At 32.3% G+C, this 68,546-nt stretch overlaps 6 protein-coding genes and 3 pseudogenes across 10 annotated transcripts; 4 read left to right on the top strand and 5 right to left on the bottom strand.

Moving 5' to 3' along the window:
- Positions 1-7,563: 7,563 nt before the first annotated feature.
- On the top strand, positions 7,564-9,048 carry LOC125835709 (protein NODULATION SIGNALING PATHWAY 2-like). Its single transcript, XM_049514815.1, has one exon. The coding sequence runs from the start codon at positions 7,564-7,566 to the stop codon at positions 9,046-9,048; it is 1,485 nt and encodes a 494-aa protein (XP_049370772.1).
- Positions 9,049-14,092: 5,044 nt separating this feature from the next.
- Positions 14,093-15,462, top strand: LOC125835941 (acetylglutamate kinase, chloroplastic). The gene has a single exon (XM_049515051.1). The coding sequence runs from the start codon at positions 14,206-14,208 to the stop codon at positions 15,247-15,249; it is 1,044 nt and encodes a 347-aa protein (XP_049371008.1). The 5' UTR covers positions 14,093-14,205; the 3' UTR covers positions 15,250-15,462.
- A 3,773-nt stretch (positions 15,463-19,235) lies between these two features.
- Positions 19,236-21,746, top strand: LOC125835917 (G-type lectin S-receptor-like serine/threonine-protein kinase LECRK3). The gene has a single exon (XM_049515023.1). It carries the CDS (start codon positions 19,276-19,278, stop codon positions 21,613-21,615), a length of 2,340 nt encoding a protein of 779 aa, XP_049370980.1. The 5' UTR covers positions 19,236-19,275; the 3' UTR covers positions 21,616-21,746.
- Positions 21,747-22,402: 656 nt separating this feature from the next.
- LOC125835949 (polyubiquitin-like) lies at positions 22,403-23,941 on the bottom strand (annotated as a pseudogene).
- A 1,200-nt stretch (positions 23,942-25,141) lies between these two features.
- Positions 25,142-33,082, bottom strand: LOC125835945 (serine/threonine-protein kinase ATG1t). Its single transcript, XM_049515054.1, has 8 exons — positions 32,743-33,082; positions 28,231-28,348; positions 28,070-28,128; positions 26,683-26,747; positions 26,182-26,275; positions 26,033-26,113; positions 25,834-25,945; positions 25,142-25,752 (listed from the first exon to the last, which is right to left on the bottom strand). Exons 1-8 carry the CDS (start codon positions 32,974-32,976, stop codon positions 25,673-25,675), a joined length of 843 nt encoding a protein of 280 aa, XP_049371011.1. The 5' UTR covers positions 32,977-33,082; the 3' UTR covers positions 25,142-25,672.
- A 12,063-nt stretch (positions 33,083-45,145) lies between these two features.
- On the top strand, positions 45,146-48,579 carry LOC125835927 (polyubiquitin). Of its 5 annotated transcripts, none has more exons than XM_049515036.1 (3): positions 45,146-45,283; positions 46,810-47,885; positions 48,114-48,579. In XM_049515036.1, the coding sequence occupies exons 2-3, from the start codon at positions 46,810-46,812 to the stop codon at positions 48,412-48,414; spliced, it is 1,377 nt and encodes a 458-aa protein (XP_049370993.1). In that variant the 5' UTR covers positions 45,146-45,283; the 3' UTR covers positions 48,415-48,579. The 5 variants fall into 5 exon arrangements, with proteins under 5 accessions (XP_049370993.1, XP_049370991.1, XP_049370992.1 ...); XM_049515034.1 differs by having other exon boundaries at positions 46,810-47,769; positions 47,998-48,579; XM_049515035.1 differs by having other exon boundaries at positions 46,810-47,657; positions 47,886-48,579.
- Positions 48,580-49,449: 870 nt separating this feature from the next.
- LOC125835710 (G-type lectin S-receptor-like serine/threonine-protein kinase LECRK3) lies at positions 49,450-50,830 on the bottom strand (annotated as a pseudogene).
- Positions 50,831-56,999: 6,169 nt separating this feature from the next.
- LOC125835920 (G-type lectin S-receptor-like serine/threonine-protein kinase LECRK3) lies at positions 57,000-60,194 on the bottom strand (annotated as a pseudogene).
- A 1,442-nt stretch (positions 60,195-61,636) lies between these two features.
- On the bottom strand, positions 61,637-63,989 carry LOC125835711 (G-type lectin S-receptor-like serine/threonine-protein kinase LECRK3). The gene has a single exon (XM_049514816.1). The coding sequence runs from the start codon at positions 63,987-63,989 to the stop codon at positions 61,656-61,658; it is 2,334 nt and encodes a 777-aa protein (XP_049370773.1). The 3' UTR covers positions 61,637-61,655.
- Between the last annotated feature and the right edge of the window lie 4,557 nt (positions 63,990-68,546).

The following is a 68,546-nucleotide window of genomic DNA, read 5'->3' on the forward strand; positions in this document are numbered from 1 at the left end:
AGAAGTGAAGAAACTTATTTGTTTTGTTGATATAATCATTTATTATTCGAAATTTCTAACTCAACTAATTCAGATTTGATCCGCATAAAACTATATTTAAGAAGGAAATATTTTCTACTAATTGAGAATTTTTTTTCAAACCTTTTTATATAATCATCTAATATCTGAAATTTTTAATATAATTAATTTAAATTTACATTGTATAAAGCTATATTTAACTTATTTAAAAAGATAGCACACTCTACTAACTAATGAAACTAAATTATGGGTTAATATTGCGGATTAATCATCCAATTTTTATTTATCACATCAAAATCACTAAATTATATTTTATAAAATAGAGAGAACATTTCACTTTGTCTAAGTATCCCAAAAAGTCAATAAACTATTTCTTTTAAAATAAAAAGTTACCAATTTTATCTTAATATCACATTTGATCATTAAATCATTGAACTCACAAGATCTACACTTTATGCTAACAGTGTCATTCGCTATTATTATATATAGAGAACAAAATATTGTATTTAAGTAAATAAATGATATTGTTAAGGAGAATTTCAGTAGCTTAGTAGGTCGATTTATAGTTTTAGACTGAATTTCAATTTTAGTTCATTATACAAAATTTGTACAATTATACACATATTTATCAACTCTTATTGGGACTTGCTCTTCAAAGTCATTTTCGATTACAAGTTGTAATAGTAGTTTTTCATATATCAATCAATGTTATTTTCCTTTTGTTTCTTCCTTTTTTTCAGATTCATATTAATTGTGTTTGTTATCATGATTTTTCACGACACATGCTCATTTTAAAATTATAATATCAACTTATGAGTACTTTTAATAGTTTCAAAATTTATAGGTATAAATCATATTTTATCAAAAGTTAAATATTTCTCCCAAAATCTATATATGGTCAAATGATTGGGAAAGCTTCACCCAAAAAAATTAGTCAAAAAAATTTGAAAATCTATGATCAAACGCTAGCTAAATCTATGGTCAAATGCCAACTGAATCTATCAACAATTTTAGTCACTTTTAACGGTTTCTACACTAGATTTAAGTCCATCTTCTGCTAATACGTGATGAAAGTCATTTTTCCTTTGTCATGAAAAAACATTTTCCTTCGAAAATATTTTTTGATTATCATCAAATATCAAAATTAAAATGATTTCCTTCCCAAAAAAAAATTTCTCGTATGATTTCAATCATTTAACATACACACGCGGTCTTTCAACAATAAATTTCTCAATTTATCCTATGCTCATGTTCCACCATCTTGCTCTCTCTTTTAAAGCTTTTCAATAAAGCCTTACGATATTGACCTTCACCTTATTATGCTTAGCATTTGGCTTGGGTTTGGTGAAGTATGAGGTTAATAAGATCAACCTTGATTAGTACAGTTTGATAGTTAGAATTAGTGATTTCTTTAATAATCCAAAAACAGTTGCTCTTAGAGTTATAGAGCGAGCGGAATAAACAAGTTCAATATGCTAGATAAAAAAAACTTAGTATATGAAGCAATCACTAGAGTGAATGAGTGTAATAGACAAAAAAAGACTACTATAGAACATGATCTCCAAATCCAATACTATAGGTTCAGACCCTACAAAGCATTATATTTTTCATCTTAGATCAAATTAGAACAATATAGGTTCATTCAATTAACTTTCATAATAATTGAAATTTGACCTCCTATTCTTGTGAGTTAAATAAAGAAGAAGGTCAATAAAAATAATGTTAATCAATCAAAGATCTAACTTATCACCAAACCTCTATTGTATATATGCAATTAGAAGTAATTCCTGTCGAATTAGACTCTCCATAAAAAAATAAAGAAATTAAATACCGAAAAAAGAGAAAGTAATGCTACCTATTAATCGAATCTTTTTTCTCATTTTGTTTGAATCGAGCCAAATAAAAAATAAAATGCATTAAAAATAGAAAAAGGGTTCCAACCTTTTTTTGGTTTAAGAGCTATACTCGCCTAACGACAAATCTAGGAGGGATAAAGGTGTTCATCCGAACCCCCTCAACTTTGTATATAGATGTTATGTCCTCGAAAGCCATGACTAAAAATTGATTGAGTGGTTTAGGAGGTTCAAAATTTACCTTGAGATTGTAAATTCAGATCTCACATATTATATTTTTATTTTTTAAATCTCCTTAGTGAAATCTTGAAGTTGACGTTTATTTTTCATCTGATCATTGCTATATATTTAAATGCATCAAACTAGATAAGCACATAAAATAGAGCTCAAATACCCCTACCCAAGTTGATGCTTACTTGTAAACTTAAAATAGAAAAATGATAAAATTATTCCTACAAGGAAAATATACTCCTAAATTGTCGAGTAGTTTATGTAAATTCAAACTAAACACTAGATAACATATATAAATGAATTAAATTGTTGAATAATTAAAATAGAAGTCCCATGTGTCTTTCAAGATTGCAACGAGATCGATTATGCACTTTATATATCATTTCACAATTATGTAAAGCACCTCTTAGAAATAGGAAAGGCCATTTGTTGAATAAAGCACCTTTTCAATGACAATGTTCCTAGAAAATATAGAGAAAATGAACGAATTAACACTAATAAAAAATTATTATTTTTTAATTGAAATTTTCCATTGGAAATGTTTAGCGACTATTTTCATAGATAATTTGATTGAATCAGTGAGAAAATAAAAAATGAGTGCTATTCTCAGTATTTCAATGAGAATTTATTTTCCATCATGTGTTTTTTCCAGTGAGCTGGGATTGAAAAATCATATTTTATAACACAAATTTCTCATTGATTCATAGGAAAAAAAATCTTTATTTTTAGTAGTGATTTTGTTTTTATATAAAAATATTTTCTTGAAAAATAATATTTCTTACTTATCCTTTAGTGTCCGTTAAATCAACTAGAAAATATTATTCTAAGAATATTTATATGTAATCTAGCAAAATACTATATGGACGAGATGGAGTTACGATTGGGGTTAATAGGTGACGAGGGCTGGGACAATCAAGTAGTGAGGGTTGATTAGGATGTTGGTTGGGTGGGGAAAAGACAATGAATTGAACTTGAAATGTCATGTATGAAGCATGTTTTTCTTAGAAAGTCATATTTTTCATTTTAAAAAAAACTTATTTTTCTAGAAAAAATATTTTCCATAAATGTGAGATTCACTTAGTAAAATTGAACGTGAAGTTCTTCCTCTATCATCCAAGGTTGCAACTTGCACGTGGAATGACTTTGATATCACGATCTATATCAATCCAATCCATTAGTAATATTATTTACTTTAGATTTAGACCTTAAAACGCGTCACGTTCGAGACTTATTTTCTTATATACCTAACCCTAGGGTGTTACAAAATTATATTGATAATATAAATTATTTAAAACTAATAATGAAAAATAAAACAATGAGAAATCAAAACTGGGCGGCTACCCTCCGACGCGTGCATTTAATTTGGGCTAGAAAACATTTTTTTAAATGTAAATATTTCCATAAAAAGAAAAATATATATATAAAAAAATAAAGACTTACATTTTGGACTTGTTTCATGTGTTTTTTTTCTAAATTAAAATATTTTTATGAAGTGAACTAGTACGTCAAAACTTTTTGGTGTCTCATAAAAAGTCAATTAAATTAATTATACGTCTAATTAATTAAAAATTTCAGTGAGGATACTAATCCGAATTTTCATAATATGCTTCGTATGTTCTCAGCACACATGTACTATGATAATTAAACTTAATAAAATTTAGTTTTTGAATTGTTTCTAGTTATGTCCTTTTCTAACCTTACTTAATTTTTAATTAGTAATTTGATGGGAATATTCTTGTGTGAACAAAAAAAAAAAAAAAAAACATTAGAATTATTTGAGATAAAGCTTTTGCTATTTTTGGTTAGTTTATTACTCTTTTCACACTAATTTGGGCATCTAATCTTAATTAATGAGTTAATCCACGTGAAATTTGGGAATTTCTGGCAATAATTTCCACACTATTGTCTCATTGAGAACTTTAAAATATAATATTTTTATTATGAATTCAAGCTGATGTTATTTTTCATCAATTTTTGAAATTGTTCTTTCCAAGGGTTTATTGGAAATAAGCTCTCTACCTCTAAGATAGTACTAAAGTTTGCGTACACTTTGTTCTACGATGGATATGTTATTGTTTTATGTGTTTGGTTAACAAGAAAATGGTATATTAGTGATCTACCATTGAAAATAAAATGCACCACTTCCAACTTTAAATTTGTTGTATTAAGATCAAAGTTAATTTAATATGAGTCATTAGAAGAATTTTTTTTTTATATGAGCCACTAATTGTATTAAGATCAAAGTTAATTTTAAAATAAAAATTATTTTTGCTTAGTTAAATTAGTGTGAATCAGCCATCAGGTTGTTGAGAATGATTAATGGGTTTTTAGGCTAAAAAATTATTGAAGACGGAGTAAATATAATATTGACAAATTTTATATTTGAAAGGAAGGATAGAAATTAAAAAATAAAATTTTTATATAAGACAACTAACAAGTTCATATGTTACTCGTACTTTTGAACTTAGACTATGATGAATATGATATCAAAGCTGACTCAAAGTAGTACGATTGTGGATAAACTTCGGAGTTGAGTCACTAAGGTATTATGACGTCCACGACAATGGAGGGAGGTGGAAGACAGTAAAAAAATTTTTGACAAACTTCTAGATTGACAATTATTTTTAAAAGGGGTGCACATGAAGTAATGTTTTTTTTGTACTAGTAGTTTACCATCTGTGTATAATTTCCACTCTAAAACTCGATTAATTAAATTCACATTGAATTCATAAGACGATTTTATTTGTAATGTTCAACTTCGATATGAAGTAGAGTTGCGATGGTTAGAAATGTGTAACTAAAATAGACCTTCCCTGCAACTACATGGTATAATTAAGTGGAAATTAATAATCATATAGGTTTATATCTTAATTTTTTAATGTGCAGCATCCATTAAGAATAAAGTTGAAGTTTGACAGAAAAGATAGAATTAAGATAATATTTTTCTCATTATACCTACCAAACTAGTGATTTGGAACATAATAGAATGAAAACTATCTCTAAGATTTAATTCCCACCCTTCAACAAATATACGTTTAATTTGCTTGTTACAAAAATAATTTAAAGTTGTAGACAATGATTTTTTTAAGAATGAAAAATATTTTCTATTTTTTTTAATTTATGTTTTGATAAGAATATTTTTGTACAACTCTCTGTCCAAATTTATATTTTAAAAAATTTAACCTTAATCACAGTTAATGTATTTTTTTCAAGTGAATTTAAGTCCAATATTATATTTGACTTTCCCTAAGTTTACTTAATTTGTGAACATACCCGTTTGGATTAACATATTGTAGATAATTGTTAAGTTTTAAGGTGCTGAAAAATATTATTTAAGTGTTAAAACTAATTTTATTAATAAGTAGTTACGTATAAAGATGGAAGTATTGAAATCGATAATAAGTACTAGCTGACATGTTTGGTAAAAGTGTTTATAAGCTAATTTTAAATATTCTTAAACTTTTTACAAACAAATACAAATTTAATAGCATCTTTGTAAAGAAAATAAGTAATGACGGATATGAAATGAATATAATCAAACACGCAAATAATAAAAAAAATACATAAGTTAATTTAATCAACTTATACGCTTAGCTAAACAACTTAGTAGTCCATAATTTTTAGAGTGGTTGACCTTACGAAAAGATGCTCCTTGCTATTGGTTGAAACCTTGAGATATTATTTTGCAAATGTTTTTACTATTTCAGATGAAAAAGTCCAAAAAGATAAAAGAATATATTAACAAATTAAATGTTAGACCAATGAAGAAAATTAATTATAGTGAAAAATGTTAAAGATGGGAAAGATTATTTTTTATCTCCTAGCTAGTTACTGTTATTGGCTTGGCATGGCTGAAATAATTAGTTAAGTGGACAAGGATCAACAATTCCCATTGGTGCACAAGTAAATTTAAAACTCTTAACAACTTATAATAATTGTTAATTTAATAACCTCATGTCCCTGTGTAATTTGACCATCAAGAAGTGAGCAATGGAATCAATCAAGTTAATTTCTTGACTAATTATGGAATCAATTAATCCAAAAATAAATAAATAATGATACTAACTAGGGTTTCAATGGAGCGGTAAATATATTTTTGTTTTTAATGAGAATTCAGAGGACTCAGTTTCAAGTTCCACCGGATACAGAGTCATTTTGCATGTTAGGAGGCTCTTCACCCCTCTAATATAAGACTTTCTGACGGAAATTCAGATTTAGTCGGGTCCAATATAAATATCAAGCACCAAATAAGAAAGTAAACTAGTGATGTCTTTTTCTTTTCACCTCCCAATTAAACTTCATTTTCATGTTCTTGTTAAGGAGCAATTAAGAAATATTCAACATTTCTTAGTTTTGTCAGAAATACTCAAACCAAAGAAAAAAGGAATCTTTCTTCTTGTTTTTTTATGGAAAATATTGTGCTCCAATAAAAGCAAAAGTGGTGTGAATTATTCAAGAATTGAAATCCATTTGCTTTATAAAAAAGAAAATTAATAAATTTTATAAAATGGTTTTTTGGGATCTAGCCAATTATCTTAAATCATAGAATATCATTGAAAAATAGAAATCTTGGATTATCAAAAAGATTCCTTGCACAAACCAAAAACTAGGGAACTTGAGTATAGACACTAAAGATCCAAACTTTTGAGTTTATTCATAAATATTGAATGAATTTCTTAACATAAATACAAGATCTTGCCAAAGTTATGCTCGGGAAAGAGAAGAAAAGAACTAATGACATCATCCAATCCAATTGCTTTTCTCGAGATAGTAGTAAGAAAGCAAAATCTTTTGTCAAATCTGTAGCTAGAACTCTAACTTCCCTTTAAGTGCGAGTCTTTTGTTGAAATGAAATGACTTTTTTTTTAATCTCGCAATATATGTATGTTATATATTGAGCTAGGTTAATCCTAAAAATAAATCTAGTATAATTACTTACTTATCTATAAAATGTCTTAAAACGAAGGTGTTGTGGGTGTCAATGTTGGAGGGTGGGGGAAAAGGGGATTTAAGCCTTGAACATATTATTAATTTGTGCTTATTCAAAGTTCTTTTTTTAATTATATATATTTTATATTCCTCTATATTTTGTTACTATTATATCATGTGATGTCAATTTTTTGCAATTAAGAATTTTGAAAACCAAATAGGAAAAAAAATAATTTGAAAACTTCTTTGATGAATGTACCCTCGACACATCACATTAGGCAAAAGATTCCTTTATTATTGGCATTGAGCAATCATTTTTTTAAAAATTAATTGTTTAAAAGTGTCTACTAGGTCAAGTTGCATCTACTCCTACTTTGAAACCCTATTTTTTTAATTCCTATTAATATTAGTTTTGTGTATATATAAATCATGTTCCCTAACACTTGGAAATAGAGCTAACAAGCAACAAAAACTGTCCTAGACCTTTAGACAAAATCTCCAATTATATTCCCTCTTTTTTAAAAAAAAAATTATGGAGTGTGAAAATTTCCAACCAAATTACATTAATCCATATATTGAGTATAGCAACTTAGAGACCACATTTTCTTGGAATAATCCTAGTATTATTAACCCTCAATGTTCAATCCAAGATTTTGTAACTATTGTTAATGATGTTGACATACTAGACTATTTCCAAAATGACTTCGATTTCATCGATGGAGATGTAGACATCCCCCTTCAAAACACGCAACAAGAAATTATTCAGGGAGATACTGAACTCTCGAGAGAGAGTCAAAAATCACGTGTATGCAATCCACGTCTTGAATTCCTTCAAGATCACCTCATGGAGGAAACAAGTGTAACTGATCTTCTTCTTATGGGAGCTGAGGCTATTGAAGCTAGAAATCTTGATCTTGCTTCTATAGTTGTTTTGAGGCTTAATACAATACTTTCTAATCAAGAAAACAGAGAAAATTCCCCTGTTGAAAGATTGGCTTTGTATTTTACTCAAGCCTTGTTATGCAAGACCTTGAATAATTCATCACATGAATTGTTGAATCAAAATCAATATCAATATCAATCTGAGTTTACGTCTTCAATGACCGCGTTCCAAATGCTTCAAGAAATCTCCCCTTATGTTAAGTTTGCTCATTTCACCGCGAATCAAGCGATCCTTGAAGCAACAAAAGGGAGTCAACAAGTTCATATATTGGATTTTGACATCATGGAAGGCATTCAATGGCCTCCTTTGATGGTTGATTTGGTTGAAAGAGGAAACACAAATTCTTCTCTAAGGATCACATCACTTGTTAGTGATCATTCAAACTCATGTCATGTACAAAAGACAGGCAAAAGACTTCAAGAATTTGCTAATTCTATCAATCTTCCTTTCATGTTTGATCAAATCCTCTTAGAGGACTTGGAAAAAATACAAGTTGTTGTTGAGGGTCATAACAACTTAATAGCTAATGTTATGATCCACCAACTTCACATGCCACAAAGGGGAAGTTCACTAGTCAAGACATTTTTCAATGGACTAAGAAAATTGTCCCCTAAACTTGTTGTCTTAGTTGAAGAAGAGCTCTTCAATTTATCAAAAATCTCATCTATGTCATTTGTTGAGTTCTTTTGTGAGGCTTTACATCATTACACAACAATATATGATTCAATTCTTGGAGGTTTTGGTGGAGGATACAAGTTAGCATTAAGGGTCATTGAGAAAGAATTTTTAAGAGTTAGAATTTTGGACTCATTAAGACAATTCCCTAGTGAGAAATTAGAAAGGGAAAAATGGAGTAAAGGGCTTTATTCATTAAAAGGTTTTAGACAAATTCCAATGAGTTCAAGTAATGTGAGACAAGCTAAGCATTTGGTGAGTTTGTTTAGTGGAGGGTATTGGGTGCAAAATGAACAAAACAAATTGGCTTTGTGTTGGAAATCAAGGCCTTTGACAAGTGCTTCCATTTGGGTTCCTACATCATCAAGTTCTAGTCCTTCAAGTTCAATATCTTTTTAAAATTTTTGTAGTATAAATTTTGGAACATTAAATTTCATGGGAATTAGTTAGATTTGGAGGTTATTGAAATATTACAATGTAAATATAGTGAAGTTAGTTTTGGGAAATATTGAGTTAATGAGATTGTATTTCTTGATTATCATTCTAATTTCTAAGTGGGTTGTTAGCTTGCAATCTAGTGATATATTATGGTGTTTTTGCTACGAAGAAACATATTTTTCTCGAAAATAAACAGATCGCCTAAGGGTATGGAGTAGGGGGACAACGGCTATGGGATCCGAGTGTGTACTTGGAAAAAATAACAACAATAACAAAAATAAATCTTGTGTAGTTCACGAGTTGGAATTGAGATATATACACAATCTTAGCCTTGCCTTTGTGGAGCAGAAAGAATGTTTTCGATTGATAATCCCTCGACTCAAAAGAGGAATATTCGAAGTATGGTTGCAAGAAAATAAACAACAAATGGAGAAAGTATTTTTAATTTCTTTTTACTAATTAAACATGAGAAAATTATAAAATATTTTTCTCTGTACCGAACACACCCTTAATACTAATGTCTATTCCCTAACATTTATTTAGCATTCATGAGGTGTGTTACGAAGATCCGACTCCTCTTCATTGTAATTGTCATTTTCTCATGTACAACTGAGCAACAGTTGTCATATTAAAATTTAAAGGTCTAAATAAAATTAATTTAACAAGAACTTGGATGTTTCCATTAAATCAATAAATACAAAAAAAAATGTATTTTGAATATAGACATTTACCACTTAATCATGATTAACATGCTTTGTTTGGTGATCATGGTTAACAAGATTTCCTTGATCAACATTGGGCTAAAATTAATGGGCTTAGTTTATTTAAAACATGGGCTGGGCCAATAGGATCCTCACCTTAGAGAAAGCTAATCGGGCGAACTGCGAAGTGCACAAATATATACATACATATACATATATAAAAGAGCAAATTTTAGGAATAGCGAACATAAAATTATATTAGAGCTCTATAACTACAGTTTTGTTATTTGCGATATTTGATTTGTATAAAATCACAGCGATTGTATATGTATATCGGTTAGATAATTGTATATATGTAACTACTATGTATATGTATCAATGATTGTGTTTGTATATCTGCATAAAATTTGAATTTGTGTACAATTGAATCGAGTTAAAATATTTGTAGTTGTATACCAAATCTCTCTCTCTCGCTTTATACAAACACAAATTATATATTGTATTTTGTTTAATTTGTGTTTGTATAAAGCGAGAAAGAGAGAAAGACAAAAGAGAACTGGGCAGGGGGAAGATTTATATTTGTATAATTAGCTAGCGTTTGGTCATAGATTTCCAAATATTCTTGGCAAATATTATTTGGTGAAATTTCACTATGTGTTTGACCATAGTATTTGTGAAATATATTTCACTTTTTAGAAAAATATGATTTATACCCATAAGTTTTAAAAACTATCAAAACTAACCATAAGCTTGTATTACAAGTCAATTGGATCTTCGTTGCAACAAATAACAAGTAGTGTCCATGCCACTAGAGCAATGTGATAGTTTGGAGTGAGTGCAACAAGCATCATTCCATACATCGTGAAGTAGACAAAGCACATGACTTTGCTACCTTGAGTCGATTGTTCATCATTTTCATCAACAACCATATCATCACTTTCATATTCACTGAATATTTCATCACTACTTTGGTATTCACGTAAAAAATTATGTAATACAACGCAAACAACTACTATAGAGGGTGTTTTTGTAAAAGATAAAAGTTTGGTATAAAATTTCAATTTTCAAAAGATCCCAAATAATGAGATTTGGCCCAAATACTAGTATTTGGAAATTTGGGATATTTGCCAAATAATGACAAATTGTATGGACAAACACTATTTGCCAAATTTTGCCCCAAATATTATTTGGGAAATCTATGGCCAAATGTTAAATAAGTGTGTAGGATGAACAAATATATATTTGTATTTGTATATACAGTTCTCTTTCGCTTTATACAAACACAATTTATATATTTGTGTTTGTATAAAGTGAAAGAGGCGAGCCAAAGAGTGACGAGCGAGATTCAGGAGAGAGACGAATGACAAAAAGTTGATTTACCATTTTTCTCATATTATTTGTGTACCTTGGTGGTCGATGAAGAAACAAAACTAGCTTGGATCTTATACATATATTTTCTAGATAGTGATTGCCCGCTTATAGTCAAAGTTCATTAAAATGTACTAGTCGTGAAATTTATCTCTTGGGAGTCATCAGTTAGGTGGAGATTTGGTGTTTATTCGTAGTCATTTATCACATTATTATTTCTCATTTGCTATATATGCCATATTTTTTGTTTAGTAGATATTAGTATAAAATAGAAAAATATTGAACAACCTTTAAACATGAAGGACTATTTTGTATATAAATATTTTTCCCACATGATTCTCATTTATCTCTTCCTTTACTTTTTCTAATAATTTTATGCACCACCTACTTCTACGAATAGTATAAACAGCGGTAGAATCTGTCTATCGGAGAAGAGAAAATTGAGCTCCCGGCCGCCTCCTCTCTCACCGCCGCACACACAGTGTTTCCAGGTACATTAACCCTATAATTGTCTTCTTCTTCGGAAATTTATTTTTAGGGATTTGCGCCTAATCGTTAAATAAAGGTATGCGGATTTCAGTGTATTTGAACTGATTATTGTATGTTGTTGGTAGTTATATGTTCAGTTTTAATTGTATGAAATGTCTCTGATTCTACTGCTATTACCTGTTTGATGAAATGCCAATTAGAGACCGATTTAGACAGTATATGCTAAGTTTTGTTGTGGATTTTGAATTACATATATTAGGTTAGTAGCTCATTCGTTCGAGTCTTGAGGACAATAATCTTGAAAAAACATAATCAGTTATGGTATAGATAGCTTGGGCAGTAGAGGTAGGTGAAGGGGATTTGCTCAAGAGTTACCTTCTTTTGTCATTCTTGTGCACTATTGTTTCAACAAATATGCCCACTATTGCAATTTGGAAAGAAATGAAGCCAAAAGCTGCTTTCAGTCCCAAAATTCGATGAGCTCGACACTTGTAGATAAGAAACATGCTTGGACGCATTTGTGGGTTGTAACAAGCTGTTTGGTAGATGAGTTGAGGTGCACCCAAACTGGCATGAACACCACTCTCAAACCAAGAGTTTGAAAGAAGAGCAATGTAATACTCTAACTCATAACTTCCCCCACGTTGTTTTCTGAAAAGAGAATGATCTCCTTTCCTACTATCTTGTTTACTTCTTTTAACCAGCCAATAAACAAAAAAATTTCTCTTTTACGTCTTTCCCAAATCCCCCTCTTTAAATTACTTTCTCCATTACATATCTTCCATTCAACTATCCCTTCTCTTTTCCCGTCTTCCTTCCCTATTTCACAACAATGCATAAGGTGTAAGAAATGAAGATTAAACTAAATGGTTAAAATGCATATCACCCAAGAATTCAACATTTTAACTACTTTGATAAGAAACTTTGATTCACATAACTCATAAGATAGCACCAACATCCTTAAGACATGCTAATGCATAACAAAATACTTTTGTCCAGGCAACTGACTTATAGTACTTCTAAACTCCTTTCACTGATCATACACAAAAAATGACAAATGACACCGACACTAGTTGTACGAATTTTTCAAAAATGTTATTATATCTATGTCGCATCTTCTAAGATAACATTACCATTGAAGGATCAAACACTTACCCATCGACAATTTTAAAAAATCCGAAGAATACATGATTCTAGTAATTGTTAGTGAGATCCCTTTTAGATTTGGTTCAAACTTAATTAGCCCAGGCTTTTAGGTTTCGTTTGAATTGAAGACAAGTTATGTTATTAGTTATGATGGGTTTAGTTATCTGGGTACTAAGGATTTGATTTATTGTATTAAAAATAACTTTTACTTACATGATTTCTAAGAAGCAATTATTTATTTATAAAAATACAATTTACCGTGAAAAAAAGATTTGAGGGACCTCAAGTTATTTTTATCATTTCATTATTTTATTTCATGATAATTTATTTCAAGATCAATAACCAAGCAAGAGTTAAAGACAATTCTAAATTTTTATTTCAAGACCATTTATAATTTAAAATTTTGAATAATGTGCTTATTTTAATTTACATTCAAATAAAAATAAATCAAACCCATCATAACATCTCAGAGTGTTCACCCGAACCTCCTTGGACAACCTTTAAACATGAAGGACTATTTTGTATATATTTTTCCCACATGAATCTCATTTATCTCTTCTTTTACTTTGTCTAATAATTTAGGCACCACCTACTACTACTACTAAACACAAATGATATAAACAACGGATTTTTTTTTAGAATCTGTCTATCGGAGAAGAGAAAATTGAGCTCGCATTTCTAGACAGCCACCTCCTCTCTTTCATGGTCGCGCACACACAGACACACTGTTTCCAGGTACATTAACCCTTTAAATGTCTTCTTCTTCTGGAATTTATTTTTAGGGATTTGCGCCTAATCGCGAAATATAGATATGCAGATTTCAATGTATTTGAACAGATTATTGTATGATGTTTAAGTTTCTGATTGACAAGTTATATGTTCAGTTTTAATTGTATGAAATGGCTCTGATTCTACTGCTATTACCTATTTGATGAAATGCCAATTAGAGACCGATTTAGCCAGTATATGCTGAGTCTTGTTGTGAATTTTGAATTACATATGAGTTGTTTTAATCTATTGGTTTAGTAGCTTACTTTTGCTCCCTCTGCTTTAATTTGTTTGTGTTACTTTCCTTTTTATAACTTTGTGACAATTAAGAAACTTTGCTCTTATTGATGAACCTAGAGGGTTTCATTGGTATTTTTTGAATTTTATTAGAGTATCTTATGTATCTAATTTGATTGATTTCTTCCCAATTATGTTTTGAGGCTTTCTCAAATATGCTGGTTTTCAAGTATATTTTTCTTATGTGGGATATTTTTGAGGTTCAAGTGCTAACTGATGGCTTGTTTTGGTTGCTGGTTTCTTTGACGCATTGACCCCATTAAACGAACGGTCTTTAAGAACTTGTAGTGTTACACTTCCGCTGCTATTTAGACTCAATAGAGAAGGGGAGGAAGTAAAGGAATAGAGGATGTTGGCTGCTAAAACCCTCCCACTCTCTTCCCCAGTCACCAAAGTATCCAACTTTCCAGATTCCAGTCTCATTTTTCCGAAATCCATTCCAGCTATCAAAGCCAATCGAAACATTCTTAGCAACCCTTTTCAGGCCTCATGCCTCAAAACTTCCTTGGAATCCGTCATTGCACCTGATACTCAATCTTATCCTGGAGCAACCCGAGTGAAAATCCTTTCTGAAGCACTACCATTTATTCAAAAATTTCGAGGCAAGACTATTGTAGTGAAATATGGAGGAGCTGCGATGAAATCTGAGGCACTTCAGGCCTCTGTTATTGCTGATCTTGTCCTTCTTTCCTGTGTTGGTATGCGCATTGTCTTTGTCCATGGGGGTGGTCCTGAAATCAACCAATGGCTTGGTAAATTGGGTATCAAACCCAACTTTTTGAATGGCCTTCGTGTCACTGATGCCTCAACCATGGAGATTGTATCAATGGTCTTGGTGGGTAAAGTCAACAAACATTTGGTTTCCTTGATTAACAAGGCTGGGGCAACTGCAGTGGGGTTATCAGGAATTGATGGCCACCTTTTAACTGCACGTCCTTCCCCCAACTCTGAACAACTTGGTTTTGTTGGTGACATTGCTAGTGTGGACCCTAGTGTACTGCGTCCTCTCATTGACAATTACCATATCCCAGTGATTGCGTCTGTTGCAGCTGATAAGAGGGGTCAATCCTACAATATTAATGCAGACACAGCAGCAGGTGAGTTGGCAGCCGCTCTTGGAGCTGAAAAGCTACTCTTGTTGACAGATGTGGCTGGAATTCTGGAAGACCGTAATGATCCTGGGAGTTTGGTGAAGCAGATTGACATAAAAGGAGTGAAGAAGATGACAGATGATGGCAAGATTGCCGGTGGGATGATCCCCAAGGTGAATTGTTGTGTGAGGTCTTTGGCTCAAGGGGTGAAGACTGCAAGTATTATCGATGGAAGGCTGCAACATTCCTTACTTCTTGAGATTCTCACTGATGAAGGTGCTGGAACAATGATCACTGGCTAGATAAAAACTATTGTGAGTTGATCAACTATTTTATTAAGTTTCAAATGGTTTAGCAAGATAAGCTTTCTCAAAGCTCTAGAACCTTAATGGTTCTCTCTTATCAATATGTTGTCACTCTGCTACAAAATTTTGGTAGACAGACTGAATTCTGTTGTATTCTGTATGATAATGGTCCCATCCTAATGGTTTTTCTTGTATGAATAAAGATCAAGTGGGTATTACTAGCACAGTCACTTTGTGAAAATTTTCCAATTCCTGATAAATGTGAAAACTGATGTTTGAATGTATATACTCTTCCTGAAGGCATTATTTTCTTCAACATTCCACTCAGATAGGACTTTCAATGGAACTGCAGAACTAGACATGCTTAGGATTGATGGTGAACTTTGCCCTCTTGGAGCATATTTACTAATCCTTTTCTCTCTTCAGCTTTGGATGACTTAATTCTTCCTGGTGTGTACAATGATACAGGCCAAACTACTTTAGAAAGTTTGGAATATCTAACTAGTTGTGGATTGTTAGAAATGAAGATATCCGGGACTAGGTAGGAGTGACTTCAATGGAGGACAAAATGCGAGAGGCAAGATTGAAATAGTTTGGGCATGTGAAGAGGAGATGCCTGGAGGTGTGAGAGGTTGGCTATGGATGGTTATGAGGGAGAAGTAGACTGAATAAGTATTAGGGAGAGATGATTATACATGATATGACACAATTTCAACTTTTTGTTTAACTTTCTTAAAAACACAATATCTTTGTCTTCTTACGAGTAATTCTCATGTCTATGTTTATCCGAATACATGAATCGAAATATCTAGCTGATCTAATAGCTTATATAGCGTTACACCCGCCCTTACAGATCCCTCCGCTTGTGGTTTGTAACAAGTTGTTTCGTAAATGAGTCGAGGTGCACCCAAACTGGCATATGAGCACCCAAGCTGTAACAAGCTATCTTATTTAGTACTCCTCCGTCCCAATTTATATGACTTCCTTTCTTTTTTAGTCAGTTTCAAAAAAAGTTACACATTTTTATATTAACAAGTTAATATTTATTTTACCTTTATTGAAATGATTTGTAGTCACACAAATTTTTATCATTTATTTTAAACCACAAATTTTAAAAGTCTTTTTTTCTGTTTCGAGTCAAACTATTTCACATAAAATGGGACGGAATGAGTACCTCTTTGAACCAAACAAGAAACAAATAGTTTTTCCTTCCCAAATCCCCTACTATATACTTTCTCCATCACGTATCTTGATCCATTCAACTTTCCCTTCTCCTTTTCACCGTCTTCCTTCCCCTATTTCACAACAAAGCATTAGGTGTAAGACACTAGAATGAAGATTAAACTAAATGGTTAAAATTCAACATTTAAATACTTTGATAAGAAGCTTTGATTCATTTTGTTTTCACACTAATACCATTTGTTTATCTTTCTTTTCCTCTATTTTTTTTTCCAACTAACTAATCTGGATCGGGAAGTCCTATTTTAATAAAGGATAAACCAACTCCACACCAAAGGCACCTCCATATCCGAGACTGATTAAAAATGAAGGAATACTAATATACTTTTTTTTTACCTTGCAAATTTTACTTTGAAGCATATTTTTTCTTTTCATCAATACCAAATTCGATTTAAAAAAAAAAAAGCTTATTGATTTTAACCTAAGCTACTAAATTCAATCAAATATGCACTATTAGAAATAAAGATTTTTCTCACCATAAATTAATTAAAAAATTTCCACTATAGAACGTGATTTCTTAATCATGAAAAGTAAGAAAGACGTAGACTAAGTCAATGCATACAATTCCTATTGACCGAAAAGTAAGAAGACTTGAAAGGCTCCAAAAATTGCACAATTAATTTCTACCAAAATTTTTGTCCACATTAACTCCTGTCAATTTAAAGATATCCAACTGTAAAAATTTTAAAACTTTTTTTTTTTTAATCTTCCTTTTTACAAATTTATGCTACTAGATAGTAAATGTAGTGTTTTTATTAATTAGTCTCTAAGAATGTGCGTAGCACATTTGTTCAAGAAATCACATAAAATATTTAAGTTATAAATCACATATGAGTTGATTTTTCATATATAAATAGGAGATGGTTTATAAAGTAACTATATAGTAAGGATGATAATTTTTAAAAACTAACATATTATATGATGTGATTAAATATATGCTTCTCTGTACAAATAAAACATGTATCATTAAAAAACTATAATTTCTTTTATATAATTACGTATAAGAAGTTGTAGGGGAATGAAATTTATTTTATGTATAAGTAGTATAGAAATTTGAACAACATATGCCTTCTTATGATGTTTAGTGAATCATTATTAATTTAATGGAATATATCTATATATTATAGTATCACGATTAGTTCAGTCATTTAATAAAATCACTTTATAAGCAAATAAGAAGAACAATTTCAAATTCATGTTCCATATTACATAAAATTTGCTAAAAAAAAATTAATAAATGCTAAAACTTCTTTTTCCAGACATAATACCAAAAATAAGAAATTTTAAAATTTCACAGAGAAAGAAAATTTTAGTTATAAAATATAACAAAAATACAAAATACATCAGTAATATTTAATATCGTGTTTTTCCTTCTTTTTACTTCAACTTTTTCTTCAATTCTTCCTCTTCCGCATTGAGAATAGTTAGTTACAAATCACATATGAATTGATCTTCATTTCATATATAAATAAGAGATGGTTTATAAAGTAACTGTAGTAAGAATAATAATTTTTAAAAATGAACAAAACATTCACAAATTATCAATTATTCAATTACTACGGTCCTACCAATTTGTTGTAAAGAATAAAAATCTTAAATTTCTAAAAAAAAAATTACATGACAAACACGTAGATGAATGTCATCTCAAATAGAAAATTGCTCTTTCTTCTTTATATCGATTATCCAAGAAAGAATTGGTACATCGATCATCAAAGAGAATCAAGTTGGGATGAATACACTTAGTAGAAATATTAAAAAACATATGTATCTTTATATATGAAATTTGTATGTATTATTTTTTTTTAATGGCACCTTTTCAAATTATTTACTTCAATATTAAACAATAGTCTGTTTAGAAGGGAAAATGTAGTTATTTTAGAGGAAAAAATCCGGTTACATTATTTTATCAATCAAAACTTTTCAAATTCTTCCATTATGAGATTTATGATAATGATTAAAAGCAATATTAATGTACTCATTTATCAATAAAATAATAATTTAATTATTAAAGGACTTCAAATTCTCCTACTACGTAAATAAAATATTAGTATTTGATTAGATATTTAATTTAGTAGAGGGACAAATGATAATCCAACTTTTCACTTTGAAGCTTATCACTTTTAATAATATATGATGATGATATGATAATAAAATAAAATCCTTATTGTGAATAAGTCCAAGCAAAGGGGCTAGGCTAACGAAAATAAGAGGTAAAGAAAACAAAGTATTCTATGATCATCACAAAGTTTATAATACACTCTATAAGATGATATTACAAATGAGGATGCTTAAATAATGTAAAAAACATAAACATCAAGAAGAAGGTTGAGTTATCTTACCTCAAACATCCTTATTATATACCGTGGCGGAGCCAGAATTTTCAATAAGGCGGTGCAAAATCTAAAAAAATAGACACACGAAGTAGCCGAAGGAGATTTGACATCTACTATATATACCTAAAAAATTATTTTAACCATGTATAAATGATATAATTTTCCGCCGAAGATAAACTCGTAACTGTAAGGTGACTCCGCCCCTGATTATATATGTATGAATTAAAAAAGATAATTTATCCGTCTTTTAGACGAGTACCTCAAAATTGACAGGACTGAATAATTTCCAAGTCTCCTATGTAACGCGTCTTTTACTTAATTGCCATGAATTGACTTGTCCTACAGTAGCTCAAGTCTTTGGATCCTTCCAAGTTGTTATTATAAACTGAATTGTGTATCAATTTTGTGACAAATCAAAGTAAAAAAAAAAAGAGAAGAAAAGCTAAAATCTATGGCTGTTTTGCTATGGTTATTAATATTATCTGCATTTCATGCGGTAGCACTAGCACAACAAAGGCAGTTCAATATAACTCTTGGCTCTTCTCTAACACCTACTACCAATTCATCATGGTTTTCGCCGTCCAGGCGCTTTGCCTTTGGGTTTTATGAACAAAACAATGGCTATGCTGTTGGAATCTTAATTGCCGGTATGCCTAAGAAGACAGCAGTGTGGACAGCAAATAGGAACAGTCCTGTTGTCCCGAGCAATGCTGTCTTGCTCTTAACTAATGATGGAAGGCTCATTGTACAAGTAGGAGACCAAGAAATCACTGTCGTAAATCTCTCTGGTCAAGTCATTGCTTCAGCTTCCATGCTGGATACTGGCAACTTTGTGCTCTATAATTCTGATCACAGTATCATATGGCGAAGCTTTGACAATCCAACAAACACCCTTTTACCAGGTCAGCATATATCAGCTGGACAAGAGCTGTTCTCGAGTGCCTCGGAAGCAGATGACTCATTAGGGATTTTCCGTCTCAAAATGCAAGATGATGGGAACCTCGTTCAGTACCCTGTCAATACACCAGATAGTGCCCCATATTCTTACTACTCAACAGGCACTAATGGAGTAGGGAATAATGTTACACTGAATCTTGATGATGACGGCCTCCTCTACTTGCTCAATTCCACTAATAGTCTAAGAAATCTAACCAGAGGAGGCTACCCTAGAGAAAGGACCATTATCTATATGCTGAAAATTGATGCTGATGGTATACTTAGAGTTTATTCACATTCTCTGAACCAACAGAACAGCTCCGTGATATGGTCATCAACAGATGATAGGTGTAATCCAAAAGGCCTTTGTGGGCTTAATGGTTTTTGCACCAATATAGATGATCAAGCTAAATGTTTGTGTCTTCCGGGATTTGATTTTGTAATGCCAGGAAATTGGAGCGCAGGCTGTGTAAGGAATTTCACCGCAGAAACCTGTCTGTTAAAGGAGAGCACTTCCAAATACTATGCCATGAGAACAGTTGAAAACACAGGATGGGAAGATAGCACTTATGTTGTTTTGGCCGGATCGACCAAGGAAGATTGTGAACAAGCCTGTCTACAGGATTGTAACTGTGAGGCTGCTCTGTTCAAAGACAGAGAGTGTAGAAAGCAAAGGCTGCCTCTGAGGTATGGAAGGAGAGACTTGGGTAATTCTAATTTAGTATTGGTCAAGGTGGGCACTAATTTCATACCCAACGAAGGGGTACCTTATCAGACGATTGAAGAAACAAAAGGCAAAAAGCTAAGGATAGACATCCTAATTGCCGGCATTACATTGGCTGTTTTTGCTTTGTTGGTGTTAGGCATCTCCGGATTCCTCATTCACAGAAATCATGTCTGGACTTACAGAAAAATCCAGGAGAGTAGAAGTGTTCAGTTATGTGAGGATGTTGCTCCACGAGCATTTTCCTATGCAGAACTAGAGCAGGCAACCAGTGGTTTCAAAGAAGCGTTAGGGAGGGGAGCATTTGGAACAGTATTTAAAGGAATTTTGGCAGAAGACCAGAAAGTGATAGCTGTTAAGAGACTAGACAAAGAATTAGTAGAAGGGGAAACAGAGTTCCAAACTGAAATAAAAATCATTGGAAGGACACATCACCGAAATCTCGTCCGCCTCCTTGGTTATTGCCTGGAGGGATCAATAAGGCTTCTGGTGTATGAGTACATGACCAATGGGTCACTTGCGGACATACTTTTTACAACAGAAAAACAGCCCACGTGGGAGGAAAGCTGTGGCATCGCTCGAGATATTGCAAGGGGTCTCCTATATTTGCATGACGAGTGTGACACACAAATCATCCATTGTGATATAAAGCCTCAGAACATACTCATGGATGATCAATACAGTGCAAAAATATCTGACTTTGGAATGGCCAAGCTCTTAAAGAAAGACCAAACAAGAACCTACACAGGGATAAGAGGGACCAGAGGCTATGTTGCACCAGAATGGCACCGGAAACTACCAGTGACAGTGAAAGCAGACGTTTACAGTTTTGGTGTCGTCCTATTGGAATTGATCTGTAGGCGGAAGTGTGTTGATATGAGCCTTGATGAAAATGAGTCAATTCTTGAATACTGGGTCTACGATTGCTTTGGTGCAGGAGAGCTAGATAAACTAGTCGGGGACGAGGAGGTTGATAGAAGACAATTCGAGAGAATGGTGAAAATAAGCATCTGGTGCATTCAAGACGAACCATCACTTCGCCCTTCAATGAAGAAAGTTCTACTGATGCTGGAAGGGACAGTAGAAATTCCAGTGCCTCCTAGTCCTACTTCTTTTTTAAGTGCCATATAGTTTTGAACTTCTTCACTTTATGGTTTTTGTACTTCAAGTTTCAAGTATTCCAACTTCCCCATAGAGAGCAGAGTACTTTATCATCCATACTTGAGCTAAATAAAATATAGTTCTATCAAATTTCTACATCATTCTCTGCCTCTTGTAGCCACCAGTTAACAGAACTGCATGGATTTATCTTCTGCTGTAGTGAACGAAGGCTTATTCCCATTTTGAGTGTTGTCCATATTAGCACTCCTCTTCAAATTTACATGTAGTACAATGAAACTATATTTTGTAAATACTAATTTAGGAGACTTACGGGTTTCTCCATAGTGGAAGCAAATCTGCAACAATCACAAGTCGTGTCACCTATAGTCGGGAGTCCTCACAAAGCAGATGAACTCCTTTGTCTATAGTCTAGATAACCTTCACAGATGGAGAGAGTGTTCTCTTTTGTCCATTCTTTAAACAAACAAAAAAACTGTTGGAAGCAATTTAGTGAACCGATTAAAATAAGGTGCTTAAGTCCACCTTTAAATAAAAGAAACATATTACAAAATAAATAAGACTGCGTAGATCAAAGGTAGAACTCATCACTATTAACGGAATTTTACCAAATCACCACCATAATACTGATTTTTTGCCAAAAGAACTATTGGGTTGTCAAACTGTCAAACATGCCTTCTTTTTTCCCTGTACCTGCATAGCAGGGTGTGTTTGTGAGTGCGTGTGTGTGTGTGTTGAGTTAACAATGTATCTGGAGGAGTGAGGATCACCAACACATTTATCAGCTAATATTTATTTATTTAGTTTGCAGCAAAAACAATAGAATATAACACATCGCGAGGTCTCTAACAGAGGTAAAACTATAACAAAAACACTAGAAGTCTTGAAATAAAACAAAGCAAACGTTGATACAGCCATCAAGAAATCAGCATTAGAACGCATGAAGTTCAGAAGTTTCCACCACGAAGCCTGAGGACAAGATGAAGAGTAGACTCTTTGTGGATATTGTAGTCTGCAAGGGTGCGGCCATCCTCAAGCTGCTTACCAGCAAAGATGAGCCTCTGTTGATCTGGTGGAATCCCTCGTTGTCCTGTATCTTTGCTTTCACATTGTCAATAGTATCAGAGCTCTCCACCTCCATTGTGATTGTCTTCCCAATCAGAGTCTTCACAAAGATCTGCATCCCTCCTCTCAAACGCAACACCAAATGGAGAGTTAACTCCTTCTGGATGTTATAGTCTGCAAGGTTCCTCCCATCCTCAAGTTATTTACCAGCAAAAATCAAATGCTACTGGTCAGGGGGGAATACCCTCCTCCTTGTCTTGAATCTTTGCTTTGACGTTGTCATTGGTATCTGAACTCTCAACCTCCAACGTAATTGTCATCCCAGTCTAAGTCTACACAAAAATTTGCATACCACCTGTAAGACGAAGAACAAGGTGCAGGGTTGATTCTTTCTGAATGTTGTAATCTGCCAAGGTCCTTCCATCTTCAAGTTGCTCTCCAGCAAAGATCAATCTCTGCTGGTTTGGAGGAATACCCTCCTTGTCTTGGATCTTTGCTTTAACATTGTTGATAGTATCTGAACTCTCAACCTCCAAAGTAATTGTCTTCCCTGTCAATGTCTTGACAAATATTTGCATGCCACCCCTCAGACAAAGAACAATATGTAACATCGACTCTTTCTGAATATTGTTGTCGGCCAGGGTCCTTCCATCCTCAAGTTGCTCACCGGAAAAGATCAGTCTCTGCTGGTCTGGAGGAATCCCTTCCTTATCCTGAATTTTCGCTTTCACATTGTCAATTTTATCTGAACTTTCAACTTCAAGGGTGATAGTCTTTCCAGTAAGTGTCTTGACAAATAACTGCATAGCACCACGAAGGGGGAGGGCAAGGTGAAGGAGTCCGTGGACTCCTTTTGAATGTAGAAGTCAGCAAGAGTTCTACCATCTTCAAGTTGTTTTCCGGCAAAGATCAGCCTCTGCTGGTCAGGGGGGATGCTTCCTTTTCTTGAATTTTAGCTTTAACATTATCAGTGGTGTCTGAGCTCTCGACCTCAAGATTATAGACTTTCCTGTCAGAGTTTTAACGAAGATTTGCATTCCACCACGGAGGTGGAGGACAAGATGGAGGGTGGACTCCTTTTGGATGTTGTAGTCAGCAAGTGTTCGGCCATCTTCAAGCTGTTTCCCAGCAAAGATCAGCCTCTGCTGATCAGGAGGAATGCCTTGTCTTGAATCTTAGCTTTGACATTATCAATGGTGTCAGAACTCTCAACCTCAAGAGTGATGGTCTTTCCAGTGAGCGTCTTAACAAAGATCTGCATCTGAAATATATTGAAGAACACTGTCAAACTAGCAGCTTTGAAAGTCCAAATAGAAAAGAAAAGAAAGGTTTTGCAAGTTCTCCTCCTACAGCAGCGAACTACCGACATAATATGAACTCTCATAGCTTGCACACGAATCCTAGAACTTGTTTAATTCGGAACCAGGTCATCCCAAGAAACAAATTGAAGCTAAAATCAAATATATCAAACCAAACGCAACTTAAGAGATTATAAGATAAGAAAATCCTAATTGATTAGAAACCATAGAAAAAGCAAAAGCAACATATCCAAAGTCAAGTAAATACACTATCAGAGAGCCACCAGAAGACGAGAACAACCAAATGAAGAAGATTAATAGATCTAACATCAACCGAATAAAAAAAAATATCATCTCATTTCAGAATTCTTTAATAAAAATTCAAAATCCAATGCACCAGCACATTTTTACAAACAAATCAATGAACCCCTAGAAGCATCCAAATCTACATAAAACAAACTATATTTTTCATTTAGAGTGATGCATGTGCAGAGAAACCCACAATTGGATACATCGCAAATCAAATCAAGTTCACAATCCAGAATAATCGGAAAGAATTACAAATTGCCCACACAAAAATAAAAAAAATTCAAAAAAAGATCACCCTACAGATCAATAAGAGTTGACAAACAAAAGAATTGAATCAAGAAAAAACTGATAGCTATGTAGCATAGCTGAGTACAGTCAATTAGTGCAAGCCATTTTTGATGTGCCCAAGTTACTCTCCTTGGCTTTCTCTGTTCCATATAGACTACCGTCTTTATCATTTGATCAGTTCATACACTTACGGAGATCTCTAATAGAGTTGAATTATTTGTCTGTAGACTTGATATAGCGTATTCCATCTTTCAAAATCCAGCATATCACTAAATACTTTCAAGCAGCAAGTGGAGTTGATCGTCTTCCCATACCTGAAGTCGAGAATTTGATATTATCTGATAATGTCTACTCATCAGATTTGTCATGTCCCACTTACTTTGATGACATTTTCTGGACTTGTTCGCCCAAGAGTTTAACAGTACGACAATGCGATAGAAGATATAGAAAGTTTCAAACTGTCATTGGAGACTACTTATCAAATGTACTTGGAAAGAGTATCTCATAAATGCGCAGATTGAGTACAAGAAAGAGATAGGAGACGATTGGGTGACTGTTGATAGGAAAATGTTGGAGGTTAACCCGGGTATTATTGAAGAGATACATACAATTCACCTAACTAGATGGTTTTGGAGACAAATGACACCGACACTAATTGTTCTGAAGAAATCCCCCCAGCTCGATATGATCAATTTGAAGAATTTGGAGAAAACCATTCATTTGTCCTTCAATTCTGATGGCCAAAGATGAAAGGCTTGAAGCAGGAGAGTGCAAGCAGTTTAGGAGTCAATGCTACTGAAGCTAGTTATTAGAAGGGTAAAAGTTAACTGAATCATCAGTGAAAAAAGAACTAGGATGTACAATTGTTATCAGGTTGTATATATGACAATTTACAGACATATGAAGCATACGGGATGATGATGATTTCTAATGAAACCTTTACATGAATTCGGAACTGATCGACTGGTGACTAGCCTAGAGTAAATCAGCAGGAAAAAAAGAGCTGACCCCACTAAGGTGATAACTGAAAAACAGAATCCACATTTGTACATTGATGATTAAACTGGTGGGCACTTCTGCTCAGTGGGATATCCGGATGTTTTTGACCTCTAACAGAACCTCTTATCTCCCCCTTCGTCTATCTTCAAAAAGTCGTGTCCACAAAACTCTTTAAAAGAGATCCGTTTCTCTGCAGATATAAGGTGATTTATCAAACTTTAATGAGGTAGGAAGACAATACAAATGATATTGTGTACAGAAATCTGCAAACCTGGATCGATAGACAATAGTCTTGAGCAAAAGTCAACACAACCCGGGTGCAACTGAGGAAGAATCGGCTCAAAGAAAGGAAGACGTAGAGATGCCTTGATATTCCGCAGTATCTATTTTAAAAAAAAATATAATTGAAGACGGTGAACTAACAAACAGAGGAAGGGCCTTTGCAATTTGCATTAAAGAAATGCTATTACCTGAACACTAGTTCTACCACGAAAGGGAGGGTAACCATTAAGTAGTTCAAAAAAAATTGCTCCGAGACTCCACATATCAACCTATTCAAGAGAATACATATCAGTTTGTCCAATCTGTGTAACATAGTTGTACAGTAAATAGTTCTTACCTTATCATCATACTTTTTAAATTCTAGAATTTCTGGAGCCATGTAAAAAGGGGACCCACAAACTGTTTCTGCAAGGTCATTCGGATTTAACATTCTGTTCCAAGAATAAAAAGATACAGAGATTGTTAATGATGCCAAGGCATTTGACATTCCCTGTTTAATAATTCATACTCCCTCTGTCCCAATTTATGTGACACATTTTGCTTTTCGAGAGTCAAACAGTTTAAGTTTGACCGAGAATTTGCTCATGGAATCTTCAAATTTTTTAAAATGAAATTTATATATTTGTAAACTACATTAAAAGTACTATAAGTCCCAATAATTGATAATTGAAAATATTTAAAAGATATATGAAAAAATTACGGTCAAAGATAAACTTGTCTGAATCTCGAAATTCGAAATGTGTCACATAAATTAGGACAGAGGGAGTATCATTTTTCTTTACCTTTGTTTTTTTTTTTTTTTTTGAAAAGGTAACTTGTATCATTTTTTTTTCTTTACCTTGAGAGACCAAAATCAGCAATCTTAAGAATTGGGTCAGTCTCCATCGTAGATAAAAGAATGTTCTGAACCATAAATGACCTAAATTAGAACATTATTAAAGGCAAAAAAAGAAGAAGATAAACATCATGTATTTTGAGCATAAGTATTCAAAGATAAGCAAAATTCAACAAGAAAAAGAAGAGAATAATGATGAAAAGAAGAAACTTTTTTATAAAGCAGCGTCAAATAAAAACTTGCCAAACCAAAAACAAAAAGAGTACCATTTTTTTTTTTATTATGTAGCCCACTTGTAGATTATTATGCTGGTGTACTAAATTTTTGTAGGTTGTGTGTTAGGAGACTCTTTACTCACTTCTTCTCATAGATATCTATTGCTATTTTTTCTTCTCTTTTGGACACAATTTCTCCCACTTTATGCACTTTCATGCTTCCTCATTCCCTTCTTCACCATATCTCAAGAATTAGGCCTACTTTTATTTCTCAAACTTCCTTTCCCCTTTTCAAAAACCTTTTCCTAAGTTGAGTTTTTTTTTGTTCTAAATTCCAAAACTGAAGTACACCTAGCATTTGTATCATACACATTCAACTCCTCAGCCAACGAAAGGGATTGGGATATCAGCTCAAGACAATAATAGGAGCATGAAATGTTAGTTGGAGAAAACAGCATTTTAGACAATTGATTTATGCAAAATGAAGGGGAAAAAAAGAAACTAAACCTAGAGATTTCAACAACCTAAACGAAGCTTGGTTCATTTGGAAAAATTGTTGATGCACCAGGTTTTACCCACCTTCACATGCAACTAAGCAATACGAAACTGCATAATGATATAGTGCAATAGCAAATTAAATCAAAGATGTATTATAGCTTGGGAGAAAAATAGTGAGTATACTTCTATTTCAAGGGGTCGTTTGGTAGGATGTATTATAGAAAATAATACATGTATTAGCCATGATATTATTTAATCCTTTGTTTGGTAAGATTTTTAGTATTATAGGGTGTATAACTAATACATAGCAAATCATGGTATAAGTCATACAAAGGTTATTAATACATGAAGAAGAATGGTTAAAGACAAAAATTGTCCTTAATACACCAAATCAAACAGTGGATAAGAAATAATCCCAGCACTACTAACACATCTATTCAATACTATTCTTGTACACTCTACCAAACGACCCCTTAAAGTTTTAGTAGTTTAAAGTTTGTTTATTTTATGCATGTTCACAAGTATTACCCATGTTTCATTAGCAACAGTCCCTGGATTTTGTTGCATACGACCAAACCTATAAAGGCCTCTGCTGGAAGAAGTTAAACATACTTTATAGATCTAGAATGTGTGTATTGTATTCAATTTAACATCATAAGAAAAAAAAAAACTTATACCTCTGGCTTCAAGTCACGGTGGAGGATATGGTGCATGCTCAGTACCTCTAGGCCAGCTCCTACTATATCGCAACCAGAATGGCATCAATTGTACAAGAATTGAGCAAGGACAACATGATAAGAAAAGAAATAGTGACGAAGAGCTCTAAACAAAAAGTTACCAATCTGTTTCATAAATTTTCTAGCTACGCATTCTTGAACTCTGCCATGATCCCGAATATAAGCAGCCAGATCCCCTCCAGCACAAAACTCCAAGACAAGGAAAATAGAGTTTTCAGCCTAAGGGATAAAGCAGTTTTTTCAAATTAAGAAATCATACAATGATTATATTTTTGCACTAAATCTTCTTCCTAATGAATCAACCTTTGCAAGTCAAACATAAACAAGCCATGCACTGATGCATGTCAACAAGAACTTCAAAACCACACCTCCAAAACCCAGAGAATAAATTTTATAGGGTCACAACTTTTGCAGTATCTAGTGCATAAACTATGAAGTACTAAATTGCCGTCCAACCAAAAGCTACGATAATATATTTTACTGCTTAATCACATGCTCGGAGTAGAATATCATACACAATCGAAAGTAGGAAAGATTAAAGTCTTTCCTCCTGGTAAATTTTGCTTAGATATTATGCACCCAAATAACTTTTCTACTTTCCTACTAGCACCTTCAAGTCATGGGTGACTTTCAGAAACCTTATCTTTTTTATAAAAAAAAACTCAAAAGAGAAGTGGAGTGATACCACCACTTTTAGACTGGGTTTATCTCTTTTTTTTTCCACAAAATATTAGCCAACCACTATTGCTCATTATAAGATTGTAAAGATACATAATTCGTTTATCTTTTCTTTGAAAAGTAGAAGGAAAAACGAAAGGAAGAAAATAAACATAATTCCGACAAATTAAGCCAATGAGTTTGCAGGAATCTCTAGTGAATTTTCTTGCTTCTTAGCAGTTAACCCTTGCTCCCCAGTATCAATATTTGATCTTACATGCTCAATTCGTCAGAATTATAAAGTGCAACAATTGTTCAATAGAGCATCAGGATATGTGAGCCATTTGTATAACGGTAAGGATATTTATGAGCTATTTCCATAACGATGGGTATATCAGCTCTAAATAGCAAAGTTGAGGGGTATATCAGGCCATTTTCCCTATTTTGTATAATGTTGGCCTGATGAAATTTAAATGAGGTTATTCTTAAGGCCTGTTTGGCCAAGCGATATGAAATCATGATATAAAATCATAATATGAAATCATGAGATGAAGTTGAAGTTTTGTTTGAACATGCGATGTGAACTCTTTCTCATAAACATAAGAATCTCATAAGTTGCAAAACTATTAATATAGCCCCAATTATTTATTCAATCTTACCAAATAAACAAAAAATTATAAAATCGCATAATAAATTATTACAAAGCTATTTGTTCTCCACTTAAGTTAAGAAAAAAGTTTTGTAGCACTGTAAAAAGTAGTAAAAGTCTATTTCATCTAACTCTTCCTATTCTAACTACGATTATTTTGTTGAGAAGGTCATCTTCATTTGGCTTCTTCTGTCCTCTGAAGAGAGGTGATTATGTGTACATGTATATGGTTCAATTATAAGAAAAAACTTACTTCCACCGTCTCAGAATAAATGGCGGAGTACGAGTAACAGTATCAAGGCACTACCTTCCATTTTGGACTCGAACATGAGTTCCCAAACTCTTTCAAATAATAATCTATGTTTAAGAAAGTACACTCTCTATGATTCAGAAAATACAATAATCTTTGGTCTGAGTAATGATAAAGTGGCTAGTATATGTTATGATTGTCAATTGTGAAATAAATGTTGAAGTTGTTAGCAGCTAATAAAAATATTTTTCAATTAATGGCACTTTTGGCAATTACACATTTTCAGTGCATTAATTTTGTGCTAAAATCAAACATATTAAAAGTAGTGCTTATCAAACATACATCACCAATTTTGTCCTTTTTCATATTAAATTGCTTTGAACTTTTTCATATGTAGCCGAAAGAGAAATTTTTTTATTATGAAAAACCAAAAAAAAATATTACTCCCTCCATTCTAATTTATATACACCAAATCAATTTCTATTATATCATTTATATTCGTCAAATTAAAAGTAATAATAAATTTTATGTTGGTGAGAATAACGAATTTTGAAAAGTAATGATATGATTATAAATATTATTTACATATGAAATAAATAGTTAGTAGATATAAATGTGGGGTTGTTTTAACAAAATATAATCTTGTGGATCAATTTTTGTATTTGAAAAATCCTAAATCATGATATGGAATTCCCAAATCATAATTTTTGGAGAAGGGATTTCATCTCATGATACCAGCGTGAAATTGCATGTCCAAATGCTATTTCATCTTATGATTTCATATCGTGATATGATATCGCATGGCCAAATGCCTACTTAATTTATCCTACCTAGAGTCCCAGACTGTTGGCTGGGACAACTTTCATCCTCCATTTGTTAATGGAAAAATATAAGCTCCACAATGAAGAGGAAAAAGTAGGTTACCGTTGCTCCAACAGAATCCAGTAGTGCAAAAGGGTTAACATTTGCTAAACGAACTTGTATTTCTTGTGCAAAGAAAGAAAACAATGCTGTATAGATAGCAAGACAAACTTCCAAAATGACTGTGGGTGGTTACACGGTATAAACAGCTTGTACATACTATTGACACTATTTGGTATTTACAAATGAAATATTTTTGACTTGTCAAAGAAAAACATTGTGAAAAGATGGGTTCATACAACTCTCAAGTTTCTTTAGGCAAGAGAAAGACCAATAATCAAGACTATTTTAATATAACAAAAGGAATGCAAAAATTTCCCCAAGACAAAAGGATCACCTAAGATTTTAAGAATTTGATTTGAAGAAAATCTAGTTCCTTTTTTAAGACACCAGTTACTACATAAAACTACACAATCTCCTAATTAGTGAAACTTTGCAAGATCTGAACTCAAGTAGCTACTGGATTTAATTTAAAACAAGGCAACCTTCAAGAAGGACAGCTACATAGCTAAAAGAAATAAGCATAGCAAGGACTCTCGGTACTGTAACATATGTACCTTCATACTGAAATGCGAGAGCAATAGCCTACACATAAAGAGAACAGTCTAAACATGAGAAACAAACACTTTGAATTATTAATCTGCTAATTCAACTCTCTGCACAGAAACTTCAAGCCAAACATGTACAGAGAAATCAGGCACACACACTACCAATAACCCAAAGATAGAATGAAAACCTACATATAACTGGCACTTTGGCACTGGCATGCCAGCTAGTCTATTTCTACTTGCATTCGATTAGAGAATGCACTTGTCCATTATGGGCTGCGTACGAGTTTTCGAAGGAGTTTATAATGTTCTGGGCTACTCCACCTATTGCCTTAAGGTTCTGTGTTAGATGCTCATAATCTTTTCAAATGGTAGCAAAGCCAAACTTTGGTAAGTTTATTTGGCACAACTTCTTCTCTCTACCTACCATAATGATCTAGGCTTCCTCAACTCAGCACATCGAGTCTCTCTGTGCATCGCTCCCAATTCAGCATATCGAGCCACAAACTTCACTTCAGGCCCACTCCTTAGCCCGGAGAGTCTACTCTCCTCTCAGTTTCAAGCCCACTCCTCAGCCTGTTGAGCTTGATCACTTCTCTCTTTCAAGCAGGTCCACTCCAATCTTCTCCAAGAAAAGAGACAATAAAAAAAAATAAAAATCAATCCACGCATAAAACCCAAGAACATGTGCTTTTCTCTCGACTCATCCCACCGAGCCTCTCTGTGTTTCTTCTCTCTCAATTCAGCCCATTGAGCCGCAAACTTTTCTCCAAGCTTCTCAGATCCAAGACCACTCTTTGGCTTGTTGATCTTGATCTCTCTCTAGTAGGTCCAATCTTCAAACTTCTCCAAAAAACAAAAGATGAAAATATGTAATCCCCGTGTAGGCCCAAGCACCAGGTTTTACTCATTAATTGTGTAAGGGTTTCCAAAGGCGTTTATAATGTCCTGGACTACTCCGCCCATTGCCTATTTGTGTTGGATACTTGAATTCTTTTCACAACAACATCTAAAGTTTGAACAAGATGCATCATGCATTTGCCAATCTGTTCGGTTTTGGGAATTTCTGAACATATTCTGATTATTTTTTTTGTTTCATTTTTGATAAGCTGCAGAGACATTGATAATTTTGATAAGAAGCTTCTAGATAACTGATCAAAGTCACCTTTTACTAAATCAAAGTTGGTGATTTCGCTCGTGACTAGTTTATCCACTAACTACACTCTGGTTCCATTTAACAAACCACACACTTATTCCAATTACAGAACACTGATTTAACCTAAACAAATCACACATTTGGGACACGATGAGAATTGAAATATAAACCCCTAATGCAGTTAGTTTCCATTTCATCACACAAGAACTACGTATCCTTTGGGGAAAAAATTGCATAATTGCAGAAAAGGATAGACCTATAAACTTCTAAACCTTTGGACCATAGCTGACAAAAGAAAAGCACACAAAAAACACTAGGTGTTTGCTGCCCATATGTCCTAGCCTTGTGCAGTGGGAGGTAGCAAGTAGCCCGGACACCTAGGTAAAGCAATTGTATAATTTTGTTGATATTAAAGAGAGAGACACCACTAACCTGAAATACATCGAAAAGGCGAATGATATTTGGGTGTTCAACAGAAGATAAAAAGCTGAGTTCACAGTCCAAGCAATTCTTGAGTTGGCGAGTGAGCTTGAGGAGGTCGATTTGCTTCAGCGCCACCACTTTTCCGGTGGTCCGGTGCTCGGCTTTCCATACCGTCGACGATGAGCCGCCACCGAGCTTACACGTCAGCGTGTATTCTCCGATCGTTGGATGATCAGCATCCATTTGTATATTCTCTATGCGCTTTTTCGTTGGGAAATAATATTAAGAGCCAATATTTCGTCGAAGCTCCTCGTCAGTTCTTTTATGGACATTTTCATCCATTTTATTTCATGTGACATAGTTTGATATATATATATATTAGATATGGGATCCCGTGTCAGCACGGGGCTCAATATATGTTACTGTTTCTGTTTTAATTTATGTGGTACATATGAACTTTGAAGTTAATCAATTTTTTAGTATGTTTTTATATATTTTAAGTTGCTAATTATTTTTATTTAGAATATGTTTTACGTAAATATATTATAAATCACAATAAATAACAAGTTAATTTTAAAAAAAACTTACAAAAAATTCATTGACTTTGGAAATTTCATTTGTATCACATAAATCAGGACAAAGCGAGTAATATATGAAAATGACATAAAACGTACTATAACTCACAATCATTAGCAACTTAAAATATCTATATATCTATATTTCTCCCAATTTATGTGGTATAGATGAAATTTTGAAAGTTAACAAAAACTTTTTATATGTTTTCAAATATTTTAAGCTATTAATTATTATGATTTATAATACTTTTTCAATAAAAAATTTATTTATATAAAGTATAAAAGAAAAAAAAATTAAAAAGGAAACATAAATGTTAGCAGGAGTCCAATCTATGTTAATTTCTATGTTTTAATTATTGTAATACCAATTGAATTTGGAAAGCCAACTAAATTTTTTTAAAGGATTTTTTTTATAAATTTTAAGTTGTTAATTATTATAATTTATAATACTTTTATTAATTTTAAACCAATATATGTTTTTCTCTGTCTCAATTACATGAGACATATGGAATTTGGAGAGTCAATTAAAATTTTAAAATATGTTAAGTTGTTAATTATTATACCTTATAGTACTATTACGTGATTTTCAAATAAAATATGTAATTTTTTTATTTCAATTTATATGTCATTGATATAATTACATATATTAAGTAATGAAGAATTAATGTCTAAATTATGTGACACCTATGAATTTTGGAGTGTAAATCAAATTAGTTATATGATTTTAAAAAAATAAAGTGGTTAATTATTACAATTTATAATACTTTTTATATATTTTTTAAATGATATATATATATATATATATATATATATTTATGATATTGATATTAGTATTATAATAAATTAAATTTTATTATTTTTAAATTTATGATCTCAATTGTCAGCCTATGCCACATTATAAAATGTTCTAAAATAGATATCAGATTTACAAAAATGTCGATGCCAGCTAAGTAATAAAATAACATCTAAGAGCATGAACCTATATATGTATATATAAAGCTGAATATAGACAATCTGATGTGGCATCTCTCTATGACCAGTATTTTTATTCATCTTTTTTCTCCTTGTTTTGACATTTTATCTTTGTTTTGTATTTCTTATTTGTATTTTTTTTAAAAAAGTATTTATATCATACCCGATTAATTATGTCATTTATAACATCCAATACACTAATATAAATTTAAGTAAATGAAAATGGAAGATGAAAAGATAAAAACTATTCATTTTTCATAACTGTTTATAATTATTTAGCTTATAAAAAAAATAGTTGACCATTTGTAGCAAATAAGAACAAATTTCTTCACTTTGGCTCTTCTTCTTCTGACGATGATGATCAATATATGGTATCAACTTCTGTCGCTAAGATGTCCATCAAATTTCTCGGTCATGTGACTTTTTTAACAAAAGAGAAAGAGAGAATATCTCATGATTCTTGTGAAGACATTGATGTAAAGAAAGAGATTATGTAACAAAAAGTTCTTTTCAAAATAAAAGACTTTTTGAAAAAATGTTTATTCCTCCTACAATGAGAGAAAATTCATTGTGGTTGACAAATTTATAAGAAGGATGATTAGTGTTTCAAAGGGTAAGAAAAATTATTTGGAGAAAAAATCATTCTATTTATGGAATTCGTATCAAATTAGGAGGAGAACAAGCAAAAATTTATTTTGTGATTTGAAAAGAGAGAAAATTAGATATTATTTCTTTCAACCTCATTATTCTTCTAATTTCTTTCTTCTTTTATTTTGTCTTGATTTTTTGTATCTTTAAAGTTTTTTTTTCTTATTTATCTTTAATTAAAGTTTATATATATTTTCTTAAAAAAGTATTTAAAAAGATGATCATATTTAGTTCCTTTCCTCATCAATGCTATTAATCTCATAATTAGTGTTATTTATATTATTTTCTTAATTACTTTTTTTTCTTTCATTTAATTATTCATTTGAAGAAATTAGTTATTATAACTTTATAAGAATTACACATGTATTTTTACATAATTGATTTGTTATTTTAAAATTTTTTGGATCATTCTTCATCTTAAAGTTTCTATCTATATGTAATAATAAAGCTAAAATAGAAAATGTGGGGTGACACCTTCTTAGCAATAGATACTTATTTATTCTTATCAATGTTTCTGACATTTTTTGTTATTTTTTCCTTAAAATAATTGTTGCCTCGATTTTTAGTTTTAGTTTTATTTTTTTAGCATTTTCTAATTTTAAAAGACTGAAAAATATATATTGAAAATTTACAAAAAAATAAAAAATGATTTATTTAACTCCTATCATCATCAATATTATTATTAATTTGTTTTACTTCTTTTCTTAATCTTCATTTCATCATTAATTTAATTTATATCATTTTCTTAGATATATATATATATATATATTTGGGATTATTATTTATTGAATTTTTTTAAATTTTGAATTCTTTTGTCATACTAAATACAACATGTTTTATTATAATTACATTTAATATATTAATGAATATGTTGTACGAATGAAAATAAAATTATCATTTCACAAAAACAAAGGTTAAAATATAATTTATTATGATTAAGGAAAGATAAAATTATTATTCCAATATCCATAACCATATATAATACATTAAAAATTAATTGAAAAGCTGTAAATGGAAAAGGAATCACCATTTAAGAAATCATTATTTTTAAATTTTTGAATCATTTCTTCTTCTAAAAGTTTCTATCCATATGTAACAATAAAGTTAAAATAGAAAATGTAGTGACACCATTCTTAGTAATAGATACTTATTTATTTTTATCAATTTTTTCTGACAATTTTGGTTATATTTTTCTTTAAAATAATTATTGCCTCGATTTTTATTTTATTTTTAATTTTAAAAGATTGGAAATTTTATGTTAAAAATTTAAATAATAGAAAAAATGATTTATTTAACTTTTATCATCATCAATACTACTAATTTATTTGACGTTTTTTCTTAATCTTCATCTGATCACTAATGTTATTTATAGAATTTTCTTAAATCACTTATTTTTTCTTTTTTAACTCTTTTTTTTATATATATAAAGTTGGATATGTAAATGATGATGTGACATTTCGTAGAAGTTAAGATTACTATTTATCTAATTTCTCCAATTTTTGAGTTCTTTTGTCATACTAAATACAATATGTTTTATTATAATTACATTCAATATAGTAAACAATATGTTCTAGGAATTAAAACAAAATTATCATTTCAGAAAAATAAATATTAAATTATAATTTTATTATGATTAAGGAAAGATAAAAATATTATTTCAATATCCCATAACCACATTCAATACATTAGAAATTAATTGGATATAATTGTAAATGAAAAATGAATCACCATTTAAGAAAAATAAATGTTTCCAATACCATAATAATTAAGGAGAGAGTAAGATATTATTTTAATATCCTAATTCGGAACTTTTAATCTACTACTAAATTAAAAAGAAAATGCATTTAATAACATTAAAAAGTTATTAGTTTAATATTTTTTCTCATTGCACTAATTCAATTCAATCAAACTTAATTTTAAAGATAAAATAACAGCTTTATTTTAATTGTTATCAATATATTTTAAAAAATTATCGTGAAAAGGCTTTTCTTGCACCTTATTTTAATTTTCATATACTATTATTATTTTTTCTGTCATTTTTCAATGATTTTTTATTTCGATTTAAAATTTAATGTTTATTCTTAAAACTCTGATGGTACAATTAAGGTGGAGTAGAATATAATAAATGATGATTCTTCTACTAAATATGAAGATATAATGAAATTGAAAGGTTGAAGTTTTTTTTTTTAAATGGATAAGAAATTCTATTAAGGTATCATTACGTCATCATTCAATATATTTTTAATATAAATTTCATTTGCTGATGCATTTGTTTAGTACTCCCTCTGTCCCTAATTACTTGTTCACTTTTCCTTTTATAGTTGTCTCTAATTACTTGTCCATTTTGACAAATCAAGAAAGAACATTTTTTTTACCTATTATACCCTCAATTAAATGGCTAATTACTTTGAAAATTGCAGAACTTTTCATCTACTTCATAATTAATAGGGGTAAAATGATAAACTCACTATGTCATTAATTGATTTCTTAATAAATGTGTCAATTTAAAAGTGGACAAGTAATTAGGGACATAGGGAGTATTACAGTGTTATTTGACATTATGAGATATTTCTTAGACATTTAAGGAGAATGGTACACTGGATTATATATTATATATTAAAGGATCAACTTCAGAATTTGTTATTAGCAAATATATTTTAACTTATTTGATAAAAAATATATTCTTCCTCATTTAATAGATGTAAAATTTGTGAAGCTTTATTTTTTTTCACAATCTTCATATTATTAAAACAAATAATAATATTACGATTAAACAACAGAGTAAATATAAAATTAATCAAAAATATTTAATTTTAATGATCGTGCGAAGTGCGGCCAAGTTCTCTAATTTAAAACAAAAAAGTCAAATTTAAATGGGTCTACTATAGAATTCCTAGAAATCCAATTTCAAAAATTATGTTAAAAATGGAAACTAAAAAGTGAAATAAATTTAATTGAGAGTTATCCTTCGTCTGTCCCATTTTATGTGACACTTTTTATTTCTCAAGAATCAAATAGTTTAAGTTTGACCATAAATTTGCGTATGATATCTTCAATTTTTTAAAAATGAAATTTATATATTTGTAAACTACGTAAAAATCAAAACATTATAATTCATAATAATTAATAATTCAAAATATTTTAAAGAACTATGAAAAATTTAAGATGAAAGATAAACTAAAGAGAGTAAAAGGGGAGAATGGAAAGTAGAAAAAAAGAATAGTTCATCTTTTTGGTGGGCCTCAATGTATAATTTCTATAGCTTTTAGTCCAACTCTTTAGTGCAATGTTGGTCCTCCCAAACTCCCATTTCTAAATAGGAGTAACTAGATGGGCATAGTCCGTGCTGTGCACAGGCCCAACAATGTCAAATGTACTTTAAAATTTGTATAAGATAGAGAAATTTCATACATTTTGAAGGCTAATTACATTATCTCAAAAGTTTCCCTAATTATAAAAATTTTGAATTTTTCATTGTCCTCGGATATATTTCTTAGTTGTTCGATACATTGCAAATGATACATTACTGAAGATTTTGTTGTGTCAGAACTAAGATATATTCCTCTACTGTCAAATACATTGGTCTCTACTCTGTTGTTGCGTCAGATACATTCATTTGTTGTCGGATACATTGGTCTATATATTGATTTTGTTATGTCGGATACATTCCTCTATTGTTGGATACATTGGTCTCAACTCTGTTGTTGCGTCGGATACATTTCTCTATTGTCGGTTACATAACTATGGACATGATTCATAGTGGGAGGGATGTATCAGAGAGATGATTTTTGTACGTAATTTTTTAAATGATAGAAAAATTTAGAGATTATGATATCTTAAGTTGTATAGTTATATATTTTTTTCTTAAAATTTTGTGGTACTAAACTAAAACTATGTAAAATATACTAAATACACTTTAATTTTATTATCTTAATATAGTACATGTAAAGATAAAATAAAATAAACTAACCAACAAATTCAAAATGGATGGAGCAGTAAAGATGGATATTGATTGAATAACTATAATCCACCTTTGTTTTCTACATGTGTATATCATAGTTTTTTTCCTTTACAATATGTGCAGAAAAACACAAAGATTTAGTTACTACATTTTTTTCCAGCTATTGCTTTACTCAAAAATGATTGTTTTGGCATATAAATGAGAAATAGTATGATTTACATACAAGCAAAATAAGACGTCGTGAATAGTAGAGGAACAAATTCTCAAGAGGTAATAAAATAGTGAAAAATAAATATTAGACAAATATAGTACAAATTCTGAAGAGTGGAAAATAATTTTTAGACAAATATAGTACTCCCTACATGATATTCCCTCTGTTCCCAATTTAGGTGGGATTCTTGAAATTTTGAGAGTGTTTTTTTTTAAGAATAATTTTAGTAAATCAATTTTCTTTTGTTAGCATTTTTATGTATTTTAAATATTTTAAGTTGTTTATTATTATAATTTAATATAATTTTTAAATATATAAATTTTATTTCAAAAAATTTAAAGTTATATATTCAAATTCAATAGAAGTTTGAAATTTCAAAATTCCCACTATTATCACATGACACAAATTAGACTGATATGCTTCATCTTTCCAATGCCCAAATGGCAATAACTATTAGTATTTGTGTCCATTTTTAATTGTCATAGTTTCTTTTTTAGAATCAAACTATAAAAACTTTGATTAACATTTTATGATGTATTTTTTCATTATATTGAAATGCAAAAAAATTGCAATTTATAGTATTTTTCGTATAGTTTTTGAATGTCTAAATTTTTTGTTTAAAATATTAAATTAATGTAATCTAACTTAACTTTGAAAATAGTCAAATTGACTTTCGAAAAACGTAACATGACAAATAAAAGTGGACAGAGGGAGTAAAAAAGAGAGGATATTAGTGGTAAGAGTATTTCAAGAACACGAAAAGAGGACTTAGAAAATGGTAAGTTGTTAAACTAATGGAAATGGAAACAATTAAACGTCAAGAAAATCTAGAGTTTGAGTTGAGCATCATAATACGACACGTATACAATTGCACAGTGCAAATTTTAATCCAAAAAGGGTATGTATGCACTTTAGCAATAGTCAGTTATCATTTAGCCAATAAGATTATAGAATTCTTATTATTTGTCACATTTTTAATATACAACTTTTTTAACTTTTGGTGCAATTTATAATGCGGTGTTCGTACCTCAACTTCCGTTTCTAAATAAGAGTAATATATATATATGCCTTAAAAGTTTTTTTTAAATTTTTTTTATCGAATAAATGAGACTTAATAGGAATAAAATGCTGATATTATTATTATTCAAAAAAAATAAAAATTAAAAAGGAAAGTATATATAATTAATAGGCTATATAAATTGGAGAGTAATTTGTTGGAGACCATTTGATAGCAACTTTTAGGAAATTTTCTTTTAAATGTAATTTACAGATTTTTTTTATTTTTGGAAAAGTTATTGTTGAGGATGTGTTTGGGACTTTCTAGAGAAGTTTGTGTAGTCATCTTACAAAGGCATAATACATAAACACAACCCTTAACTTGGCGTTAGTTGACAACTATGACCTTTAACTTTGAATGTGCACAATTAGACACTTAAACTTGAATAAAATTGAACAAATAGACACATCCGTCCTACATGGCACCCTACTTGAAAATTTTGTGTCCTACGTGGCGTCCTACATGTATTATGCCATGTAGGACACTTTGTGTCTATTTATTCAATTTTATACAAGTTTAAGTGTCTACTTGTGCATATTCAAAGTTGGAGGGCATAGTTGTCTGAGGGTCATGTTTATGTATTACAAAATACAAAAGATCTATGAATTTAAACTTTTACGTTGTTTGTTTTTTCTAATAATGACACTAGTGAAGACTAAGGGTGTGTTTGGTATGAATGGAAAATGTTTTTTAATTTTCTCATGTTTGGTTGGGTTAAACATTTTTCAAATCAACTCATTTTCCTCAAGTTTAAGGAAAATGATCTCCCTTAAAAAATTAAGGAGAACATTTTCTTAAACTCTCTTCCAACTTCAAATTACAATTTTTTTAATTGAAAAAATCAATTTATTTTGTCTCTACCCTCAAACCAAGCCCCCACCCCTCCCAAAAAAAATATATTTAAAGCTTGTGTTTCAAAAAATATTTTTAACTTCAATTTTTTTTTTACCCCACCCTCATCCCTACCCCACCCCCTTCCCACCCACCCCCCCAAAAAAAATTGTTTTTAAAAGATATTTTCAATTTCAATTTTTTTACCCCCTACCCCCTTTAGCTCCCACCCCCCTCCAAAAAAATTAAGTTTGTTTTTAAAAAATATTTTCAACTTCAAATTTTTATTTTTTCACCCCTATTTTTAACTTCAATTTTTATTTTATTTTTACCCCACCCTCACCCCTACCCCAGCCCCCTACCACCACCATCCCCCCCCCCCCCCCCCCCCCAAAAAAAAATTGTTTTTAAAAGATATTTTCAATTTCATTTTTTTACCCCACCCTACCCCCTACCCTTGACCCCTAGGGGTGTGCATTCGGTTTTTCGGTTTGGTTTTCTACTATTCGGTTTGGATTTTCGGTTTTTGGTTTTGAAAAAGTGTAACCCAATCCGAACCAAAATAAATATGGTTTGGTTTGGTTTGGTTTTTCTCTTTCCGGTTTGTTTTTTTGGGTTTGGTTATTCGATTATACCAATAATTAGAAACAATATTCGGTTAATTCGGTAATGTCAATATATATATATATATATATGTGAGAAGTAATAATATTAAATCTCTTAAATATACTTTCTAATAATCACAAGTAAAACGTAAAATACAATACTTAAAAGTATATCAATTATAGATGTCCAAACATAAAATATAACAAAAACATAAAAAAAGACAATAACTAAAAAGTGATAAAACTGGTTTATATATATAATTCGGTTTTTTCGGTTTTTTCGGTTTTTTTGGTTTTATTTTTCTAAATCCGAAATCAAACCAAAAAACCAAACAAAGTAAATTATAAATCCAAAACCAAACCAAAAAAACAATCCAAATTAGAATTCGGTTCGATTGGTTTGGTTTTTCGGTTAAATCCAAATAGTGCACACCCCTATTGACCCCCCATCTGCTCCCCTACCAGCCCCCCACCCCCTTTCAAAAAAAATTAAGTTTGTTTTTAAAAAATATTTTCAACTTCAAATTTTTATTTTCACCCCTACCCTCAACCCCCCCCCCCCCCGCACCTGCCAGCCCCTCCACCCCCCAAAAAAAATTAAGTTTGTTTTTAAAAAATATATTTCAAAAATTATTTTCTACTCTCTAGTAAAAATAAAAGATATTTTCTGAAAAACATATTTCATTCATAAATTAAACACTAAAGAATATTTTCTGGAAAATATTTTCTACTCATCAACCAAACATGAAAAAATAAGTCAAAAATCTACTTATTTTCTAGGAAAACATTTTCCTTCATACCAAACATACCCTAATTCATTTTGGTTAATGAAGATATTATTTCAGTATTTTTTTCAATAGAATTATTTTTGTTGTTACACTTGATACTAATAAAGGTAATTGCCATATTATTAATAAATCAAAACTTTACTATAATTTTAAAGAAAAGGAAAAAGATATTAGGTGACTCAAACTTATTTTATTTAAATATTCGCAACACTTGGGTGTTGTAAGTAATATGAAAAGAAATTATCATCACGCTAGTAATGAACGCAATTTGAACCTAAATAAAGAGAGTAATATAGTTATTAGACAAAGTTTAAGCATATAATTGAAATTATGAGAAAATTTGAGGGGAATCAATATAATATTTTCAAAATTTATTTAAAATATTGAATCTTAGATTAATTGTATTATATTTTAATACTTATTCAGTCTTTTCCTCAAATACGGATACAGATACTTATGCTGGATGGAATGCCCTTAGCTTCAAGAAGCTACCATTGATCAACCGTATTCATGCACATCAATCAAAGATCTTGCTTACAAAATAACTTTTTCGGTGTAGGAGAGAAAGTTGGACATCTAAGAAAGTCTCATTGAAAGCTGGAACTCTGACTGTGACGACTATTTTCACTAGTTTCAAAGGCTTGATTGACTTTGCACATCCCTCTATTCCAATAGAAAATGTTAGCTCATATTAACTTGTTCCGACCTAGGATAATAAGCTCATAAGCTTGGACTTACTTCATCGTCGAGAAAAGAAAGAAGACTTCTATCTCCAAGTTTAACTCAGACGTAGCTCCTTTATTTTTTTGGGGTGTGAGCAGTGTCAAACCAAAATATCCTTTCTAAACAATTATCGTTTGTGAATGTAGGTTGTGTCCTTTCTCATTCGGAAGACCCAGTCCCACACCCTAACTGCACTGATGAGAACAACCTCCGCACTCTGGGCTGTTTAAATCCCCGGTCGAAATCATCCAACCGAACTCTCTTTATTTTGGGATCGAAAAGGTCGATCAATTATGATCAAAGATGACTGCATAGTGGCGACGAGCCCACTAGGAAGACCTTTGGTTACAAAGGTTACCGCAGTCTAGGTTTATGATGGAATCAATTAATCAAAGTGCCTCCAACTCAATCAAAGCTCATTTTCCTATCCGGAGAAAACAACGCATAAAAAAGAGATGGCCCATCAAAAAGCCGACCCTCCGATCCAAAAGCGTTCAACTTCCCACCTACGTCAGCTCGACTTGCTTGTTCGCTCTGATGAGGATCATCAGAACATCTTGAAAGATTCTCTTGAAAAGCTTAACTTGCAAGCGGAGAATGATGAGTCTCACCCGCTTTTTGAGCTTGCGAAATAGCTAGTATGAAATTTCTTGAGCACTTATGCGCAGTACTTGAGATCAGAACTGCTTACAACAACCTTGACTTGGTTCAATGGAAAGAGAAAGCTTAAAGAGCTCCCTCTATATGTGACTCATCCAATGAGATCTTAGGGTGCATGTCAAAACCCGTTAAGTTAGGAATATATATAAAATTTTGGCCGATAATAAGGATTCATATAACCACAGGGCCGACTCAACAACATTGGAGGCCTAAAGCGAAACTTAAGAGAGGGGCCCTAGTTTTTTTCCCATCATATGTACTTTTATTTAAAATATACTTTCTCTAGCTATTTTAGATGCAACGTCATTAATTACTGTTTTATAATCAGTTTGTTTTAATAATTCCTTTTAAAATGATAATATAATTAATTCATTCAATCTATGCTGAGACATTGTTGTTCTTAAAGAAGATTTAATCAATTTTAATTTCGAACAAAGAAAAATTTGGTTGAGGCAACGATTACGGGAACTGTTAACATTATCTTATAAGCAATATGTGTATTTGGAAAAGAATCAAATCTTTTTAGTTGATTGAGTATTTTCATTACTTCATTATCTTCTACTTGTATTATTTATCTTTAACACTTTTAATTCAAAAAATAAATCTAAACCATCAATTCAGAATAACTAGTATGTGTTAAAGAAAGTACAAGGTTAAGACAATATTATTTAAAAAATTTCATCATCTAGTAATCTTAATATTTTACCACTAAATAAGAAATCAATTTTTTTTTTATATGCTTCAATTGGTTCAAATCTATTTTAAAGTGAAAAAATAGTTTGATCTACTCTACATATATAACGTAATCAACTCTAAAGATTCTTCAAGGGACTTAGTGATTTCGTTATCCATATTTTCATCAAATTGTTTCTGACGAAAATCATGTTTATATTCATGTCATATGCAATTTATTTAGTAGAAATCATAGCACTCATGTACATATAATTTGTTTTTTTTTAAAATAATATATATAAGTAATTGTTTTTTTTTAAATGGGGGCTCCAAAAATATGGGGCTCCAAGCGATGTCTTTAGTGGCCTAGGGGTTAAGACGGCCCTGTAAAACTAAATAATATAACGGAAATAAATTTAAACAATAAAAATAATAAAGAGATGTATCCAATCTTTTTCAGTCAAATTGTATAAAATTTATTTTTAGAAATTATAGTCAAATTTACTATCAAAATTTTTAAAAATATTTTTTAAAATTATACATGCCATGAATTTGAAATTTGAAAAAGGGAAAAAGAGGAGAAGCATCTAGTCTGGTAAAAGGCTCTAATTAATTGCGTAACCGTGTCTTCTAAAATATCCGAAGAAATTGCGTAAGCGCTGAGCCACAGGCCCATACGTTCCCTCTCTGTGACGGCAAAGTGGTTACTATAAATACAGATCTCCCCCTTTTCAACCAAATCCCCAAATCATCGTTCTTCTCTAGCGCAGCTTCTCTCAGAAAAACGCATCTCCTCCTCCTCTCGTTCTCTCGATAATCTCCTTGCGCACTGTTTCTTCTTCTCAAGGTAATGGTCTTTTCTTCTCTCGATTCAATCGTTTGTTGAAGTGATTTAGATTTATGCAGGTTTTCGTATTATAAATGTATGAACAGAATTATATGAGCGGAGTTTACCTTTGTTTTCTTATTTATCGATCAGATCTGCACGTAATTAGTCGATTTGAGAACTTTTTATAATGGATGATGTATGTTTTTTCTGTTGATGATGTTATAGCGTTAATTTCGTTTGATTTGCTCGAGTTTTGGTTTCCATATGGTAGAATTGTTGAAGTTTCGTAGTTTGATTAGTTGTGTCCTATCTAGGGTTTTTTGTGATCACAATTAATCAATTTGAAATGGTGATGCTTGCCTTTTCTGTTGATGATGTTATAGCCTTGAATTTCGTTGATTTTTTGGTCACTGTTTAATAGAAATTGTTCAAGTTTCCAGGTTTGATTAATTGTGTCCTGTGTAGGGATATTTATGATCAAAATTAATCAATTTGAAGAAAAACTATCTTTAATGGATAATATATGCTTTTTTATTTTTTTTGTTGATGATGTTATAATCTTGAATATTCTCGTGCTGTTCCATTTTTCTGTTTTCTATTTGATTGAAATTGTTCAAGTTTCCAGGTTTGATTATTTGTGTGCTATCTAGGGATTTTTGTGATCAAAATTGCAAAACTAGGTTAAATGGATGATGCATGCATTTGCTGCTGATGATTTATAGCCTTTTTTGTCGATTTGCTTCATTTCTGGTCTCTATTTAATGAAGTTGAAGTTTCTTGGTTTGATTAATTGTGTCTTGTCTAGGGTTTGCTAACAAATTGAACTAGATTTAAATAAATTTAGGAGTCTTCAATTTTTTTGTTTGTTAACTCTTGATCTGTTTTTTAATGTATTTATTCTTGTGTGGGCACATTGTTATTCTCTTCTGATTATGCTAGATCGTGAACTTGATTTGATTTACAATACATCCAAATGTGGGTTTGCATCCCTCTAAAATGAGAAGTATAGTTTGTTCTAGGTAGAATTGGATGCCTCTAGGAGCCTACTGATTTGTTTGTAAAAATGGTTGTTCATTGGATTGAATTTTTATTAAAGAAAATCTGAAATTCTTATAGTTCTTTTAAATTCGGTTGATGTTGGATCAATGTATTTTCTTCTTTGTTTGTTTGACTGGCCTTCTGGTGGCTCTCTGATTAGTGTAATTAGTTGACTTTGGATACGTTGCTTTTGCTCTTTGTATAGTTACTAATCAATTGGGATTCTTTTCTTAGACTCTCCTGATTTGCCTCTGGTTTGATATATTCAATTTTAACTTCAATTGTTTCGTGGGATGACTTGTTCCAAATTAAACAAGTTCTAGGATTTGTGTGCAAGCTGTGCTATGGGTGTTCATATTATGTACTAGTTCGCTGCTGTAGGAGGGAAATTGCAGAACCTTTATTTTATTTTCTTTTCTTTTTGGACTTCCAAAGCTTGCTAGTTTGTCATCTCTGCCTGATCTTGAATAGAAGTTTTGACAGTTGTGTGCTTCAATATATTTCAGATGCAGATCTTTGTTAAGACACTCACCGGAAAGACCATCACTCTTGAGGTCGAGAGTTCTGACACCATTGATAATGTCAAAGCTAAGATTCAAGACAAGGAAGGCATTCCTCCAGATCAGCAGAGGCTGATCTTTGCTGGGAAACAGCTTGAAGATGGCCGAACACTTGCTGATTACAACATCCAAAAAGAGTCTACCCTCCATCTTGTCCTCCGTCTACGTGGTGGAATGCAAATCTTTGTTAAAACTCTGACCGGAAAGACTATAACTCTTGAGGTCGAGAGCTCAGACACCATTGATAATGTCAAAGCTAAAATTCAAGACAAAGAAGGTATTCCCCCAGACCAGCAGAGGCTGATCTTTGCTGGGAAACAGCTTGAAGATGGCCGAACACTTGCTGATTACAACATCCAAAAGGAGTCCACCCTTCACCTTGTCCTTCGCCTTCGTGGTGGTATGCAGATCTTTGTAAAGACACTTACTGGAAAGACCATCACCCTTGAAGTTGAAAGTTCAGATACAATTGACAACGTGAAAGCCAAAATTCAGGATAAGGAAGGGATTCCTCCAGACCAGCAGAGACTGATCTTTGCCGGCAAGCAACTTGAGGATGGAAGGACCCTGGCTGATTACAATATTCAGAAAGAGTCTACCTTACATCTTGTTCTTCGTCTGAGGGGTGGCATGCAAATATTTGTTAAGACATTGACAGGGAAGACAATTACTTTGGAGGTTGAGAGTTCAGATACTATCGACAATGTTAAAGCAAAGATCCAAGACAAGGAGGGTATTCCTCCAGACCAGCAGAGATTGATCTTTGCTGGAAAGCAACTTGAGGATGGAAGGACCTTGGCGGATTACAACATTCAGAAAGAATCAACCCTGCACCTTGTTCTTCGCCTTAGAGGTGGCATGCAAATTTTTGTCAAGACTTTGACGGGGAAGACAATTACTTTGGAGGTTGAGAGTTCAGATACCATTGACAACGTCAAAGCAAAGATTCAAGACAAGGAGGGTATTCCCCCAGACCAGCAGAGATTGATCTTTGCTGGAAAGCAACTTGAGGATGGAAGGACCTTGGCGGATTACAACATTCAGAAAGAATCAACCCTGCACCTTGTTCTTCGCCTTAGAGGTGGTATGCAAATTTTTGTCAAGACTTTGACTGGGAAGACAATTACTTTGGAGGTTGAGAGTTCAGATACCATTGACAACGTCAAAGCAAAGATTCAAGACAAGGAGGGTATTCCCCCAGACCAGCAGCGTTTGATCTTTGCTGGTAAACAACTTGAGGACGGGAGGACTCTTGCAGACTATAACATCCAGAAGGAGTCAACTCTCCATTTGGTGCTGCGTTTGAGAGGAGGGATGCAGATCTTTGTGAAGACTCTGACTGGGAAGACAATCACATTGGAGGTGGAGAGCTCTGATACTATTGACAATGTGAAAGCAAAGATACAGGACAAGGAAGGGATCCCACCAGATCAACAGAGGCTTATCTTTGCTGGTAAGCAGCTTGAGGATGGCCGCACCCTTGCAGACTACAATATCCAGAAAGAGTCTACTCTTCATCTTGTCCTCAGGCTCCGCGGTGGGGACTACTGAATGTCCTGTGTGCTGCTCTGATTTCATGATGGCTGTGTGCTTTGTTGTTTTATTTCAAGACTTTTTAGCGTTTTTCGTTATAGTTCTTTCTTTTAAGAGACCTTGTAATGTGTTATGTTCTGTTGTTTTTGCTGCAACCTAAATAAATAAAGATTAGCCGATAAATGTGTTAGTGACCCTGACTCCTCAGATGCATTGTGAACTTAACACATACTTACTCACCGCTCCCCTCTCCCCCTCCCCCCCCCCCCCCCCACCCACCCACACACACACGCGCATGACTTTGCAGGCACAGGAAAAAAATAAGACATTTTTAACAGTTTGAGAACCCAGTAGTTATTTTGGCAACAGACAGTATTATGGTGGTGGTTTGGTAATACTCTGCTAATAGTGAAGAGTTCTATCCTTGATCTAAGCCGTCCTTTTATTTTGTAACATATTTCTTTTATTAAAAGGTGGATGTAAGGACCTCATTTTAATCGGTTCACTAATTAATACTTCCCAACAGATTTTTTCTTTGTTAAAATAAAGCGCCAAAGGAGAAACTCTCTGCATCTCTAGAGGATATCTAGACTATGGACAAAACCTTTGTGAGGACTCCCGACCATCGGCGGCACCTGTCGTGGTTGTTGCAGATTTGCTTTTGCTATGGAGAAACCTGTGAGTCTTCTAAATTAGTATTTACTATTCAAATGCTACAACAATGGTTGCCAGTCACTTGGCACAAAATATAGTTTCATTGTACTAAATGTAAATTTGAAGCGAAGTGTTGATATGGACAAATTTCAAAATGGAAACAGATTCACTCCGGCAGAAGATAAATCCATGTAGTTCTGTCAGCTGATGGCTACAAGAGGTGGAGAATGATGTAGAAATTTGATACAATTATGATAAAGTACTCTGCTCTCTATGGGAAAGTTGGGATACTTGAAACTTAACAAGTACAAGAAACAATAAGTGAAGAAGTTTAGAACTATATGGCACTTAAAAAAGTAGGACTAGGAGGCAGTGGAATATCTACTGTCCCTTCCAGCATCAGTAGAACTTTCTTCTGTGAATGAGGAATCCGGAGATGCCTAACACCAATATAGCAAAAACAGTCAATGTAATTCCGGCAATTAGGATTTCTATCCTTAGCTTTTGGCCTTTTGTTTCTTCAACCGTCTGATTAGGTAGCCCTTCGTTGGGTATGAAATTAATGCCCACCTTGACCAATGCGAGATTAGAATTACCCAAGTCTCTCCTTCCATACCTCAGAGGCAGCCTTTGCTTTCTACATTCTCTGTCTTTGAACAGAGCAGCCTCACAGTTACAATCCTGTAGACAGGGTTGTTCACAATCTTCCTTGGTCGTTCCGCCCAAAACAACATAAGTACTATCTTCCGATACTGTGTTTTCAACTGTTCTCATGTCATAGTTCTCCTTTAACTGACAGGTTTCTGTGGGGAAATTCCTTTCACAGCCTGCGCTCCAATTTCCTGGCATTACAAAATCAAATCCCGGAAGACACAAACATTTAGCTTGATCATCTATATTGGTGCAAAAACCATTATGCCCACAAAGGCCTTTTGGAATACACCTATCATCTGTTGATGACCATATCACGGAGCTGTTCTGTTGGTTCAGAGAATGTGAATAAACTCTAAGTATACCATCAGCATCAATTTTCATCATATAGATGATGGTCCTTTCTCTACGGTAGCCTCCTCTGGTTAGATTTCTTAGCCTATTAGTGGAATTGTGCAAGTAGAGGAGGCCGTCATCATCAAGATTCAGTGAAACATTATTCCCTGCTCTATAGGTGCCTGTTGCGTAGTAAGCATATGGGGCACTATCTTCTGTACCGACAGGCGACAGGGTACTGAACAAGGTTCCCATCATGTTGCATTTCGAGACGGAAAATCCCGAAAGAATCATCTGCTTCTGAGGCACTCGAGAACAGCTCTTGGCCAGCTGATATATGCTGACCAGGTAAAAGTGTGTTTGTTGGATTGTCAAAACTTTGCCAAATGACATTGCGATCTGAATCATAGAGCACAAAGTTTCCCATGTCCAGCATGGAAGCTGAAGCAATGGCTCGAGAGGGATTGATGACAGAGATTTCCTGGCTTCCTACTTGCACAATGAGCCTTCCATCACTAGTTAAGAGCAACACGGCGTTGCTCGGGACAACAGGACTGCTCCTGTTTGCTGTCCATACTGCTGTCTTCTTAGGCATACCAACAATTGAGATTCCAACAGCATAGCCATTGGTTTTTTCATAAAACCCAAAGGCAAAGTGCCTGGATGGCGAAAACCATGATGAACTGATAATAGGTGTTAGAGAAGACCCATGTGTTATATTGAACTGCCTTTGCTGTGCTAGTGCTACTGCATGAATTGCAAATAAGATTAATAACCATAGCAAAATGGTCATAGATTTTAGCTTTTTTTTTTCTTCCTTTACTCTGATTTATCACAAAATTGTGATGTTTATATGTTTTTCAGTTTATCATATATCATATCATATCATATCATATATTACTATAAGTGGGAACAAAAAAAGTTAAAAGTTGAATTACGATTTTATCCCTATTATAAATTAAAATATTATAAAACATTTAATTATTTAATTTAAATATTAAATTGTATCATTTTAATTAATATGTTAATGACTTTTGCACTTCCTTAGATTAATTCCTAATTAAAATATCTAATTTAATACATATTTATCATCTATAATTTATATGTATATAATAATAAATTAATAATAATAATAATAATAATAATAATAATAATCCAAAAATCTCTTCATAAAATGTATAATTAATTAAATATTAAATTATTAAACAATAAACTGACCGTAGTATACTAATTAATACTAATGATATTATCATCCTATGAAAAGACAATGCTGTCTTTGTAATTACTACCAGTTTAAAACTGAAAGAAGAGGAAGGTTTGATATTAATTTATTCATTGATTCATTCATATGATAATATCATTCATTTTTGGTCTTTTCAAATTCCTTGGATTAATGGTGAAAAAATATTCTCTTTATAGAATTTATATAAAAAGGCTTAAGTTCGTGACATTACTATTAATGTTATATTCATAGATGATTCACCCTTGACTTTAGCCTTTTTCATATTTTTTGTAAGCTGTGCACTAAATTTTTTTTTCCATGATGCAATCATTGCTCTTTTGATTTGGTTTACTTGGTCAGCCAGCAACATTTGGAGCATATAGGTAAGGATCATACTTCATTTATCTAGAGATAGTATGAAAAATATTTATGTCACTACTTTTATTTATTGATTTGGATGAACATAATTCAAAACTTTTTATTGCTGTTTTTTTTTCCTTACTCGACGAAAATGTTAAAATACAGTAGCTATGATCTTTTGAATTACTATAAGTTGCATCTACTAGCTTTAAGTTATAATTTATTATACAGTCTACCTACTAACTATATTTAGATGCTCAAATTTACAGGTTTGGACAATCATTTTCCATATATGCAATAATCAAGTCATTCAAATAGGTCCATTGTCAATCAATTTCAACTTGCACTTTAAATGGCTATACTAAATTCTACAAATATTTATAACACCTTAAATCTCTTCAATCACCCCACATTTGTTGTATTATTTCAACCATATCAAATTATATATATGCTCTTAAATTTGACAATTTAAGGTTGAGTGAGTTCAAGGCACAAGAAGTGTACTTTGAACTATAGAACAAAAGACGTTGGCAAAAGATGGCATGAAGATGGTTTATTTCCGATATTATATTACACTGCATAAGACACAATTTTCACTAATTTCTAATATTTTTTTTGCAGGAATTAACTCAACAAGTCAATAACGTTCTATAGGTTTTAACCTTTGGTCAGTAATATCCCTATTTGAAGTGAGAAGATAGAACACTACATGCTTCTTCCTTGTAAGAATTCACTGCTTAGTGTATTATTTATCTTTTTTTTCAATAAAAATACACTAATTTATGTTATTTTCTTCACTTACATTATCTATCATAATCTTCCTTTGAGAAGTCTATGAATTTTGAGATGCAACAACAAACTAAAAGATAAAAAAACATAGATCCAAAAATGGTAGATGGACTGCATGGGGAAGAAGAAGTCGAGATGGTGATATCTAGGTGCACTTGAATTTGAGAAGGCTTGATTTGAAATATGAATTTATTATTTATATGGTGTTTCATGCTCACACAAAATACATTGATGTTGACTTATTGTCATATTATATTTTATGATACAATATACATCATATTCAACTAATATTTTCTACCAAATTTTTAGTTGAAATGACTCATATAAGTAAATCAAATAAAGGATACTTATACATGCACTTATGATTTATATATATTAAATTAATTCTCTTAAGTTGATACAACTTCAACAAACACTACTTTCATCTGACAATAACTACTTGATGGGCCTGAAGTATTTGTAACCATTAATGGTGTTGCTCATATCCACACTATTTGTCGTTGAAATATCATTTAGGTCGAATATTTTTTGATAGAGTAAAAGCACTATACAAGAAAGCGTTATACAATTTGTTGACTGTATACAACTGCTAACTATAGTAGTAGTTATCAAAGTAATAGAATACAATGCTAAAGGAACTTTCTTTCTTTCTTAAAACTAAGGGGATCATTTCAACTTCATTTGATATTAACTTTTGGTGTGATGTACTTTGTGATGATAGTGAATATCGGTTGAACTATTCATCAATTGAGCATGTATCCTTCACTTTCAGTTTTGGTGTTATTTCTAATGTTTTAAGAAGTTTAAACTATTAGCATCGAATACACGTGCAACGCACGTGCTCAAAACTAGTATTATTAAAAGTGAGAAGCACCAAAGTGCAAAGTTGGATTACCTTTTTGCCCCTACACTAAATTAAAATGTTGTAAACTATTTATATTAATTAATTATTAAAGTTATTTTTTATTCATTAGTTATGAGTTACACCTCCTCCAATATGGCTTTTAAGCATTTTTAGTTTTCTAAGCATCAAGATAAGTTTTTTAAGCATCAAGATATTTTTCAATTTTCTAGACGTATACTTAATTAAATTAAATTGAATGGTACAACAGATGCATGGAATCTCTTTAGTTAGGGCATCTCCAACCCTAAACTCTATTTTACTCTCCAAATATACAGTTCTTTATTTTTTCAGACAACCAACTCAAACTCAATTCTCTATTTTACTCTCTAAAAAAGAATATTTTTCTCTCTTCAATATTATATTATTATTTCTATTTCATTCTTATTTTCTTATTTCATAATATAAATCATTTCTTTCTTTTTCCCAAATAATTACTTTATATAATTTTCATGTGATAAAAAATTTTATTTTTTCAATTTTTTATTTAATATAAAATTATATTTTATTTTAAATTTCTAAATAACATAAATTGCAAGAAAATATTATATAATATACAAATTAATGAATAAATTCAAATCAAAGTGAAATACAATTACACAAACACTCAACTTTCAAAATTATTACGTTTCTCCCATAAATATTCTATTAATGCATTACGAAGTTCAAAATGAGTATTTTTGTCCTTAATTTTTTATGTCTAGCTAAAAATTGTTCAAACCGGAGACTTTCATCTACCATCATACCCTAATTTTTTTTTGAATAGTGATATGTATGACATTTTTTAGTAGTATAAATGATATAGACTTTAGATTCATACAAAATTATTATTTCTTTGAGTGGATGTTTTTTTGAAGATGTACACGCAATATGTTTAAATAAGATGTTTTAAATATTTCAACCATTTATATCAAGTTTCATATTCGTGAGCATAGATCGATTATATTATATTCCGTAATATGATTATATCTAAATAATTTAATTAATATTTTCCTGTCAAATTTACATATGAAGGACTCGTAATCTTGAATCAAACAAAGAAAGTTGTACGTGCAATTGAATTTTTTTATATCGATTAAATTTTCTAATGCCACTAATTATTAGCTATCTCTATCACAAATAAACACTATTTTTTAAGTGTATCCCATGAAATTGACAATGATGCATTATCCACCTTAAAAAAACATATGTTGATAGTATTTGTACTAACATAAGGAATATGGAAAATGATCTTAAGCAGATCTCAATGGCTATGATGTTTGGTATCACGGGTCTCATGACAAACTACTTGGGTGTTAGTCCCCGGGCAAGCAAGACAACTTGATGGAATTGTTTCAGGCACAAAACTCATTTATAAGAACATGTGGATGTCGTCCCGAAATATTTGCATTCTTTTGATGATTCTTAGCTAAATGAAGTTGTAGAATAGGTTTTTGTTTTTATAGTTTGAGCTCTTTTTACAGGACTATTCTGTCCAAAGTTCTAATGACTCTAATCTTAGCAAACACTGTCAAAATTATTATTTTGGTCATATAACATTTTGCTAGTGAATTCAGATTTCTATATCTTAACTAATGTCTTGTAATGTTGGAAGCAGCTAAAGATTGGCTCCTCTTCAATATTCTACCTCCATTTCTACATTTCTCTATTAGATTTCATGCAAAGGTTAAAGAATGAAAAAGATCAAAAAGTTGTTGAAATGGTCGATAATTAGAATTGCTTGATAATAATTATATGAGACAAACGTGCGTTGCACGTTTTCGAGAACTAGTTATTATAACTATAACTTGGAAGCATCCAAAAACTTTAGCTACTGTAGGACAAGCCAATTTATGCCAATTACATAGGAGACTTTGAAATTATTCAGTCCTGTCAATTTTGAGAAAAAATTGTACTAGTCTTTAGTCAAGCAATAATATTTTTAAAATTTTATAGTTGGATATATCAAATTCACAGGAGATAATGTGGACAAGTTTTTTTGGTAGAAAATGAATTGTGCAATTTTTGTAGACTAAGAATTGACATCTCCCACAACTTTCAAGTCTCCTTACTTTTCTGTAAATGTTGACTTGTTGGTCTAGTCCGTCTAGACTAGAGTACCTTTAGGTCCGGGGGGAAGAGCTAGAGTGTAGACTACGTTGCTTCTAAAAATTCACTATTTTCCCACTGAAATGTTTAGTGGTTATTTCCATTTTCATAATGAAAATTTCCTCAGGGAAATCATGTTCTATATCACAAATTTTCCATTGATTCACGGTGGGAAAAACCTTTGTTTCTAGCACTGCGAATTCAATTAAATTCAGTTGCTTAGGTTTAGTTTTTATTTTTAGTAAAAATTCATTGAATATGTATAGATTATTAATTTAGAACTCCATAACTTGAAAATATTAGAATTCAAAACTCATTAACTTCAAATTTAGCTTTGGCTTTCCTTAGATCTTTATATTGTTCCAACTATAAACGGAATGTAGAGCATTACAATCCTGTGATAAAACTGATGAATTTTTTTAAAATCGAATTTGTTATTGATGAAAAGAGGAAATATGCTTCAAAAGTAAAATTTGCATGGTAAAAGAAGGTATGTGAACTAAACAGTAAACAGATGGTATAACCAATGAAAGTTGTGGTGGAGTGGTAAGTACTCTTTCATCTTTAATCGGTCTTGGGTACGGAGGCGCCTTTGGTGAGGAGTGGTTTATCCTTTATTAAAGTAGGACTCTCCGGCACAAATCCAGAAGATTAGTTAGCCGGAAAAACATAGTACCAAAGGCGAAAAAAGAAGGCATGTTTGACAGTTTGAGAACCCAGTAGTTCTTTTGGTAAAAAAACAGTGCTATGCTGGTGGTTTGGTAAAATCCTGCTAATAGTGAAGAGTTCTACCCTTGATCTATGCAGTCCTTTTATTTTGTAATATGTTTCTTTTAATAAAAGGTGAATGTAAGGACCTTATTTTAATCGGTTCACTAAATATTTTCCAACAGATTTTTTTTTGTTTAAACACAAGCGTCAGAGGAGAAAAACTCTCTGCATCTCTAGAGGATATCTAGACTATGGACAAAGGGAGTTAATGTGCTTTGTGAGGACTCCCCATCGGCGACACGAGTCGTGGTTGTTGCAGATCCGCTTCTGGTATGGAGAAACTTGTAAGTCTCCTAAATTAGAATTTACAATTCTATACAACAACAATGGTTGCCAGTCACTTAGCAAAAAATATAGTTGCATTGTACTACATGTAAATTTGAAGAGAAGTGTTAATATGGACAAATCTCAAAATGGGAACATAAGCCTTGAGATTCATTACAGCAGAAGATAAATCCATGTAGTTCTGTTAACTGGTGCCTCCCTCCCGTCCCCGGCGTGCGCCCGCGCGCTTGTCGGGCGACCAACGAACCCCGGCGCGGAAAGCGCCAAGGAATACTAAAATTGACAGCCGCATGCTTCACTGATTAACATAGAAATGAAAGTTAAGGATCAACGTGTGATGGCCATGGCTGATACAGGGGCTACTCATACGTTTGTGGATGTTAAGATTGTTGCAAAATTGGGGATTAAATTGACTAGAAGTCCCTACAAGAGATGGAGAATGATGTAGAAATTTGATACAATTATGAAAAGTACTCTGCTCTCTTTGGGAAAGTTGGGATACTTGAAACTTTAAGTACAAGAAACAAAAAGTGAAGAAGTTTAAAACTATATGGCACTTAGAAAAGAAGAAGGACTAGGAGGCACTGGAATTTCTACTGTTCCTTCCAGCATCAGTAGAACTTTCTTCATTGAAGGGCGAAGTGATGGTTCCTCTTGAATGCACCAGATGCTTATTTTCACCATTCTCTAGAATTGTCTTCTATCAACCTCCTCGTCCCTGACTAGTTTATCTAGCTCTCCTGCATCAAAGCAATTGTAAACCCAGTATTCAAGAATTGCCTCATTTTCATCGAGGCTCATATCAACACACTTCCGCCTGCAAATCAATTCCAATAGGACAACACCAAAACTGTAAACGTCTGCTTTCACAGTGACTGGCAGATTTCGGTGCCATTCTGGTGCAACATAGCCTCTGGTCCCTCTTATCCCTGTGTAGGTTCTTGTTTGGTTTTCTTTAAGAGCTTGGCCATTCCAAAGTCAGATATTTTTGCACAGAACTGATCATTCATGAGTATGTTCTGAGGCTTAATATCACAATGGATGATTTATGTTTCACACTCGTCATGCAAATATAGGAGGCCCCTTGCAATATCTCGAGCAAAGACACACCTTTCCTCCCATGTTGGCTGTTTTTCTGGTGTAAAAAGTATGTCCACAAGTGACCCATTGGTCATGTACTCATACACCAGAAGCCTTCTGGATCTGTCCAGGCAATAACCAAGGAGGCGGACTAGATTTCGGTGATGTGTCCTTCCAATGATTTTTATTTCAGTTTGGAACTCTGTTTCCCCTTCTACCAATTCTTTGTCTAGTCTCTTAACAGCTACCACTTTCTGACCTTCTGCCAATATCCCTTTAAATACTGTTCCAAATGCCCCCCTCCCTAACGCTTCTTTGAAACCACTGGTTGCCTGCTCTAGTTCTGCATAGGAAAATGCTCGTGGAGCAACATCCTCGCTCAACTGAACACTTCTACTCTCCTGGATTTTTCTGTAAGTCCAGACATGAATTCTGTGAATGAGAAATCTAGAGATGCCCAACACCAATGCGTCCACTATCAGTCAACGGACCAGGTCCCTTGACTCAGTATGAACAATAAATGAGGCGTAAACAATAAAGAAAACAACACAAGTAGTTTACGTGGAAACCCCCTTGCTCAAGGGCGGTGAAAACCACGACCTGTCCTCACAGGCTTTCAATCCAACTCCATTTCACTCAAACGGAGCAACAGTTTAGATTACAGCAGCTGCAACCTAGGAATTTACCTCTAAATCCCTTCCCCCTATATGTAGTAACTCTACTACAAAGAAAACAACTAAGCAGATACAACACTACCCACTAAGCTACCTAACTCTAGATAACTTAGACTTCAACTAAGTAGATACAACACTGCCCACTAAACCACCTAACTCTAGATGACTTAGAATTTGTCTAAGCAGATACAACACTGCCCACTAAGCCAGTTACACTTAATTGGCTTAGACTTTTAGATGAACAAAACAACTATCTAATTCCTTTATAGATTAGGAATAGATTTACAATATTAGCACGGAAGATATAATCCTAAGACAACTAAGCAGCAAGCAGCTCTATCAGGTCCCTGTTGCTCTTGAGGATAATACTTCTTGATAGGAGTGGTTTTTGCTTGTGTTCTTGAGAATTTCAGGAGTGCAAAAACTAAAAATGTGTCTATTGATTAAAGCCTTTTATCTAATAGACACACACAAGGAAGCCATGCTATTGTCTGAGGATTCTGGCACGCTTGGAAGCCGTGCACCAACCTCACCAACTTTCTGTACTTTTTCCAGCTGGCAATTTCAACAAATTGTCACAAGGTATCAGGTACCATTATAGGATCCCTTTGTTTGTCAAATCATCAAAACTAAAATAACATCAACCAACAAAGCAAAAACAGTCAATGTAATGCTGGCAATTAGGATGTCTATCCTTAGCTTTTTGCCTTTTATTTCTTCAATCTTCTGATCAGGCAGCTCTTTGTTAGGTACATTAATGCCCACCTTGACCAATGCAAGATTAGAATTACGCTGGTCTCTCCTTCCATCCCTCAAAGGCAGCCTTTGCTTTCTACACACTTTGTCTTTGAACGAAGCAGCCTCACAGTTACAATCCTGTAGACAGGCTTGTTCACAATCTTCCTTGGTCGTTACGGCCAAAACAACATAAGTACTATCTTCCCATCCTGTGTTTTCAACTGTTCTCATATCATAGTATTTGGAAGTGTTCTCCTTTAACTGACAGGTTTCTGTGGTGAAATTCCTTTCACAGCCTGCACTCCAATTTCCTGGCATTACAAAATTAAATCCAGGAAGACAAACATTTAGCTTGAGCATCTATAGTGGTGCAAAAACCATTAAGCCCACAAAGGCCTTTTGGATCACACCCATCATTTGTTGATGACCATATCGTGGAGCTGTTCTGTTGGTTCAGAGAATGTGAATAAACTCGAAAAATACCATCAGCATCAATTTTCATCATATAAATGATGGTCCTTTCTCTACGGTAGCCTCCTTTGGTTAGATTTTTTAGACCATTGGTGGAATTGAACAAGTAGAGGAGGCCGTCATCATCAAGATTCAGTGAAACATTATTCCCTAATCCAGCGGTGTAGGATGCGTAGTAAGCATATGGGGCACTATCTGCTGTATTGACAGGGTACTGAACAAGGTTCCCATCATCTTGCATTTTGAGACGGAAAATCCCTAATGAGTCATCTGTTTCCGAGGCACTCGAGAACAGCTCTTGTCCAACTGATATATGCTGACCAGGTAAAAGTGTGTTTGTTGGATTGTCAAAACTTTGCCAAATGACATTGCGATCAGAATCATAGAGCGCAAAGTTTCCCGTGTCCATCAGGGAAGCTGAAGCAATGGCTCGAGAGGGATTGATGACAGAGATTTCCTGGTTTCCTACTTTCACAATGAGCCTTCCATCATTAGTTAAGAGCAAGACAGTGTTGCTCGGGACAACAGGACTGTTCCTATTTGCTGTCCACACTGCTGTCTTGTTAGGCATACCGACGATGTAGATTCCAACAGCATAGCCATTGGTTTGTTCATAAAACCCAAAGGCAAAGCGCCTGGATGGTGAAAACCATGATGAATTGGTAGTAGGTGTTAGAGAAGAGCCAAGAGTTATATTAAACTGCCTTTGTTGTGCTAGTGTTACTGCATGAAATGCAGATAAGATTAATAACCATAGCAAAACAGCCATATATTTTAGTTTTTTTTTCTGATTTATCACAAAATGGTGATGCTAATATGTTATAAATTCAGTTTATTAATAACGTCCAAAGACTTTAGCTACTGTAGGACAAGTCAATTTACGCTAATGAAGTAAAAGACGCGTTACATAGGAGACTTGGAAATTATTGAGTCAAGCAATGATGTTTTTAAAAATTGACGGCTTCCACTAACTTTCAAGTTTCCCATTATAAATGGTCTAGTCCGTCTAGAGTAAATTTAGATTCGGAAAAAGAGCTAGAGTGTCAACTATGTCACTACTAAGAAATCACTATATTTCTATTGAAATGTTCAGTGGTTAAGAAATCATGTTCTATAGCACAAATTTTCTACCGATTGAAGGAGGGAAAACCTTTGTTTCCAGTAGTGTGTATTTGATTGAATTCTGCAGCTTAGGTTAAAACTTTATATTTTTAGTAAAAATTCATTGAAAATGTATAGATTATTAATTTTGAACTCAATAACTTAGAAAATGTTAGAATTTAAAACTCATTAAGTTTAAGTCTTAGCTTTGGCTTTCCTTACATCTTTATATTGTAATTCCAACTATAAATGGAATTTAGAGAATTACAATTTTGTGATAAAACCGATGAATTTTTTTTAAATAGAATTTGGTATTGATGGAAAGAGGAAATATGCTTCAAAGTAAGATTTGCAAGGTAAAAGAAAAAAGTACCATATGAACTTAACAGTAAACAGAAGGTATAACCATAGAAAGTTGGAGTGGAGTGCTAAGTACTCCTTCATCTTTAATCAATCTCGTGTATGGAGGTGCCCTTGGTTAAGATATGGAGAAAATGGAATTATTTGAATTGACATAAACCACAAACCACTAAGCAAGTATATAATCCTTCTAATATTGAAGAGTTCTACACTTAATCTACACAGTCTTTTTATTTTATAATATGTTTCTTTTATTAAAAGATGGTCGTACGGACCTTATTTTAATCGGTTAACTAAATATTTTTCAATAGAATTTTTTTGTTAAATAGAAAAGCTCCAGAGGATAAAAACTCTCTGCATCTCTAGAGGATATCTAGACTATGGACAAAGGAAGTTCATCTGCTTTGTGAGGACTCCCGACCATCGGCTACACGAGTTGTGGTTGTTGCAGATTCGCTTTCACTATGGAGAAAATTGTAAGTCTCCTAAATTAGTATTTACCATTCAAATACTACAACGACGGTTGCTAGTCACTTAGCACAAAATATAGTTTCATTGTACTACAAGTAAATTTAAAGAGAAGTGTTGATATGGACAAATCTCAAAATGGAAACATAAGCCTTGAGATACACCACAGCATAAGATAACTGGTGGCAAGAAGAGGTGGAGAATGATGTAGAAAATTGATACAATTATAATAAAGTAGTTTGCTCTCTATGGGAAAGTTGGGATACTTGAAACTCAAAGTAGAATAAACAAAAAGTGAAGAAGTTTAAAACTATATGGCACTTAGAAAAGAAGAAGGACTAGGAGGCACTGGAATTTCTACTGTTCCTTCCAGCATCAGTAGAACTTTCTTCATTGAAGGGCGAAGTGATGGTTCCTCTTGAATGCACCAAATGCTTATTTTCACCATTCTCTCGAATTGTCTTCTATCAACCTCCTCGTCCCTGACTAGTTTATCTAGCTCTCCTGCATCAAAGCAATTGTAAACCCAGTATTCAAGAATTGCCTCATTTTCATCGAGGCTCATATCAACACACTTCCGCCTGCAAATCAATTCCAATAGGACAACACCAAAACTGTAAATGTCTGCTTTCACTGTCACTGGCAGATTTCGGTGCCATTCTGGTGCAACATAGCCTCTGGTCCCTCTTATCCCTGTGTAGGTTCTTGTTTGGTCTTTCTTTAAGAGCTTGGCCATTCCAAAGTCAGATATTTTTGCACAGAACTGATCATTCATGAGTATGTTCTGAGGCTTAATATCACAATGGATGATTTGTGTTTCACACTCGTCATGCAAATATAGGAGGCCCCTTGCAATATCTCGAGCAAAGCCACACCTTTCCTCCCACGTGGGCTGTTTTTCTGATTTGAAAAGTACGTCCGCGAGTGACCCATTGGTCATGTACTCATACACCAGAAGCCTTCTTGATCCCTCCAGGCAATAACCATGGAGGCGGACTAGATTTCGGTGATGTGTCTTTCCAATGATTTTTATTTCAGTTTGGAACTCTGTTTCCCCTTCTACCAATTCTTTGTCTAGTCTCTTAACAGCTATCACTTTCTGGCCTTCTGCCAAAATCCCTTTAAATACTGTTCCAAATGCCCCCCTCCCTAACGCTTCTTTGAAGCCACTGGTTGCCTGCTCTAGTTCTGCATAGGAAAATGCTCGTGGAGCAACATCCTCACATAACTGAACATTTCTACTCTCCTGGATTTTTCTGCAAGTCCAGACATGAATTCTGTGAATGAGAAATCCAGAGATGCCTAACACCAACAAAGCAAAAACAGTCGATGTAATGCTGGCAATTAGGATGTCTATCCTTAGCTTTTTGCCTTTTGTTTCTTCAACCTTCTGATCAGGCAGCTCTTTGTTAGGTAACACATTAATGCCCACCTTGACCAATGCAAGATTAGAATTACGCAGGTCTCTCCTTCCATACCTCAGAGGCAGCTTTTGCTTTCTACATTCTCTGTCTTTGAACAGAGCAGCCTCACAGTTACAATCCTGTAGACAGGCTTGTTCACAATCTTCCTTGGTCGTTCCACCCAAAACAACATAAGTACTATCTTCCCATACTGTGTTTACAACTGTTCTCATGTCATAGTATTTGGAAGTGTTCTCCTTTAACCGACATTCTGCAGTGAAATTCCTTTCACAGCCCGCGCTCCAATTTCCTGGCATTACAAAATCAAATCCCGGAAGACACAAACATTTAGCTTGATCATCTATATTGGTGCAAAAACCATTATGCCCACAAAGGCCTTTTGGAATACACCTATCATCTGTTGATGACCATATCACGGAACTGTTCTGTTGGTTCAGAGAATGTGAATAAACTCTAAGTATACCATCAGCATCAATTTTCATCATATAGATGATGGTCCTTTCTCTACGGTAGCCTCCTCTGGTTAGATTTTTTAGACTATTGGTGGAATTGTGCAAGTAGAGGAGGCCGTCATCATCAAGATTCAGTGAAACATTATTCCCTGCTCCACTGGTGTAGGATACGTAGTAAGAATATGGGTCAGTATCTGGTGTATTGACAGGATACTGAACAAGGTACCCATCATGTTGCATTTTGAGACGGAAAATCCCGAAAGAATCATCTGCTTCCGAGGCACTCGAGAACAGCTCTTGTCCAGCTGATATATGCTGACCAGGTAAAAGTGTGTTTGTTGGATTGTCAAAACTTTGCCAAATGACATTGCGATCTGAATCATAGAGCACAAAGTTTCCAGTGTCCAGCATGGAAGCTGAAGCAATGGCTCGAGAGGGATTGATGACAGAGATTTCCTGGCTTCCTACTTGCACAATGAGCCTTCCATCACTAGTTAAGAGCAACACGGCGTTGCTCGGGACAACAGGACTGCTCCTGTTTGCTGTCCATACTGCTGTCTTCTTAGGCATACCAACAATTGAGATTCCAACAGCATAGCCATTGGTTTTTTCATAAAACCCAAAGGCAAAGTGCCTGGATGGCGAAAACCATGATGAACTGATAATAGGTGTTAGAGAAGACCCATGTGTTATATTGAACTGCCTTTGCTGTGCTAGTGCTACTGCATGAATTGCAAATAAGATTAATAACCATAGCAAAATGGTCATAGATTTTAGCTTTTTTTTTTCTTCCTTTACTCTGATTTATCACAAAATTGTGATGTTTATATGTTTTTCAGTTTATCATATATCATATCATATCATATCATATATTACTATAAGTGGGAACAAAAAAAGTTAAAAGTTGAATTACGATTTTATCCCTATTATAAATTAAAATATTATAAAACATTTAATTATTTAATTTAAATATTAAATTGTATCATTTTAATTAATATGTTAATGACTTTTGCACTTCCTTAGATTAATTCCTAATTAAAATATCTAATTTAATACATATTTATCATCTATAATTTATATGTATATAATAATAAATTAATAATAATAATAATAATAATAATCCAAAAATCTCTTCATAAAATGTATAATTAATTAAATATTAAATTATTAAACAATAAACTGACCGTAGTATACTAATTAATACTAATGATATTATCATCCTATGAAAAGACAATGCTGTCTTTGTAATTACTACCAGTTTAAAACTGAAAGAAGAGGAAGGTTTGATATTAATTTATTCATTGATTCATTCATATGATAATATCATTCATTTTTGGTCTTTTCAAATTCCTTGGATTAATGGTGAAAAAATATTCTCTTTATAGAATTTATATAAAAAGGCTTAAGTTCGTGACATTACTATTAATGTTATATTCATAGATGATTCACCCTTGACTTTAGCCTTTTTCATATTTTTTGTAAGCTGTGCACTAAATTTTTTTTTCCATGATGCAATCATTGCTCTTTTGATTTGGTTTACTTGGTCAGCCAGCAACATTTGGAGCATATAGGTAAGGATCATACTTCATTTATCTAGAGATAGTATGAAAAATATTTATGTCACTACTTTTATTTATTGATTTGGATGAACATAATTCAAAACTTTTTATTGCTGTTTTTTTTTCCTTACTCGACGAAAATGTTAAAATACAGTAGCTATGATCTTTTGAATTACTATAAGTTGCATCTACTAGCTTTAAGTTATAATTTATTATACAGTCTACCTACTAACTATATTTAGATGCTCAAATTTACAGGTTTGGACAATCATTTTCCATATATGCAATAATCAAGTCATTCAAATAGGTCCATTGTCAATCAATTTCAACTTGCACTTTAAATGGCTATACTAAATTCTACAAATATTTATAACACCTTAAATCTCTTCAATCACCCCACATTTGTTGTATTATTTCAACCATATCAAATTATATATATGCTCTTAAATTTGACAATTTAAGGTTGAGTGAGTTCAAGGCACAAGAAGTGTACTTTGAACTATAGAACAAAAGACGTTGGCAAAAGATGGCATGAAGATGGTTTATTTCCGATATTATATTACACTGCATAAGACACAATTTTCACTAATTTCTAATATTTTTTTTGCAGGAATTAACTCAACAAGTCAATAACGTTCTATAGGTTTTAACCTTTGGTCAGTAATATCCCTATTTGAAGTGAGAAGATAGAACACTACATGCTTCTTCCTTGTAAGAATTCACTGCTTAGTGTATTATTTATCTTTTTTTTCAATAAAAATACACTAATTTATGTTATTTTCTTCACTTACATTATCTATCATAATCTTCCTTTGAGAAGTCTATGAATTTTGAGATGCAACAACAAACTAAAAGATAAAAAAACATAGATCCAAAAATGGTAGATGGACTGCATGGGGAAGAAGAAGTCGAGATGGTGATATCTAGGTGCACTTGAATTTGAGAAGGCTTGATTTGAAATATGAATTTATTATTTATATGGTGTTTCATGCTCACACAAAATACATTGATGTTGACTTATTGTCATATTATATTTTATGATACAATATACATCATATTCAACTAATATTTTCTACCAAATTTTTAGTTGAAATGACTCATATAAGTAAATCAAATAAAGGATACTTATACATGCACTTATGATTTATATATATTAAATTAATTCTCTTAAGTTGATACAACTTCAACAAACACTACTTTCATCTGACAATAACTACTTGATGGGCCTGAAGTATTTGTAACCATTAATGGTGTTGCTCATATCCACACTATTTGTCGTTGAAATATCATTTAGGTCGAATATTTTTTGATAGAGTAAAAGCACTATACAAGAAAGCGTTATACAATTTGTTGACTGTATACAACTGCTAACTATAGTAGTAGTTATCAAAGTAATAGAATACAATGCTAAAGGAACTTTCTTTCTTTCTTAAAACTAAGGGGATCATTTCAACTTCATTTGATATTAACTTTTGGTGTGATGTACTTTGTGATGATAGTGAATATCGGTTGAACTATTCATCAATTGAGCATGTATCCTTCACTTTCAGTTTTGGTGTTATTTCTAATGTTTTAAGAAGTTTAAACTATTAGCATCGAATACACGTGCAACGCACGTGCTCAAAACTAGTATTATTAAAAGTGAGAAGCACCAAAGTGCAAAGTTGGATTACCTTTTTGCCCCTACACTAAATTAAAATGTTGTAAACTATTTATATTAATTAATTATTAAAGTTATTTTTTATTCATTAGTTATGAGTTACACCTCCTCCAATATGGCTTTTAAGCATTTTTAGTTTTCTAAGCATCAAGATAAGTTTTTTAAGCATCAAGATATTTTTCAATTTTCTAGACGTATACTTAATTAAATTAAATTGAATGGTACAACAGATGCATGGAATCTCTTTAGTTAGGGCATCTCCAACCCTAAACTCTATTTTACTCTCCAAATATACAGTTCTTTATTTTTTCAGACAACCAACTCAAACTCAATTCTCTATTTTACTCTCTAAAAAAGAATATTTTTCTCTCTTCAATATTATATTATTATTTCTATTTCATTCTTATTTTCTTATTTCATAATATAAATCATTTCTTTCTTTTTCCCAAATAATTACTTTATATAATTTTCATGTGATAAAAAATTTTATTTTTTCAATTTTTTATTTAATATAAAATTATATTTTATTTTAAATTTCTAAATAACATAAATTGCAAGAAAATATTATATAATATACAAATTAATGAATAAATTCAAATCAAAGTGAAATACAATTACACAAACACTCAACTTTCAAAATTATTACGTTTCTCCCATAAATATTCTATTAATGCATTACGAAGTTCAAAATGAGTATTTTTGTCCTTAATTTTTTATGTCTAGCTAAAAATTGTTCAAACCGGAGACTTTCATCTACCATCATACCCTAATTTTTTTTTGAATAGTGATATGTATGACATTTTTTAGTAGTATAAATGATATAGACTTTAGATTCATACAAAATTATTATTTCTTTGAGTGGATGTTTTTTTGAAGATGTACACGCAATATGTTTAAATAAGATGTTTTAAATATTTCAACCATTTATATCAAGTTTCATATTCGTGAGCATAGATCGATTATATTATATTCCGTAATATGATTATATCTAAATAATTTAATTAATATTTTCCTGTCAAATTTACATATGAAGGACTCGTAATCTTGAATCAAACAAAGAAAGTTGTACGTGCAATTGAATTTTTTTATATCGATTAAATTTTCTAATGCCACTAATTATTAGCTATCTCTATCACAAATAAACACTATTTTTTAAGTGTATCCCATGAAATTGACAATGATGCATTATCCACCTTAAAAAAACATATGTTGATAGTATTTGTACTAACATAAGGAATATGGAAAATGATCTTAAGCAGATCTCAATGGCTATGATGTTTGGTATCACGGGTCTCATGACAAACTACTTGGGTGTTAGTCCCCGGGCAAGCAAGACAACTTGATGGAATTGTTTCAGGCACAAAACTCATTTATAAGAACATGTGGATGTCGTCCCGAAATATTTGCATTCTTTTGATGATTCTTAGCTAAATGAAGTTGTAGAATAGGTTTTTGTTTTTATAGTTTGAGCTCTTTTTACAGGACTATTCTGTCCAAAGTTCTAATGACTCTAATCTTAGCAAACACTGTCAAAATTATTATTTTGGTCATATAACATTTTGCTAGTGAATTCAGATTTCTATATCTTAACTAATGTCTTGTAATGTTGGAAGCAGCTAAAGATTGGCTCCTCTTCAATATTCTACCTCCATTTCTACATTTCTCTATTAGATTTCATGCAAAGGTTAAAGAATGAAAAAGATCAAAAAGTTGTTGAAATGGTCGATAATTAGAATTGCTTGATAATAATTATATGAGACAAACGTGCGTTGCACGTTTTCGAGAACTAGTTATTATAACTATAACTTGGAAGCATCCAAAAACTTTAGCTACTGTAGGACAAGCCAATTTATGCCAATTACATAGGAGACTTTGAAATTATTCAGTCCTGTCAATTTTGAGAAAAAATTGTACTAGTCTTTAGTCAAGCAATAATATTTTTAAAATTTTATAGTTGGATATATCAAATTCACAGGAGATAATGTGGACAAGTTTTTTTGGTAGAAAATGAATTGTGCAATTTTTGTAGACTAAGAATTGACATCTCCCACAACTTTCAAGTCTCCTTACTTTTCTGTAAATGTTGACTTGTTGGTCTAGTCCGTC

Source organism: Solanum verrucosum, unplaced genomic scaffold (assembly GCF_900185275.1).
Source record: "Solanum verrucosum unplaced genomic scaffold, falcon-dt-bn FXZP01000128.1, whole genome shotgun sequence".
Taxonomy (NCBI): Eukaryota; Viridiplantae; Streptophyta; class Magnoliopsida; order Solanales; family Solanaceae; genus Solanum; species Solanum verrucosum.

Bases quoted from the DNA above. Each gene is read 5' to 3' on its own strand.
- LOC125835941 (XM_049515051.1), top strand. From the start codon at position 14,206: ATGTTGGCTGCTAAAACCCTCCCACTCTCTTCCCCAGTCACCAAAGTA.
- LOC125835945 (XM_049515054.1), bottom strand. From the start codon at position 32,976: ATGGATGCTGATCATCCAACGATCGGAGAATACACGCTGACGTGTAAG. The intron at 26,276-26,682 runs GTAAAGAAAAAA...TTCTTGGAACAG, and splicing joins GCTGATTTTGGTCTCTCAAG to AATGTTAAATCCGAATGACC. The intron at 26,114-26,181 runs GTAAGAACTATT...TCTCTTGAATAG, and splicing joins TTAAAAAGTATGATGATAAG to GTTGATATGTGGAGTCTCGG.
- LOC125835927 (XM_049515033.1), top strand. From the start codon at position 46,810: ATGCAGATCTTTGTTAAGACACTCACCGGAAAGACCATCACTCTTGAG.
- LOC125835709 (XM_049514815.1), top strand. From the start codon at position 7,564: ATGGAGTGTGAAAATTTCCAACCAAATTACATTAATCCATATATTGAG.
- LOC125835917 (XM_049515023.1), top strand. From the start codon at position 19,276: ATGGCTGTTTTGCTATGGTTATTAATATTATCTGCATTTCATGCGGTA.
- LOC125835711 (XM_049514816.1), bottom strand. From the start codon at position 63,989: ATGACCATTTTGCTATGGTTATTAATCTTATTTGCAATTCATGCAGTA.